The sequence below is a fragment of the Arvicanthis niloticus genome, chromosome 1 (genome assembly GCF_011762505.2).
Source record: "Arvicanthis niloticus isolate mArvNil1 chromosome 1, mArvNil1.pat.X, whole genome shotgun sequence".
In the NCBI taxonomy this organism is placed as follows: domain Eukaryota; kingdom Metazoa; phylum Chordata; class Mammalia; order Rodentia; family Muridae; genus Arvicanthis; species Arvicanthis niloticus.
The window spans coordinates 165849568-165921656 of NC_047658.1; the positions used below are offsets into that span (position 1 = coordinate 165849568).

General features: G+C 40.4%; 1 protein-coding gene across 3 annotated transcripts; it reads right to left on the reverse strand.

Annotated features, from left to right (window-relative positions):
* Window positions 1-4770: 4770 nt before the first annotated feature.
* On the reverse strand, window positions 4771-44037 carry Rab11fip2 (RAB11 family interacting protein 2). Of its 3 annotated transcripts, XM_034508211.2 has the most exons (6): window positions 43646-44037; window positions 38009-38451; window positions 36608-37076; window positions 14765-14810; window positions 8857-9079; window positions 7960-8167 (listed from the first exon to the last, which is right to left on the reverse strand). In XM_034508211.2, exons 1-6 carry the CDS (start codon window positions 43996-43998, stop codon window positions 8109-8111), a joined length of 1593 nt encoding a protein of 530 aa, XP_034364102.1. In that variant the 5' UTR covers window positions 43999-44037; the 3' UTR covers window positions 7960-8108. The 3 variants fall into 3 exon arrangements, with proteins under 3 accessions (XP_034364097.1, XP_034364102.1, XP_076782159.1); XM_034508206.2 differs by having other exon boundaries at window positions 4771-9079; window positions 43646-44032; XM_076926044.1 differs by lacking the exons at window positions 7960-8167; window positions 14765-14810 and having other exon boundaries at window positions 8892-9079.
* Window positions 44038-72089: the final 28052 nt, after the last annotated feature.

Genomic DNA, 72089 nt, shown 5'->3' on the forward strand with positions numbered 1-72089 from the left:
CATCTTCACAATGTGCACCATAGTCTTCAAATGTTCCCAACAGATGGTTTCAAGTGCTACATAGTATATAGAATTAAGTAGTTGGCTTTGTAAACAAATGCATCACAGATTAAAATATTTTACAGTTTTTAAACCATGAAAGATGTTCAATAGCAGCACATTAATAAAACTCTAAATGTAAACATAAAAACACTAAATGATACTAAAGGATTAGCTAACTGCTCATGAAGTGAATTATCCCTTTAAAAGAGGTGCCTTTCAGTAGGGTTCCCTGTAATATAACCTCTATTAATCTAAAGCTGACAATCAATTTTACCTTGAGTTGGGCCCAGTTTTTCTCTGTTCAACTCCCAGGACTTTATCTGTTTCCTCCATAAGGCCTCCTTCATAAGCAGGAAGGTAATAAACTAGATGCAAGTCCACTGTGTTCTCTTAATGTTATCTTAAGCAAAGGCTTTCTGAAATAGGCTGTAGCTACAGGTCCAAATGCAACTTTCTAAAATACCTGCAGTCTCTAGTTTAGACCTCTAATACTAGGTTTCCATGAGGGATGAGTCTGGTGGGGACACCACAACTGTCATCCCAGGGTTAGCTTACCTGAAGTGAGCACAAAGTCTGAGTATATTTCAGTTAATGTCATCGACATTACTGTGACGAATAATGGCACTCTGTCAGATGTGGCTTCACATTACCCTTATTTAAGACACTGCATAGCCACCTTTCCTTCTGACAAGATTTATAAACTCCATTCTGTATTTCTACTAAAGGAGATTTAAACTTGGTTTTAACCTTTGATTTTATCTACTAACTTGTATGGGTGTGTGCACGCACGCCACAGCACATACATGAAAATCAGAGCCAGGTCTCTCCTTCCACTTGTGCACCCTGGAGACTGAGTTCAGATCATCAGGCCTGGTGACAAGTGCTTTTACCTGCTAAGCCAGCTCTCTGGCTCTCAACTCAGTTTTGAGTATAAAATGAACAGATTTTTTATTAAGTGAACAAACAGGCTTTTGACAAACTATAGCAACCATCACAAAGTTGGGAAGTGGCTGTTAAGCAAACATCTTAGTGCATTTTGGACTCGCGTGCGTGCGTGCATGCGTACGTGTGTGTGTGTGTGTGTGTGTGTGTGTGTTTGTAACACATGTTCCTACCACACTGCATGTGGGCTGCACCCTGTGCTCTTTCCTATGGTAGTATCTTTGATTTCACTTAGGACCCTTTTTAAGACTTGGGAAGGGTACGGGAATCCATACTATTAACTTACCAGATGCTGCTCCAGGGACAATTTGTGAACACCAATGATGTAATCCCGCCATCTTTGCTCATCTGAGTAGATCGAAAAGTAGGGTGTTGGGGGCTGACTTTTAGCAGAAAGCGGCTATCAGCTTTGCAGCCATCTTGAGCCATATACCCTGACATGAGACTTGAATTACAATAACCTACAACAGCTGAGAACACTCCGATAATCTTGGTTTAGATACCTTGAGATTAAAGGTGTGTGAGATTAAAGGTGTGTGACTTAGAAGTATAGAGATCAGAGTTAGAGACAAGACCTAAGGGCATGATTAAAGGTGTAACTTAGAGGCGTGGCTTAAAATCAGAATATAGAAGACAGAACCAGACATCAGATGAGAGAGAGATTCATACACATCAGACATTAGGTAGCGTCTGCCCTCACCCTTGCTCTTGCTGAAGCCCGACCCGCAGACCGGAGCAGCAGCTTGGGCCGGGATACAGTGGCCGCCCAAACGTGGGTCGGCCCGGGCCTCAACATTTTGCCTGGGCTGCAACATTTATTTTGGCCGCCCCAACTTGGGGCTAGTGCGGTCCCCAACAGTAGGGTAGAATTTTAAATAGCTAACATGTTTCAAAAATATTAAATGGACAGATGGCTTGGCTCTTAAGTGGAGGTCCTGAGTTTTTATCACCTATGCCAGGAGGCTCACAACCACCTGTAACTCCAGCCAGGGGATCTGGCCTCTGCATGCACCCGTGCTCTGGAGCTGGGTTCTGAAAAGGGGTCTCAGTGATTTTTGTACTCTTATGGTTGTCATATATCATAGTTGCATGGCCCTACTGTGTGTGGGGAGAGACACTGCACTCCTGCTCAGGGCACCCGTGAGAACGTTGGGGGTGCTTGCAGTCTCCTGGTCTTCTACTGTAACAAAAATAAGGAAGAATTTGAGTAAAATGACAGCAGCCAAATCTTTGTTATGCTTTTTAAAAGACAATCACCAATTTTGGTACTGATAGCACTAACCAGATATTATCTTGAACTTGACCACCATGTATCAGTTGAAAACCCCTAAGAAATCGGTGATCTTGTTTTCTGCCATGAATCCTGGCATGTGGTGGGACTACTAAGTGATAAAACCAATGGACACTTAGAAATGAAATTTTAGTGTGTAAGAAGTATGAGAAAATTAAGCACCTTGGGTTCAAATAATTAATTGTAAGCAACTGCATACTGTTGTGGATGGGGCTGGTGCTATTTGTGTTTTGAGGTTAATTCCGCTCTCCTGGGAGGGGCTGAGGACAAGGAGTGAGTCAGATGACTTCTTGTAAACCAATCCCCTAATGAATAAAGGAGCCAATCACTGAGCAAGTAAGAGGGTCTTCTGGGTTGGAGAGGGGAAGAGAGGAGGAGGAGGAGGAAGAGGAGAGGAGGAGAAGGAAGAAGAAGAAGAGGAGGAAGAGGAAGAGGAGGAGGAGGAGGAGAGAGGGTGTTTTTTTTGGGGGGGGGGACTGAGATAGCATGAGGGCAAGATGTAGCTGCTAGTGTCTCCTGGTTTCACTGGTGGATCCACCAGGATTTGCTACTGGAAGCTTTAGATTTAATATAGATACAAGATTAGGATTCTAGTTGTTGCACCCAGAGATTGAGTTACCATTGTTTATGAACTAAGTTTGTGTGATATTTTCCTTCCCACAGCAGTTCTACTGGGTTCCAGAGAAAGGTACTGCACAAAGGTTTGCCAGATGTGCACCATAAAGGCTGTGGGGGTTTTGAAGCATGGGGCTGGCTTGGTAGTGATCCACCAGAGGGAATTTAGCGAGCTGGGAAGAGAGGTTTTGGAGCTCTGAGTCAGAGTCTCCATGAGATAAAAACAGGCTGGCCACTGCCTGTCAGTGAATAGCCGGGCCAGCCCACCGGGCCAGAGAGAAGCAGGGTCAAGTGTGGGAACTTGCTGCTTCTTTTTTAGTATTTCCCGAAACAGCATATCCACAGAAAGATAAAAGTGTGAATATTTGTTATGCAAGATTATTTGAGAAAAGTATAAAATGTGAGACATTTGGATCATAAGCCCATGTGAACAAATACATTTCTGGAATAGGAACTATCCTGACAAATGACCACCTTTATGGCCCTTGGCTTTTGGCTCCCAAACTGCCCTCAAATGCCTTTGTCTCTGCAGACAGAGAGTAAGACTAGGCTAGTGTTAGCTAGCTAGCAGGAAAACAGACTAGAGGGGACACACTCCAGAAAAGAAGGAACAGGTTAAAGAGCTGCAAAACCAAGAACCATTAGAGGGTAGAAGAACATGCGGCTCTGCAGAGAAAGCTCTTACTCCAGAGGGGCCGACCGACACCTAGAAATATACATAAACTGTATCTCAGAGTCTAGATTCTATAGCAACAGAAGTACTGGATGTACTGCCATCTGCATGTTCAGACACACACGTGCGGTCATAGGTATGAGAGCCAGTCTCTCTCAGGTGGAACCTCAGATCAACAGGTATGCATTTGGATGGCCATGATTGACGGCTGAGGACGTGTGGCCTCTGCCATAAATGGAGGGTAAGTAGATACTCCATGTGTTTTCCAAGCCCATCTTACTGTTTCTTGACTACAATTTCCTCCAGAATCTTCTGTCCTCTTTGCCTGAGTTGTAAAGAGTGACGTGACACAAAAGAAAGCTCTTGCCATGGCCTCAGCCTGAGTGCCAGCACTCATAAGGCAGTTTCTACCTCATTTTAGATCCTGGTCCTCTGGGAGCAAGTCTCATGGCAGAGCATATGTATCTCCACATGTGTGGAAGAAAGCTTGCCCTTAAGTTCTTAGAATTATGTCTGGGGCTGGGTAGATGGTTCAGGGATATAAAAAAAAAAAAAAAAAAAAAAAAAAAAAAAAAAAAAAAAAAAAAAAAAAAAGCCGGGCGGTGGTGGCGCACGCCTTTAATCCCAGCACTTGGGAGGCAGAGGCAGGCGGATTTCTGAGTTCGAGGCCAGCCTGGTCTACAGAGTGAGTTCCAGGACAGCCAGGGCTACACAGAGAAAGCCTGTCTCGAAAAACCAAACCAAACCAAACCAAAAACAAAACAAACAAACAAACAAAAAATGTCTGTTATACAAGTCTGACAGCCTGAGTCTGATCCCCAGTGTAAGGGTCTGTAATTTAACATGCCCCTCAGGAGAGAAGGGAAGGACCTATGCACATACACACCTATGCACATGTGCATGTGCTCTCACTCTCTCTCCCTCACATACACACACCACCCACATACACATGCACACACATACACATTCAGACACACATGCATGCACATATGCACACATGCATGCACACATACAAATTAACAGAAACGATACTTCACTTCTGCATGATTCTTCAGAAGCCTACTCTCTACACGCAGGGCTAGAGGCATTATTGAACACACACTCCAACACAGTCTGTCTCATTATCAGGAGACAATAAAGATGTCTACAGAAATGCACGACGGGAGCAGCGCAGCTTTATCCACAACAAGAGATTATGATGACTGGATTAAGTTTAAACACTTTAATCAACTATAACAAATCAATTATCATATATAAAAATTCTGACTCATGCATCAGATTACATAAATTATACAACTGTCACATTATACAATGTTTATATACTTTTGTACCTGCAAAATGTGTATGAGTTACTAAGCATTTACTTAAGAACGTAGGGGTAGTACTTTTCAATTATAAATAATGCTTACATCATTCAAACACTTGCTAAGAACATACATTTCCAAATCTGCAGCATTGTTTTTGTACCTCACAATACAAACAATCTAGAAGCTTCAGAAATTAAAAGGCCCAAATATCATTAGGTAACAGACTTCAATTCCATTGTAAGTGGTTGATACTTTTTGACAGAGAAAAGTAAATGATATAAAATGTCAACTTTAGTTTAATGCTTGAAGAGCTTCTACACATCTTATTAAATACATCAGGAAGCTCTTCATATGCAGATTAATTAGTAAAGGTGCTACCTATTGCATATTAAATACCTCCAAGGACAGCATCTGGATTATTAAAGTTATAAATCTGTGAAAATGGGGGCTTTCGGTATGTGCTGACAGACCCTCTCCAATAGCACCACGAGCTTGCAGTGCAGTCCTTCCCTCTGAGAAGAGATCACATGACTGGGCATGCTCACACTTCACCCACGCACACGAGTGACACCTACTGCACCTAGAGACAGAGGATGGCATAGACAGCAAGGAGTCCCAGCTTGCTTTTCTAATCCAGGGTGAGCTGCTTTCACTTTTTAGGGGAAAACAAAAGCTTAGTGTAACAGTTACTATAGATACTTAGAGATAGCAGGTCTTTTTTTTTTTATTTCTCATTTTAAAAGATTTTCCTTGTTAAGAATAAGCACTCACATGGGGGTGGGAAGCAGGATGCAGGAGGAGTGAGGAGATGGGAAGGGGACATGAAGAAGCAAGTCTGCCACTAATGAGCTTATTTACTTAGGTTTCCACTCATGAAACCCTTTTAAATACAAGGCAACATTTTCACAGCTGGAGAACTACAAGTAGAACTTGATTTACTGCCAAAAGCAATACGTGTAGTTATGTATAACCTATGAATGATACTACGTTCATGGGAGAAGGGCAAAACTGGGGTCAATGCAGAACAGAGCAGCAAAAGGCAATGCTTCCAACACTTACCATGAGTGGGTTACATGGTATCTTATATACAACTCTAAACAATGACCTTGGTGTTTAAGGAATGATACTTAAGTCCCAGTGGCAGGGAGGTGTGGCAATACTGTCAAGCCAGAGTTTAGAACTGAGAAGAGATTGCTTGTAAAATACTGTTGTTGTTGTTTTAAGAAGTAGTTTAATTATGTAACAGAAGTGTGTCAAATTAAATCAGGCTTGATTCTGTGATTTTTAAAAAGTCTTGTTGGTAGAAGTGTTTTTCCATATGTATTTTTAGGCTAAAATCATGAATAAAATGTTCTTAAAAATCTATTGTGCATGCACTGTTTACCGAAATATACATTTTTATTTCCACCTCTAAGTTAATACAAAAATAAATCACCAGAATACTTCGTGTTCCATTTGGAAGATAAAGCAAGTGTCTTTCCCGCCTTCTTTCTACAGTGCCCAGCTCACACTTATGCTTAGACACTGCCACATGCTATGTTCACTTTGGAACTTGTTTTACTTGCAAGTTTGTTATGTTGACTAATGATAACATTAAGTTCACGAGTAAAATTCTTACCACTAGAACACAACATTTTCTAAAATGAGTGTAAATAAATGCAGACTGTTCACCTGTCTCAGACATTTGTTTTTATTTAGCAACAACAATTGTGCCTCAGATAAATCTCACTTCCTACCAGACTGTCTCTGGACAAAGCTTCACTTCAGATTCTGAGAACCAAATACCCATTTAGTCTGGCCAATCAGTAAGGACTGTTGAATCCATGTACACAGATTCTAATGGAGGCAAAACTATGCCTTATGACTTACTTCTCATAAAAAGGAACAACAGCATTCGAACCATGCTTTTAGATGAGATTTTTGGGAAACTTATTCTGAGGACAAAAGTGACAGACAGCTCAGGTCTCTACTAGATCGAGACTCTAGAAAAGATACATTTGGCTAACACATGTTATTGTACCTGCAGACAGCTGTCATAATACTGAATACATGGATTTGGGTGTTTTAAAAAGTTGCAGAGTCCCAGCAATGCCATGATCAAAATATGCGAAGAATTTGATGGCATCTAATAAATGTTTATTTTAAATGGCACCATTTAAAAAATATTTACCAAGATCTTGCATGGGGAAATCACCTTAGACTTTGAAATTTATTATAGAATCACTTCAGTTATTAATTAAATGGAGGAAAAACTGATTATAAAAATCCATTTTTCCTCCTCTATTTTAATTTTAGAAAAGTACTGAAGTTTGTATTTGGGGAAAAATTCACTTCAAAACCCATGTTTTCTAGAAAACCACAAAAATTCAGAAACTATAGACAACAAGGGATTTTGTGACTAAATATGAAAACCAGCAAAACTATAATGTCTGCTTTCATCTGACTTTCAGTGAGATCTTACTAGAGATAATGATCAGGAAAATGCACCCCACTACAGGGCTAGGAATGCACCCGGCCCCAGCCTCTGTGCAGCCAGTCCTCAATCCTCAATTCAGAAAGGCCATCTATTTCATAGTGCTTAGATCCGAAAGGTTAAATACCAGCAAAAGATCTACAATATTCTTATCTCATCACTTTTCACTTTAAATTTTAGAATAATTTTATACAAATACAGAAAGCTAATCCACAGAAAACTACCATTCTAGGGAGGAAGGCTTAAACAAAGAGCCTACAGTGTGTGACATCTATCCTCAAGGGTGGACGTGGGTTGCCTCATGCTGTATGTTGGTAGAGACCTGCTCTCAACACCCACTGTTGCGATGAGTCTTTGGTTCAGGGCTCAAAGGCAACCATCTGTTCTATTAATGATGAAATTGAAACCAGGCCCAACCTTCATTCCTAGAACTTGCTGTTGCCTTGGATTATCAGGCAACAGACAATCACCCCCATCCCCCAGCTCATGTTCAGATATAACTTTGCACAGTTGTCTTTGCTCAGGATACACAGTAGAACAAATTGTACTATCCTATCTCCTGATTACACTTCCCAAAAACTCAAACACCAGGAGAACACTGGCTGAAGAAACCCATTTGCTTCTGTGAAAAGAATAAAGAGCTCTGAATTTTGTCATTCCTTGAAAAGAGACTTAAGATCATCACTTTTTAGGATAGTGGTCGGGGATAAAGTTAGAAGCTGGAGCTGGGTGTAGTGAATCCCTTTAAAATCAGGGTTCAGAGAATCAGGAGTGGGTTGAAGTAGCTTCTCCACAGAGGTGGGGTGGCCCTGGTGACAAGTGTCCTGCGTATATACTGCAAACGCGCATTTTAAACTATGAGATTGATATCCTAACTTTAGAGGCAACCATTTGTTTTTAAACATCTTAAAAACACACATGTATATGAGGTATATGCATGTACTTTATATACAGAAACACACGAACATACATAGTTATGTATGAGAAACTTTTTTCAGTAGTGTTTATAGTGAGCAGTGTTCCTGACACTGAGTGTGTCTTTTATAATGAGCAGTGTTCCTGACACTGTGTCTACAGACCGACTTCTGAGAATCCAACACCAGTATCAATTCTGCTTTATGTAATCTATTCCTGAGGAATAACTCATGGGCTGCTGAAGATAGTCCCAGGCCTATGGCAGACAGGGGTCCAGCACCAGCACCAAAGTGATGCCAGAGAACTGCTCAGTTATCAAGGCATGGCTCATTTTCGGTTTAAGAGTTTAGAGTATTTTACCCACTCCAAAGGTTACTCTTGATAATAAGAAGCTATGAGTATGAACAGGGCTGACAACTGTTCCCATGACAGAGGGGAGGAGGTGAAGCCTGACTGGACAGTCTTTTCTAGTAACACATCCCTCTTCCCTTCCTGCTCCTTCCTCTCTCTCTCTCTCTCTCTCTCTCTCTCTCTCTCTCTCTCTCTCTCACTCTCTCACTCTTCTCAGTTATAAACAGTCCTCTTGACCCCCACTAACTATTGGTGAACTTGCCAGCTTTCCTGGATGGCTCGTAGGGCACTCGCAGGATGCTGGGTGTCTCTTCCATCACCCTGACAAGGAGGTTGTCAATGTAGTCCTCTAGCTCCCGGATGTGAGTGTCTTTCCTCCGAAGGAGTTCTTTGTGCTTCACCAGCTCCTGCAGCACCTCTTCGTATGTCAAACTCCGGTACCCAGCCGTGGCATCAAAAGGATTGCTGTCCTGGAATGGGATGCGGACTTGTTTTAGCTGACAGGACACAGACATATACATTAAGAGCTACTCAGAATTTCACCGTCTGGCTTTGCTGAAGCTGATAAAGTTTCTCTCCAACTGTAGCTAGAATCAGGGTGACAGTTCCTAGATGCTGACAGGAAGGAGGGCAGGCAGACCAAAAGCCTGATTCAAACTCCTTCTTATACTGGAAAAACTTCCTAGAGCCAGAGACTGTCTGCATCAGTGAGAACTAAACCACAGCATGGGTACTGGGGGTGTGGCTCAGTGGCAGAGCACTTGCTTAGCATGCAGAAGGCCCTGGGTTCCATCCCCAGCATACTAGAGGGGGCTGGACAGAATATGCTCTACAGTTTCAAACCACAAGTTAGTGAATATAATGAAACTAGATTAAAACTGAACACCTGTAGGAATCTAGTCAAAGGACTGCCAAGAAGCTATAGAAAACTGCACATATGGACACTGTCCTCACAGAACTGCTTCCTCTAAACGTGGACTTACTTCCATCTGGGCATTTATTGATGATGGCTATGAGAAACAGAAATGCCAGGCTGATTCTCTAACTTTTTTGGAACTAAACCAACAAGCACCATTCACAGGTACGGCTTCTGCATTAGCTGACCAGCATGGTGAGCTGAGTCTTCCTGAGTAATGGATGTTTTTACTTCCCATAAATACCACCCATTTGTTTGATGTTGTTTCCCTTTTTGCCCTGTTATCAGGAGGCTCAGAGCTCAGCTACAGCCACATTAATACTTATGGTCAAGACAGCTACACGTCCACTCATCTGACTTATTTACCTACCTAATGACATTCAGGTAGTTAAAAAAAAAAAATCAAACAAAAGCACAAATGCAACCAAAGGAGGGTCTTGCTTCAACCTTTTTTTATTCTAACAGTGTTGTGACAGCAAAATCTAAAAAAAGTACCTTGTGACAATGAAGATGGGCCCTTTCATATTTCCCTAGATTTCAATGCCCAGGGATTTAGATTTCCAGTGTGTAAATGTCTAGATACAAAATAGCACATTTTATGTCTGTAAAACATAGTTCCGTCCCTAATCCAGCAATTTAGGATGATTTGCATAACTTCCTGTCAAACACTTCCATTTTGCTTTAAGAAAAATTAACTAAAATATTAAGGAACCTGGTTCATCTGTCCAGCAGAGGATTAGTGAAGCCAGAGGAATGCAAAAAGATTCTTGTTCTCACAGAAACTGTATGTCTCTCCCATCATCAGCAGCTACTTTTACTGTGTTGTATGTCCAGCTCCTCACTATATGTTCCTACTGTCAGATCCCAGGGCAGAAACTAGAGTGACACCCCAGTCCCTCCAATGTCCCTTCTTCCTGGATGTACAAACTTTAGGCTAAAAACTGTCTCCCATACCCCAGGCTTCAGAGTTTGGGTAGTAACAGCTTGCAACAGGTTTTACAGTCTCCAGGAAGAAATTGGCAGTGGGGTGAGCGTGGACAATTAGCAAACCAGGGCTCATGGTCCAGTGGCCTGTCAGAGGCCAGGGAAGCATGACCAAAAAACAGGTCTGAGAGAGGAGGCTCCGTGACTCCTACTGCACCATCAAGCATAGGCAGGGTCATCTTTGAGGATTTGTAGCCTTGTCCTAAGGAAAATAAACCATTGAAGGTTTCTAAGCAGAAGCTAATCACTTCTTAGCTTTTCTGCTACAGTCAACTGTAAGCAGAAGTATCTTTGAGGCACTGTTCTAGGAAACTAACCTGGCAACTAGGGATAATATCACTTGGGAGAGCAGAGGTTAATGAAATACTGAAAATATCAGTTTGGATGCTTTATAAACCTCAATAGCCTCAATGACAATATGCAAATTTTTTAACATTTAATAAATATTAATTTAAAATGGCACCATTAAAAAAATGCTTCCCAAGACCCCAAACAAGAAAATCAAATCCTTTACCAGATTTTGAAGTTTATTATAAGCTTATTTTAACTGAATAAACACAATATTTAAGAAAGCAAATTATATTCTGTGAGATATACTTTAAACAACTCACTTTTTCACTTAGCAAATAAGAAAAGTTGAAAATTTCTGAATTAAATTATTTATGCCCCAACATTTCAAATGTTGCTCTTAACCCCATACAGACAATTTTAGAGCTAAGTGCTAGCTAGCTTCTACTTTCCCTCTTGAGTGAGTTAAGCCTATAAAATAATGTATTGGTCACTGGTTGTTTAGAGTTATATTATAAATTAAATATATTTTCATAAAATATGCATTGTGTTATGCACTTTTCTATAGTAAAGACAAGATAAACTATAGAGCTTTTAATCTGTCGGAAATAAGCTAACCTTTGTACTTCTGCACAAGCAACACTGTATGAAATGAGGCAGGAATCAGGCTACGTGCCGCCTCCCTCATCTGATGAAACAAGTCCTCCCACCCTGTCAATCCTGTTATCTACTGAGTGATATTTTTTCTGAACTGAAGTTTTAAAAATAATAAAGTCCAACTAATGTGATTTCACTTTTCTGACAAAATATTTACTGGAAAATCTAAGAATCATGGGGGTCATGAAATTTAACTAAATGGACTATGTTACTTACAGGTTGTCTGCTTTTGTTTTTTAATGAACTTAACAATAGCATCTGTTCAGACTCTCTAACTTTAATCAAATTACTTGTAAATGCAATGATTTTTCAAATTTCAAATTATAAGATAGCATACATTTAAAATCACTTACATGGTTAATACTGTATCAATTACACTGGTTAATGTAGCTAATATTTTAACATTTATCTTAAAACAATGAAGATAAAAGACATGTCCAAAAAATTCCATTATGACATAAGCAGTCTAAATGCCCCAATAGGAATCATCTTAGTCTTGTAAGATTACCTAGTATTTTCAAATACTGTTCAATACTTTATAGCCAAAATGAACAATATACGACATATTCTTTACCTTTCTCACACCAGCCTCCTTTCTAGAAATACATTTCTATTCTTAGTAAAGTTCTGTCTTCTTTATAGGTGGAAATTTTACCCAAAATTCACCATCAGATTTCTGAATAGGAAAACATCTTAAAGACACATAAACCATAAACTATACACTGTGAAAAAATAAAAATAATGAATACAGCTCAGATTTGGCTCCAGATTTTACTTAATTTTTGAGAACCAAACAAATTTTCTAATTTTAGGTATATAATTCTTAAACCAACATATTACTATATTCACACACACATTTATAACATTAAAGGAAATAATAAAATTAATACTAACTAATATAACTGATGTTAAAATGTTTTCTGGTTATAAAAAATTAGTTTGTTTAAAGAGGGAAAGTCTCAAGAAAATACAAAAATTGTTTTTTTACTAATATTCAGGGAAAACTGAAAACTTCAACCTCAGAACAGAGAGCAAATACAGCCCACAATGGGCTGTATCTGCCCATAAATTCAATATTTTGTCCCCATGCTTCATAGACAGCACACATTTTAAAGATGTTTTCCTGTTTTGAAATTTAATATAACATTTTCCTGTTTCTTTTCTTTCACAACTAATCCTTTTTTGCTATTTCACATCTGCTAAAAGTAAAATCCCTAATACAGACACAAAGGTGGAGGACTGGGTAAGAGAGGAACAGTCCTCTATGAAGTTTTAAACAAGAATTTTAAATAATAAGACTCATGTGGAAGATTCTCAGATGTATTAGCTATTTTTACCTTATGCACAATCTAGCCTTTTAAACTAGGATATATATATATATATATATATACATACATATACATATGTATTTATTACAATATTTAAATTCAGACAAAAGCAAATTATCAAGACTCAAAATAACTGAAGATTTAAAGAAAGGTTGCCCTGGTAACCAAATATTGGTGGGGTCCTAACTGACATCCAAGGCAACTGGAGGAGAGAGGGAGGAGATGAAGGCTGGCGTTCTCAGATCATCTCATTATGGTGTAATGAGGACTCTGCTCTGGGAACATCATCTCAGCTACTTTCACATCCTTTGTCTTCCTCTCTTCATCTCCCTTTCAGTTCTTAATTAGGCCTTAAAGAGCTCACACTGCCCTTTCAACTGGCTACTGCTCCTGCCTAAACACCGCGCCTCCAAAGACAGGTGTTGGCACCAGCATAGCCGACATACAAACCTAATTACACAATACTCCCTCCAGAAGGAGAGAAAATAACTTGCTGGATGTCTATTACTGGAGAACTTCATGTAAATTACTTCAAACATCTTGTAATCTTCAACATAAAAATTGTTCAAATAACTTCTTCTGAAAACTTGTCTGTAAGGACTCTTTCTCCTCTTAATTGTATCTTGTAGTACATTAGCAACACCTAGTAATCTTTTAACTGTCATTTAGAATAGTTAGATTCCAGAGAAAAACAATCACACATCAAGGATTCTGTTATCACCTTTAAATCCTTGAACTAAAACAATTTTCACATTTATTTCTTTAAAGATTTCTAAGGATGTTTTAACACTGATAAATTATAAGATTTGAAAAAGTACATCTACAAGCACACGGAAATTGTAATTAAGGTTACCTAATAAACAATAGCTACATATTAAATCAATTTTTGATGTTGCATTTTGTTTGAGATTAAGTAACAGCTGGTAGAATTCATTTCACTATCTGATCAAACACTGACTTCATATAGTCTGACATTGCTTTGAGACTTCTACATTATAAAGACAAATACTTATAAAACATCAAAACTTAGAAATCATTTACATAGAACAGCAAAAGCATTATCTAAAGTCCTGTGCATCCACAGTGTTTTCTACAAGTCTTTAGACAGACAACTGCCCTTATAATGGTTTATAAGATAGACTATAACTCCACCTTGACTGTCTTTTAGACAGACATATACTAGCAATTGTGATACACAATTGCTAGAAAAAAATTTAAATACATCTAGATCACACATATTAAGGGAAGACAGTTGAAACAGCAGCCCCTGGCCTCTTTCTGTTACTCAGTGAGAATGTAGTTTTCCCTCAAAAAATACATCTGCCTGTATTTTTATGAAATGATTTATTCTCCAGGTCAACAAATTTAAGAGGACTCAGATTAACTGAATACTCCAATACAATCCTGAAATTTCAGGTAACAATGAAACAAAGTTAAGCTATCTCAACAATTGTTGCAAACTACACACATCCATTTAGCTAGCTAATTGCTGCCAATCCTGGGAAAGATCTGGTTTTGGTCTCATTTGGATGATAGGTATCCTGAAGCTTTTGTCTTTCCAAAGCCTTTCCTGATAAACTCGGGTCTCTTACCACACTGCTTTCCTACTGAATATTAGCAAGCAGCCTTGCTCCTTATCCAATCCCTGTCCCAACAACCAATGTTAGCTACTTTCACAACTATAATGTTCACTCCAACATATAGCTTTCACATTAAGGACACAAGTTATAAACAAACATGTACATCCTAGATAGACATTCAGTCATAACTACATTGGCTTGGGCTGTCTCAGAGCACATACAGAAGCCACATTCATTGTGTAGTAGAGGTAAAGTCTCAATTCTTCTTTCTCCCCAAACTACCACACTGACCAATGTTGTTTCTGCCACTAAGGTGTTTAGGGAGATGGAGGCATAAGGGTAATATGCTAGTGAAAAGCCAGGCTTGCTCTCTGGTGATCTTGTAACCCCTTGATAACTTACCGGGATTTTCCTGAGGTCTTCACTGCTTGTTGGATTCATATGAAAACTAAGTAATAAAGCATAAAATAAAGGTTAAACATGGCACAGTCTATATGGTAAGAAACAGAAAAATAGAAACATGTTAAGCCACACGGCAACATGTCTGTCTAAAGTCCTAACTTAGGTAAGTAAAATTCAATTCAAGAAATAGAAGCAAAACCATATTTACTCAACATCCTAAAAGCATTTGCAGGTTTAAGCCCTGAAAGAAAATCCTCCAGTACTCAGAATCCAGGAACCATAAATCTTAAATACACAGTTTCTAAATATCTTTAAGCATAGTGACTTTCCAGTAAGATACCTTATTAAAGTAGTTCTTATAATATAATCATATATTTACATACCCCAACCCTTTTGGTATGTTACTGTTGGAAAGCTAAGAAAATTTTTATGTTTGGAAAGGTTATAGAGTAAGAGAAATCAGGCACCCTTTGTTTAAGTGTATTGGAAAAATTAACTTTCAAACCTTACCCTGTCAATGAGAATGAGTCCAGAGTAGCAGAAATAATTTCTGTCATTAATGTGATTTCTAAGTAGCTAGCTTTCAAAATTTAGTCAGAATAGACCAAAACAAAACAGATTCCATTCATTTGGAGACATCCCAGCAGAGTGCCACAGCCACTTTCTCCTCTGAAACATGCCCATTAGGAAGGAGACTACAGCCACACGGAGAAGCTCAACTTCAAAGCCATCTGATGAGTAAATGTTTCATCACTGTTCCACTGAAAATCGCACCCAGCATTTAAGGCACTTATTCTCAGAACAGATATGAAGCAGATTAATGTCCTGGGAGTCTTTTTATTCCACATATAGACATTAGAAATAAGATTTAACTATCCGACATATTTCTCCATTGTCTACATACTACATAAAAAAATAGACTCCTAAGACTTAAGGGACTCACTTTTAAAATCTTGTCCACGTGATAGAAATTGTGGACACTGGAAATCTTTTCTGAAACACAGCCCTGATTACAGGTACACATCATATCCCACATTGCAAATACTAAAAGGCATGATACATGTAGGACCACACATCAAGAGAATGTGCTATGTAACCAGGGCACACTCAGGTTTTCACAGCCAGATTACAAGCACTGGCCATGAAACTTTCCCAGGAGGAGAGCCTGTAGAAGCACTTTAACATTGTGGTGGGGCTGGGTTACTAGGCAGACAAACATGAGACATGTACTGAGACCTGCAGTACAGCACTGACAGGCTTATGTAGCTGCCACATTTCCCTATCCCTGTATGTCATCTGCATGGTTTTCTGCAAGGTCCTATGCTAGTGTCAGAGAAACAGCCATGATTCAAAACTCTGACAAGAGACAAATGGTAAGAACAAAGTCCCAAAGGCCATCATTAGAGTTGCCTTTTACCTGAAGCCCTGCACCCGCAGCCTTGTACCTGCAGACCTGTACCTGCCCTGTACCTGCAGCCCTGCACCTGCAGCCCTGTACCTGCAGCCCTGCACCCGCAGCCCTGTACCTGCAGCCCTGCACCCGCAGCCCTGTACCTGCCCTGTACCTGCAGCCCTATACCTGCAGCCCTGCACCTGCAGCCCTATACCTGCAGCCCTGCACCTGCAGCCCTATACCTGCAGCCCTGCACCTGCAGCCCTGTACCTGCAGCCCTGCACCTGCAGCCCTGTACCTGCAGCCCTGTACCTGCCCTGTACCTTCCCTGTACCTGCAGTCCTATACCTGCAGCCCTGCACCTGCAGCCCTATACCTGCAGCCCTGCACCTGCAGCCCTATACCTGCAGCCCTGCACCTGCAGCCCTGCACCCACAGCCCTGTACCTGCCCTGTACCTGCAGCCCTATACCTGCAGCCCTCCACCCACAAGCCCTCCACCTGCAGCCCTGCACCCGCAGCCCTGTACCTGCCCTGTACCTGCAGCCCTGCATCTGCAGCCCTGCACCTGCAGCCCTGTACCTGCAGCCCTGCACCTGCAGCCCTGTACCTGCAGCCCTGCATCTGCAGCCCTGCACCTGCAGCCCTGTACCTGCAGCCCTGCACCTGCAGCCCTGTACCTGCAGCCCTGTACCGGCAGTCCTGTACCTGCAGCCCTACACCCACAGCCCTGCACCTACAGCCCTACACCTGCAGCCCTGTATCTGCAGCCTTGTACCTGCCCTGCACCTGCAGCCTGCACGCAGTTGCCCTGCATCTGCCCTGCACCTGCCCTGTACCTGCAACCATGTACCTGCAGTCAGTGTTCTACTGTGGCAGCAGTTGCTGATGGTTTCTATTTCTCCAGATCTCAATCCAAGCCAGTGTAGTGAAGGGGCCAGTGAGAGACAGTAGTGTACCCTTGCTTCATGACCTCATGGCATGTTTTCTGATAAGCAACACACTCCACTACACCCATTCCCACTGGTAGACAGTCTCATGTGTAGCATTTTCATGTGTAGATTTACATGCAGCGGTGTCAGAACACCAAAGTGCTCAAGAGCAGAGGAGTCAGGGGCCCTGCAGCTGGGGGGAGATGAATTTACACTGTGCTCTACCCCTGTACCTGCTGCTTTGTGACGTTTAACAAGTCACTTTGACTATATCTTGGTTCCTTCATCTGCAAAACCATAATGTCAAAAGCATTTCCCAACCAGGACTGCTGTGGAGAGAGAAAATGAATGGAGTAACATAGAAAACGAAGAGCAGGAAGAGCCTGCCCCAAGCACAATCTCAGTTCATTTAAGTATGTATGTAATCTGCATTCTTTTAAACTCTTTTTCAAAGATAACTTATTTTCATGATAATTAAAAGGGTCATGTAGTACCAAATTCTATCTTCTATTACTTCATTTAAATATACGGGATGTTAGGTAACATTATAACATTAGTTATAAATTCTTCCATTGCTGACTGGTGGAATTTGGCTCTGAGATCTGTCCTAACTGAGACTCCAGCCCTGTGCCTGTTTCCTCTTGACAAATCTTTGTGAGTGCTGACTATAACGCTGGAACCCCAGCATAAGCACTGTGGATTAACTGCCCAACCTCACTTCATTATGGGATAAAGCTCCATTCTTTATGGTGGGGTACCCCAAAATTCTCAGAGCAAGTGTGTGAAAGTTATGCTCTCTCACAGAATTCACTGAAGAAGGCCTTTTTCCTGGCAAAAGTAGGATTTGAGATTCCATGAAAGACAGAGGCTTAGCTGTCTAGAGGACAGCTCTGTGGACACTGGAGAGAGTAATAAGTGCCAGTCGGTGGTGTCAGCACAGGACTTTGGAGCACAGCATGCAGGCTAAGATGCCCTGAAGGCTTCTATGAACAAAACTCAAGGACCTCAGACCTTATCCACAGGGCAACAAGCATGTTAACCAAACCATGTTGGTCTCCTTTCAATAAGCTATCAACATTCCACATTTGGGGTTCTGATCCATTCTATTCATCCCCAGGAATAAAATATTGTGACTGTATCCACTCAGCAGCCTGAGAAATTGCTGAACTGAGAAATAACAGAAGAATTGGTGTTACATTATCAGAAAGATTTTTAGGGAGCACATTTAGATCAAAGATTTTTATCAAAATCACAAAGTACTATGCAATGTGGAGTAATTTTTGTTCGGGAAGATAAAATAAAACTCAAGGACCTGAGAAGGGGTTAACAATCCTTCAGATTCTCTACACTGTCTGCTGGGTAGGGTAGGGCACACAGGCAGCAGCCCAGCCCCTTCCCTCTCTGTACCTGAGTATGAGCGCCTGAACGCTCAGGTCCCTACTCAGCACCATGTGCTAAGTGAGGCCCCCACACTGGTATTGTCTGAGAGCCAAAGACTGAACCCTCCTTTATGGTCTGCTTTGTGTACACACACTGACATGTCAAACACATGACCAACTCAGTCATTCATGCTGCCTTTTTTCATCTACCCTTACATGGGGGAAGAAAGAGTTAACTGAACTGGACTCAATTAGTGTGGTGCAAAATAAAATGTCTCTATTTACTGAAGTGTGCCACCAATTTGTGATATCTCTTTCTTTAGACTGGTGTCCTCATGTCAGACAAGATATTGAATAATACAATTTGACTGCTCAACTGAGCTGCTGACAAGTTAGAAGCCGGTGTTTTCAACCAGGTGGAAAATAAACCTGGATGTGCTCAAGGTGAAGACAGAGCCTATACAACTAAATTCAAGAATTTATGTTTAATTAAAAAAAAAGACCTGAGGAAGTTTGATAGAGCCACAGGATCCTAAAGTAATTTTTAAACAGATAAGTATCTTAATTTATATGCTTAAACATATTTTAAACAGATAAAATGTCTTAATCTTATCATAGTCAAGTTTTCAGATAAAAGCATTAGCATTTTTTATTTGCAAATTCATTTAAAAATTCAAAAAAAGTTTGTAAGTAAGCTTGAAATGTAAACTATTGTGGATTTTAAGTATTATTTTTCTAGAAATCATAAACTTCCCTGTATCCTTTATTAATTTATCTTAAAGTTCGAGCATCCAGTAAAGAACCAGTTAAGTAGAAACTGAAACCTGTGTTCCACTAGTCTGCCTGTAGGTACTGAACTAAGCCTGTCTCTATGAGTGATGAGCCCAGGTGCTCTAGTGATAACTTGGCCTTCCGGCTCTGCTCAAAACGGTTTCCTTTTTTAAGCAAGCACATTCTTTGGAGCACCTTCCAAGCAGGAGGCTACCACCACAAGGGCTGACATTTCCAAGCCATTCAAAGTCAAGTATTTACCTCCTACTTCTCTTTCCAAAAACCATCACTGCTCAAATGACAAAGTCACTTTGGCCCACAGCTTGATGTATTTTCCTTTAATATATGAATCCAAATAATTGACAAAGTCCAGAGATGTGCCACCTGGCAGGGAGAGGGGGCAGTTTCCTCAAACACTGGCCAATACCCCACTATGTGAAGGAAGCAAGCGTAACTCTAAACCTTCATAGGACTTCTGACAGTAATTACTTTCCAAGGTCAGCATCCTATTGATCTTGTCCTTTAAGTGAATGGGGGAAGGCTTGAGGGACCTGAGCTTCCCTCAGGGGCAAGGGCAGGTGGGGGGAGGCTCTATAAGAGGCTGTTATGCATCATTAAATCTGTAACACATGAGAGTAAGAGAGAAACTCTCCCTTTGCAGCACTAGACTGGTATATCCTAGAGAGTGGAATAACGACGCCAGCCCTCATGCAGAAGGAACTTACCCATCTCCACTCTAATCCCACACCCCATCACTATTTCTTTGATGACAAACTCCTTTTACCAGGGAAACTGCCTCACTTTTCCAACCTTTCCTTCCATTTCACCAAGGGTTAATCTTACTTTTTGAGGCTGTTTTCTCTACAGCATGCCAGCCTAATTCCTGTATCCCCAATGCCCCTTTCATTGCTGCCTTCTTCTTTTTGTCCTTGTATGGGAGTGCAGCTATTTCCTAAGACTGTGGCCAGACCTTTCTCTACTTCACTTTGATGGCTTCACTTCTCTTGATACATTAGCTGTTGCCACATCATGGCTAAATGACTGAAATCATTTCTCTCCAACCACAACTTCTTTACCTTCCAGAATACTGGGCTTACGAGTTGTCTGGCTACGCATTCAGATCAAAAATCCTACTTGGACCTCAAGGTGAATGCACCCAAACTCATCACCTTTATTTTTCCCACCAACCATTTTCTGGGAACCGCATCCCCCCCCAACCCCCGTCCCAGTGAAGCAGCAGTCTTTAGCAGGCATGTCCTGTAAATCCATCCTCCTTAGGACTAAGCCCAGACCTCTCATCTCCTTGCTGCTCCCACGCCTGCTCCTTTCTGATCACAGGACCACAATCGCACCTCTATTCACTCCATTACTCAATCTACCCAAGGTTCTGTTGGCCATGGCATCATCTCAGGTGCAAGTCTAACATCATGATTTATCTGGAAATTCTGCTTGAATAATGACAGATTCTTTAGACAACTTTTCAATCCCACCACATTTTGCTCAGCTATTTTCCCATCCAGATGGCCCACCATTCAGTGTCAAAGTACAAGTCACTTAACTGTTCATTTCACATTTTTAACTTTCAAAGAATAAACATTAGAAGAACATTAAAAGAAATGATGTGATAATGTTTTTTTTACAGCAAACTGTGGCTCAACAGCTATTTTCTCTGAATCTAGCCTCGACCCAGGGCTCCCCATACTTCTTTGCTGGAAGCCATTTGAAGCTATTTTCTCTGAATCTAGCCTCGACCCAGGGCTCCCCATACTTCTTTGCTGGAAGCCATTTGAAGAAATCTTATCTCATTCACCTTTCCTCATTAGCCTTACCTCTGTCTCAGTGTCCACAGCATGGCGGGACCACTAAACATGGATGCTGAATGACTTGCTACTTAGTGCTCGATAATAATTTGTAAGAGTCAGGATGGTTGACTGAATGTCTACCAACAAGACAACAAGTCTCCAGGGAACAGAGAAAAGCCTTTCTGAAATTGCAAACGTTACTTATATTCATATCTAAGAGGACACTAGGAGAATGTTTTCAGTTCCTTTTAAGACAGAAAGAGATATTCCAGCATATACAGTCATGTCCTGGTTGGTTTTTTGTCAATTTGATACAAGCTAGAGTCTTCTGAGAAGAGGGAACTTCAAATAAGAAAATGCTTCTATCAGAGTGGTCAACAGGCAAGCCGATGGTGCATCTTCTTGATAAATGACTGTCTTGGGAGGGTGGGAGGACCCCGCCCACTGCAGCTGGTTCTGCCTATGAGCAGATGGTCTTGGAGTATACAAAAAAGCAGGCTGAGCAAGCCACAGGGAGTAAGTCAGTAAACAGTATCCTTCATGGGGTCTGCATCAGTTCCTGCTTTGGGTTCCTGCCTAGCCTCCCCTTCATGAGGGACTATAAGCTGTAAGCCAAAATAAACACACACTTTCCTCCTCAAATTGTTTTTGGTTATGGTCTCTACCACGGCAATAGAGAAGCAAACTAAGACCAACTGCCCATAAGAATTGGAGTAAGTTTCAAACTAATGGACTTCCAAATAAATTAACTCCAGGTTGGCTTATGAGCGAGCACACAACCTGCCATCACTGTAGCTATCTGACTATAATACAAATTAATTAAAGAACCCTCTGGTAAATCCTAAAAACAGTTACTCCTGTGCTTCTTATTTCATGTTCCAGAGAGGTTACACACTAAAAGAGTTCTAAAATCTGTTAATAATCCTCTTCTCAAAGCACAACAAAAAAATTTTAATTGATGTAGCCAAAGAGATTTCTTCAGTAAATACAATTCAATTATAATTATGCTTGTTACACAGGCAAATAAAGCTGAGAAAGCAAGATGAAATAGCTTGCTTGTTTGCTTGCATGCTTGCTTTCATTATTTCTTTATTTCATTTTTAGGAAAAAAGCAAGTAACAAAGGACTAAGTCAGATTAATGACAGAGCAGCCAGAGGTACTACATGCTCTCCCCTGGGACTGGGTACACTAAACACCCCGGTGACAAAACAGAACTAATGCAGAAGTGTCTGTGGGGATTAACAGCAATTTGCTTATTAATATTCTCATGGGGTATCTTTTAGGAGATCTCAGAGGCAAGACAATTAAAAAACGTGGTCAGTGACAGCAAAGGTCATGGACAGTAAATTTAGACATACAGTTTTTCTATAATGAATACTAGCTGTTGCCAGAGAAAGGGCTAGAACACAAGGACTTATGGATGGAGATCTACCAAGAAAGGCATGCTCTGAGACTTAATATTCAATCAAGTTTATTAACTAACTACTTTCTCCTGCTGAAGAAAAGTAACACAAATTATTTTAAAGACAGTCCAACAGCTCACTGATTTCCATATATAAGCCCTGTGGATGCCAAATCCCACTCCTTCAAAGCTAAGCCTCTCAAACAGTTTTCTCTTAAGTATCCTTAATACATGAGAAGAATAAACCCAGCAACATGCACACAACTTCCCTCACATGTCAGGATGAACTTGAAAATTCAGGCAGTTTACTCCATAATTCTATCATGCCTCTATTGATATAAGATGACTTCTGTCACTGGGGAGACTGTACTGCTTATCTCTGTACTCTGAAGAGGCCTTGGCCTATGACTGCTAGTGCCACACATCCACAGTGGCTGAGGGAGGGAAGGTAGTCCCTTTTGATTCAGAAGTAAAACAGGGAATTTGGAAGAAGTCATGAAAGCAAGGTACCACCAATCCCCTCACTGAACTGGCACTACTAGCACTATCTCCATCTGCCTCTGAGATCAAGCCTCTCTAACCTGCCTGCCCCTCTGGATAGGTCTGAAGAGAGCCTGAACTCCTGAGGGGAAGAAAGAAGCATCATACCACCCTCTAAACCATGTTTAAAAGGCCAGTGGGTTCCACACCACTCTTTGCTAAGACCCAATTTGTGGCCATGACTGAGATGAGGCCCATCTGAGAGAAACTGGTAGCTCCTGGTTTCTAGGAAGGCTTCAAGTGTTCAAGAACAGCCTGCAAGGAGGGTGCTGGCCCACAAGCACTCAGGGCTCCAGCCAACCCTGCAAAGCCTTCAAGAAAGGGTTGTTTACAGTAGTGAATTCTCAGAGCCCCTTTCTTGGTGACAAAAACCAGAGGCTCCTTTGCTAACTCTGCAGAAGCACAGCTGTGGAAGCAACAGGCAAGTTCTACATGCTAAGCTCTCAGGCTGAAAAAAAAAAAAAAAAAACCCTAAGGCATGCACCATGACCAAGTTTGCCTTAGCAGGGTTATAGAACTTCATGTCTGCTAAAACGAATATAGTTTCATATGAAAATACACTCTTTGCGCCTACATACATGAACACTCCCGCTACAGACCTTACAGTAGTATATCCTGCTCAGCTTTTTCCTCTGCTTTTTATGTGTACTGGTATTTTGCCTACATGTATGTCTGTGTGAGGGTGTTAAATCACATGGAATTGGATTATAGACAGTTGTGAGCTGCCATATGTTTGCTGGGAATTGAACCTGAGTCCCCTGGAAGAGCTGCTAGTGCTCTTAATCACTGAGCCAGTCTCTAGCCCCTGCTTGGCTTTTCCTAAATGTTTCTTCATTTAGAAAACAGTTAAAACACTGGTTCCTATGAGTCTAAAGACAGCCACTATAACCAATGCTAACATCTAAGTTTCTCATGCGACAATAACTTTGACACTTTTGGGTTTCTGGAAGTTTTTTATTGAAAATTACTCTACACCACACAATGGTTTTTTGTTGTTGTTGTTCTGTTTTTTGTTTTCCCAGAATCTAATATTTCACTTGAAATGTGGCCTCACTGGTGTCTTTGAGCTCCTGTGTCTCTTCCTACTCAGGCCCAAGTGGCAACTTCCTGAGTTTCCTAAATGGGCTTTGAGGACTTCACTCCTGTCCTGAGGAAAACTCACTCTCTAGAGAATCAGGTGGTAAAATCAAACTAAGACATAGCAAACCACACCCATCCCACCTCTAACCTCTGATAGCTTTAAACACATTAGAGAACCTTTAATGAGTTTTCCCCCTCATCAAAGCCCTTTCCCTACCCCTTTTCATACACTTACCCTTTGAGGCTGTTAAATCCCCCTTTCTACTATCCCTAAACTGACTAACTCTGCTCATTTAAACGTCTGCACGTTCTGTTGTTGATTTGACACAAGGTCTTGCTATGTAGCCCCAGCTGGCCTCAAACTCATGATCCTCCTGCTTCTGTCTCTCAAATGCTGGGATTTCACATGCACAGCACAACACTTCACCTAACCTAAGTTTTTATTTCCAACAGCACTTCCCAACTGTACCATGCATTATTAGGACAACTCCACATTTTGAATCTATCTGCCTTACAGACTCTCCCTTTTATGTAGCCTTTGTCTCTTAGTAGCAATGAAAAGAGAACCATCATAACCAAGTGATGAACCAAGCAAGAATCACCATCAAGTGGAAAAAAAAAAAAAAAAAAAAAAAAGCACCTTCCTTTTGGAACTCTGCCCTATGGTACTGTCTTGTAAGCAAAAGAAGCAGGCCCATTGGGATGACATTTTAGACTTGACTGATTCCTATAAAATGCCCATTAAAAAAAGCGTATTTCACATTCAATTTCTCACTTGATTATTTTTTTCTGTTGAATGAGAAATGTTTATTTATTCTAAAAACACAACGATGGCAGAACATAAAACGTGTAATTTCTGTCACACTAGGAGATGGAGGGTCCTGAAACAGTAAGCAGTACCTCACACTTCAGATCTGAGTGACAGCGCACACTGGTGCTTGCCATGGATTTTCTAAGGCAAAGGCTCTTTCCAAAGGGACTCAGGAATGTTGCAAATTCTCAACAAACATCCTTTATCCTTATTATTATGACAGCTGGAGCTGCCTTCTTTAATAAACTCTAATATCTCTTTCAAGGAGAGAGTATAGTCTACTAGGAGTACCTCTATCTGATCTGGTCAGCACTACAGTTAAGTGTTCTGAGATCTGTGAGGTGAGATCATAGACAGAGTGACCATTTCTGGGTTATGAGTCCAGCACTGCCCTCAGCACTTTGTGTACCGGGTTAATCTTGTGCAATCAGGTCACCCTATTTGACGGTGAAAGGCCAATGTGTAAGGCCCAACAGCTTTTTACTAAAGATGTAAACCCAAACCTGAATCTTAATTCGGAACTTGTACCTCTCCCATATTCCCTTTAATCTGAAGATTAAAAAAGAAGGAACAATATAGAAAACCACATTTGTATGTCTCTGATAAACACAATACATGACAGATTAGACACCCTCTTCTTAGACCAAGCTCCCTAACAAAGTGCTCATTATGCCTAATGCTGAGCTGCTGCATGGCACCTACTAAGTGGGTCACTGGATGTATGGCACCTACTAAGTGGGTCACTGGAAGCATGGCACCTACTAAGTGGGTCACTGGAAGCCTACAGCAGCAGACATACTTTCTCAGAAACCTACCAGGCAGAGAATGACAGACATGGAGTACAGCTGCCTAATTCTAGACAGAAAAGAAATGGTGTGATCCCTCATTTTTTGATAAATAACTAATAATTCAATAGTATAAAATCACTATTTGGAAATCATTCCTTTGAAACCGATCAATTAACTCTTCCTCTATTTGCTTTACTTATTTTGTTATTTTTGAGACAAGGTCTCATTTGATACCAGGCTGACTTTGAACTCATCAGATCTCTGTGCCTCAGCTTCTTGAGTGCTAGAATATCAGGTGTGTACCAGCACTCATGGCTCTCTAGCCACTTCCTATATGATCTTTATTACTGTTTACTAAAACGGAGGCTTTATAGAACTGGTTTCCAAACTTGCCAAGTCTATGTTCGGCAGTCAATTTCATGGATAGAGACATTTGCCTTGAGGAAACCTTTCCCCAGTTTTCAATATACTAAATTTCTCCTTTCTCTACCTTTGCATGGCAAATTTCCTGTACTTCTATAGAGCATACACTATCCTGTCTTGGTAACAGGTCATTTATTTCAAGTCCCATCCCACTGCTAGAGAACTAGGACCTTGGCACTGTGTGAAACATACCCTCAGGCCTCCACTCCTAGCCTTAATGAAGCTTTACAGATGTTTGAGAAACTATACAGAAAATCTGATGTAAACTTTTAAGAAAACCAAGCATGTTCAAACAATGGCTATTTAAATGGTATTAGTTCCTTCATCAGAAAGATTTCCAAATGTAAAACAAGTATATAAAACACATTAAGATATTATTCAACATACAATAAACACTTAGCTATTCAATAATAATTATATAATAACATCGATATAATTCATCACTAAACAGTAGGTTCAAGAACACCTACGTCAAATGTTCAGACCATAACTTTTCTAGAAATGGGTTAAATGAATATAGTAACAGGTTTTTTTGTTTATTTTATATGCCACCATTGGGTATTTAGACAATCTGGCTACAGTAGTTACTACTGTAAATACATAATACATAAATACACTGCTGCAATTCAAAAGGTAAAGCTTTACCATTAATAAAGTGAGACCAGTGTCAAGTGATGAGGTCAAACGGCCCAGTTGGTAATGTCCTAGGCACAAAACCCAGAGGCCTGGAAAGGAGGTATGCACAAAACAAATGAGGGCTTTAGGAATAAGAAGCAAGGCTATTCCCACAGTGACAGACTTACAGGAGCTTAATAAGGGCAAAATCTGGAAAAGCCAGAACAACATTTCTATGTGTACAGTCATTATAATGATAAGATGAAAATACTTAAATGCAACAATCTTTAAAGTTACTGGAATTTGCCTTCTATATTCAAAGAAGCCAGAGTATTCACATGTTGGAAAATAAGAACTTGTAAGAACTGTTACTGTGTTCATACTAGCATGCTAGATTGGATTAAAAACACATAGTCCTTATTCTTGAAAACAAAACCTTAAACAGATAAGAAAACACGATCTTATGATTAAAAAAAAAAAAAAAAAAACAAGACTAAAACTAAAACCTCAAACCTCTTCATCAAAACTAACACACTAAATCTGATTCAGAAACCACAGATCTAACATTGTTCTATAAAAGTTTCATAAAATGGTGTATCTTGTCAAATTTAAGATACATCATGGGTCCAGGGAGAAGTTTAGGTGGTCGAGTACTTGGCCTGAGTTCTGATCCACTGCACACCCACAGAAGATGAAAGAGCCCCAGCATGTGCACCTGTGAGCCCCACACTGGGGAGCAGAGACAGATCCCCAGGACTTGGTGGCAAGCCAGTCTAGCCAAACTGGTGAGTTCTAGGCTCAGTGAGAGATCTCGTCTCAAAAATAAAAGTGAAAAGAGATTGAGGAAAACACCCAGTAGTAACCTTCAACACACAAACGTACACACACATGCATGCACATACACACAAACATCATGACTTTGGCTTCCACAAGTATGCATACACACTTGGGAGACATCATTAGATTTGTTCCTTTCCTCCTTTTCCTAGTCCTTGGCCACTGTCTCACTCAAAGGCTGGAGAATACACAGAAGTGTTTCTCAAAGGCACTCCTTTCTCCGCGACCCTCACCATCAAACAGCTCATGTTCAAGACTAACTGGTTATCCTAGATATAACTAACTACTCATCCCCAGCCTCAGTCACCTCTTCCCCATTTTCCCCCACAGACAATGCATATTAGCTCCAGACTACAGTGTGGGTTAGCCTCCTATGTCAGTACTGGGGGTTATAGGGATAGGACAAAATACTCAGCCTTCTGATACTTTGGCATCATGCTAGGGAATGAATCCCAGCACTTCCTACAGACTAGTCAGATATTCTACCATGGAGCTATACCCCGGCTGATGGACTGTACTTGTTCATACAGCAATTTTCCTTAGAGAATTCTTCCTCTTTAAGAGGAACCAGTGCTCCTAACTAGTGACCATCTTTCCTATCCCTTACCACATCCATTTCAAAATTAAAGAAAAGCCCTGGACATCCTACTGTAATACAAGCTTTCAGAAACACATCATATCACAACAAGCCTTAAAATGCTCTGGAAGCCCAAGCACATTCATGTTTGCAGTGAGTCACACAGCAGTTATGCCGCCACCACAGAAGCAGCAGCAGTAGGAAGCTATGTACTCACATCTCAGCCTCTAGTGCACAGCAGAGAAAGCAAGATAAAGTAGGGTGAGGCTTTAAGCCTCAAATCCCACCCCCAGTTACACACTACTCCAATAAGGCCTCACCACCTGAACCTTCCCCAAATAATGTCATCAACCAAAAACTAAGTAAGTACTCAAGTATCTTAGCTAATGGGATATATTCTCATTGAAAACACCACACTCCCTCATATAGAAAACACTGAAAAGAGATAATAAAAACAATGATTCCAGAGTTGAAATTCAGAAACATATTCTACTTGATGGCCTACAGGAGCCATACTGAGACAGGTCATACAGTGTTAGAAATTCATTAGATTTTAACCTTTGCAGGTACATTCAAGCTTTTCACACTGGGACACAAAGTCATCTACTAAGGCCATGCTAAAGAACCACACAGTCTGTTAGAAACAGCTCAAAAGCTTTTACCTTTACGGTTTTGTGTCGGGCCACACTCACCACTGCCCTCAGCCTATGTGTCCTGTGGCCACTAGTTGGACAAACCTACCAGAATACAACGAGGACAAAATACAAATAGGACAAAATACTTTTTTTTTAATTTAAAAAAAAAAAAATAAGTGATCCTGAAGAAAAAAAAAATCTTATTCCTAGTTGTTCTTAGTTGTTACATCTTCCTTTACAATGTCTTCTGTGGATGTGTGCGTGTGTGCATGTGTGTGTGCATGTGTGTGTGTGAGTGTGTGTGTGTGTGAGTGAGAGAGAGAGACAGAGACAGAGACAGAGACAGAGACTTAAAGCAGTCCTTAGCGCTGTAACCCTACTGTGCACAAGGTCTTTTTTGGTAGCAAAGTTTGTAAGAAAATGCTTGACTGGGAGTTTTCTGAATCAAAACTACAGACAGTAACATCAAAGTTCCATAGGAAATAACCAGATCAAGTGTTTGCAACTGGGAATGGCAACTCTCAAGCGTGAAGGTGGCAGAGAGCTGAATAAAGAACCCTGGCTAGGATGTCCCCAATGCAGTCTCCTCTGTGGCCAAAAGCCTGGCATTTTAAAGTCAACAGAGAAGCAAGATGATCTAGAATAGGAGGTTTTAGACAAGAGGCCACAAATGAAAAGCAGGCTTTCCCAGTGGTGTTTAAAGTAACTGAGGCATTCACAGTCTGTCCTTCCTTCTGACTACACAGCTCAGAACCCACAGCAGCAAACACCCTCCGCCTACATCCACAAGCTCGTCTACTTCCTGTCTACAAACAAATCCTCCCAAATATTACCTTAAACCCAAAAGCTTATGTATTGATTTATAAAAGTTAGCATACTTAGATCACTGAAATATAATCGTAACACTTTCCTGTTGGAAAGCTCTAGAGGACTTCCAGGCTCTATCTTGCATTTAGTCATATCGTAACGACCTACTTGTTTTAACTATCAGACTCACCACGTGTTATCCTGTGTCCAGTGCCTAAGAGCTCGTTAATTACCTAAACTATATCTCTATAGGTCTTGTTAATTACCCGTCTCCTGTCTCGGAGGACCTTGTTAATAACTTGTACAGTCTCTCTAAAGAGGTCCTAACAACACATTAAAATTAAAGATGCTTTTCTTTTAGCACCTGTCAAGTGCTGTAAATTGAGAAATTTTCACATCAGTTTATTAGCCTACAGTAGTTTTTGTGGGTTTGTAGTATGTTTTCTTCCTTCTCTCTCATAATAATCCTTTTGTATCTTAATCTCTCATCTTACAAAAATAAAAACAAAAAAGGAAAAACTTAGCAAAGTTTGTCTTTTCGTTACAGAGCTTTTTTTGTTTTCAATTTTAAAGACCATAAATATCAATTTGCATTAGAGAGTTAGCAAAGAATGGCATGGTTGGTATCTGCAAATTAACCCAATGGGAGATGCACCAATTAATGAGACCATAATAACAAGTCTAGGATGACGAAGGACAGAGAAGTTTCAAGTCATCTCTGGGGAGTAACACACAAGTTCTAGTCAGTGCTGTGGGAACTAACCACACCCACACCTCTCCCTCCCAATCACTATCACATGGGAACTCCTACAAATCCCCAGCCACTAATGGATTAGGGACTCCAAAAGTTTATATTCTCATCTCATCAATGAGGCTGCAGGGTTTTAGCTACATAAATGATAGAAAAGGGCTCAATGGCTAACAGCAAGCCATCTTCAGACATGCATGACAAATGCTAAACATTGCTACCAAAACAGACCTTGTGCACAGTAGGGTTACAATGCTAAGGGCTGCTTGAAAACACACACACACTCTCTCTCTCTCTCTCTCTCTCTCTCTCTCTCTCTCTCTCTCTCTCACACACACACACACACACACACACACACGTATGCATGCACGCACACATCCACAGAAGACATTGTAAAGGAAGATGTAACAAGTAAGAACAACTAGGAATAAGAGTTTTTTCTTTAGGATCACTGGTTTATTTTTTTTTTTTTCAAATAAAAAATATGACCTTACATTAACAGTCTTTTTTATGGGAATATTATAGCATTCTGATAATGGTTACATGCAACAGTTTATGGTGATTCTTGGACGGTGTGAATTAGACACATATTCTGGGTAACTAAATTTTGGTAGTTCCTAAGAATGATTTGACCCGATCACAAACAGGAAGTAAGTAGTTCAGGGATGAAGAAAAGAATGGAGGGAGGAATGGAGAGCTACCTGATCTCAAAAGGAAAAAGTAACTAAAAAATATTAATGATAACTATGTCTTCATCTTAGATAATATTTCTATAGTATCCTAAAAAATATCTGGTCTGGGCTTATTGGCTAGGAAGATCACAGGAAGGCTAGGAGACACAGGACTAGAAAGGCTAGGAAGGATCTTTGATAACCAAATACATATGGAATGTCTGCTAATAAAATAAAAGATCCCAGGAATAAAACATAAAGCTCACTACCAAGTTTTTGCACAGCAACTGAGCAAGGGCTGCCTAGTGCTCAAAGCTGCAGTAAAGGAAGGAAAACAGGTCTTCTGTGCCAGTCACTATTTACAAGGCAAACACAAAATGCCTTGAGTTATTTCTTGCACTCTGATTTCATTAGCTCTTCATATAAAAGAGGTTTTTGTTATGAATGTTTTTAAAAGCTCAAGGTGCCATCCTGGTGGTATAGGTCCATAAACTCAAGGTCCGACTGACCTGAAGTGAGCTCAACGTCAAACTGAGCAACCTAGTGAGGCTCTTCTGCCTCACAATGAAAAGAAAAAAGAGGGCTGAGGACAGAGCTCTGTGGTAGAACACTTGCCTAGGATGTGAGAAGAGATAGGTCTTTTGTTGGTTTCTTTTGATTTTTTTTTTTTTTTTTTAACAAGACAGGCATTAACTTTCTTCATGTGGTTAAAGAATTCCCATAACTGGATGTAGATATGACACTTTCCAGACCTCCTTAGGAAAATGCACATCATGGGGTATATTCACCATTGCTTCAATGGACTACACATGCTTTTTTGAGTCACTCATCACAACTGTTGCCAGGTTTTATTTGCATCTTGACCAACAATTCACCCATACAGCATAAACACCAGTCACAGCTCAGCCTTGTCCACAGCATCCACTACAGCTCAGATGCTTCCTACATACTCCAACAGAGGGAATCTCCTATTTGTCTGTGAATCTGTTTTAGGCAAGCTGTTTTCCCTGATGTGTTGTCTGTCTTAGGTGGGGTCTGTTCAAATCTGAGTTTATCAGCTTAACTCCTGACTCCCAGCTGTTAAAAACTGACTATGTTTGACTACAGGGATACAATTTAGATTAGTAAGTTTTAAATCTAATTAGTCATCAATGGGGAGTTTTGAAAACACTGATTTTCTTCGAGGCATGCTGATGAAAAGATTCATACTTCATCTGTAGGGAGGTCTAACAAACCACAGCTTAAAAACACAACAAAGCAGGAACCAATGCTGACCAACCAGACACAAGCCTCTGATGGTAATTCCAACTTCTCAGAACAGATCCAAAGGAGGAAGCCACAATGGTTCCATGCTCTGCTACAGAAAGCACAACAAAATGGTGGCTATAAAAGTGGTCAGGTATAATCTCAATGCTTGGAACATTTCAATCTCTTCAGAGAGAGGAGCTCAAATCCAGCCCATCCTGTAATACCAAGTGAGACACTTGGTATTCACTCTGTGACAACACTGACTGGGTGAGTACACTTGCCCATTTCCATTCTTCAGATCATTTATAATATAGTTTTTAAAAGAAATTATTCCAAATAATCTTTTTAAAAAAATCGTAACCCCAAAGGCATGTCTGTTTTTAGAAAATGATATTCTGGCAATACAGAAAAGCATTGCTTTACAATTAAGACATAACACAAATTAGTATTTGAGCCTATTGATAAATAATAAAATGTATCAATACTTCCCTGTGACTCTTGTCAACAAAAGCCAAGGGGAACAATTCTGAAGCATGAGCAATACCATATAATATTTTCCTATAAATGACACGAGTTCCAGCTATAGTTTCATGTTCACGAGCAGTGGGACACTGACAGATAGCAAGAGCTACATGGCATCCAGAATCCCAGGAGACCCTCGACTGGTGTCTTTCACTTACACAATGCTATACACTAAAACAACTAAGTTTCCTTCTGGGAACACATCTAAACCCAATTTCTTAACAGTTTGCAGTTAAGGATGAAACCTGATTGAACTCTGGCCAATGAGACATATGTAGACTCATGATTCCAGCCCTGGCATGTGACAGCACACTATGCCGGATGGTCCTCACCTCTGCCTGTGTGAAATAACAATGGTGCCAGTACAAGAAGGAAAAGGCTTGGCTCCAGAAAAACTGTGAGGCTGAGCGCCTACTTACTCCATTCCCCTCTCAATGAGTTCCTGTGAGAAGGCATCGAGACCTGGAGTTACTGCAGCTGATTACCTACATAGATACTAGAAATGTCTGCCCATACAGACACTAGAAATAGCTGCTTATGTCAAAACCTTAACTTTCAGTGTATAACTCAGCTTTTAAAATCAGTACTGGAAACCTGCACACACTAGACAAGTACTCTTACCGATGAAGTATATCTTTGCTCATTTATTTAACATTTTCAATTATGAAACAGGATCTCAAAAGTTGCCCAGGCTGCCACAACCTCCTGAGTGCTGGCTAACAGATGTAACAGATGTATACTGACTCACCTGCTCACTCTCCTATATTTAAAATAAAAATGTATGTATCAACCTTCTTGGATCTATTTTCAGTGTATTAAGGAGATCTCCACTGTTAACACTGAGTTGAAAGCAGGAGACAGGCATAATGAGAAGAACATTGTTATCATGTTTATGTTCGAAATCTCTAATGTGGACTGTCTCTCAAGAAGCATGCAGGAGATTAAGCTCAAAAAGATAAATGGAATTACTTATGACAGAGGGAGGAAAAGGTGACTAAGCTGCTGGGGCACAATGCAAGCTCCTTCAGAAGATTAGACTGTATCAGAGAGCACACTGAGCTTGGGAAAGGCTTCAAGGAAGCAGAGCAGGTCACCAGGAAGAACACTGTTAGAGTGAATATCAGAGAGGAGCCTTGCATGCAGCTGAAGCTGGCAACCTGACTAATTTCCACATCAGCTTCCCACAAGGCTATAGGGATGACACCAAGATGCAAAATAAAAGTATATTTTGTGGCTTTCAATGTGGCTTTTCCTTGGGCAGATGTTACATATACAAACACTAAAAACTAACTTCTTAAAATTATGTTCTTAATGACTGAAGATGCAGGAACATAAGAAAACTCTCCAGCTATAGTGACATTCTTGCTTAGAGGGCAGGCATGGTCCCTGTGCTCCTGCAGTCACAGGCATGCCAGTTCACACACCACCTTCTGGGCAATGGACGGAGCTTTAAGTTGACTCAGTAGTCTCAAAACCATGGGTAACAAGAGCCCAGGAGTTCTCTAAGTAGGTTTTACTTAACATACTGGAAAAATAATTCACAGTACACGATTTGTGGCTTCAAAACCCCTGGTCTGGATGCTACTTGATCCAGCTGAAGATAACACTAGGAGAGGAATTCTAGACACTGTCCTGGCCACATCCTCTCAAATTCCACCCACGCTAACACCACTGGCTGGAGACTAGGAGCTGCAGTCTTTGTATTCAGCCCATTTACATCCCACTGTCTGCATTTTAACTGGAGCCACCCATTAACTACAAATGTTCTAATTTACCAGAAAGATGACTTGTGACACAGAAACTTCCAGGAACACATGTTCTGTCCCTGTACCTGGAGCCTCATAAACACAAAGAAAAAGTCTTAAATCTAAAAAATAAAAAAAATAAAAAATCTTATATACTTGTAATCAGAGAATTCATACTACAACCCTTATTTTGATAGTAGTGTTAATATGAAAACAGAACAAAGTAAAGCTGAAATCTAGTGAAGGCCGCCTCCCTGTTAAAGCCCACAGCAGCCCATGGCTTGAGAACAGTTAGTTTTTCGTATTATTAGTATTGTATTATTTTACAACTGGTTTCCATTTTTTCTTGCTTTTCACTGACTCTAAAATTACCTAGTTTAGCCAATCTCTAAGTTACCTTGAACAGTTGTTTTTAGTAATCTCCTGCAAAAAATAAAAATGTTTAGAAGGGAGGGGCACACTGGTATTTCCGCCTGTATTTAAGAGTCGAGGAGACAGAGACCACGTGAAGAAGTATCTGTGATAGTACAGCGCACCAGCACATGAACCCCTCAACTGCACTGAGGCCACAAAATAAAAACTTATTTCTCTGAGGTATAGTCTATAAACAAAACTGAATGAATTTTTTTCTAAAACCACAGCAAATCTCCATCTAATGATAAGGAAAACAGACAGAAAATGAGAAAACAGACTTCCCTCTGGAAATTTTAAGTGTACATAGGACAGAAGATATATATTCAAGGGTGGGCCTTGCATACATGAGAGAGAGGCCCAAGAGAAAGGCATACCCAAGTGGCTGTTAATGTTCCATCTTCTGTTTGTACTTGGACGGAACATAAAGCCCCAATTTTAAAGAAAATAATACACAATACATCAATCGAGACAGAGGTCACCTGTCCCTTACCCAGTACTTCTGGGACCCAAAAGTGCTTCAGTTTGGTTTTAGACTTTTAGAATATCTGCACTGACTTTCCATGTAAAACGTCTAAATCTTAAATGTTCAGAATCTGAAACTCAGGGTTCTACCCCATGCTGATGCTGAAAGCATTAACCCTGACACTATATTTCTACATTAAAGTGGATCAGGTCCAAATCAAGGATGCGCAGCCTGAAGCAGTGGCCATCTATTGGTTCCCTATTTGGTGTCGGGCTTTGTATTATGTGCGTCATGTGTTACTTATCCTCACTACATCCTACAAACTATGCGTTATTTTCTTTGCCTCAAAGATGTAGATGCTGAGGTCTAGAGAGGCCCCAGTACTCCACAGCCAGGATTCCCACTCAGGTCTATATATTATACATTACAACTGGAAGAAAGGCTTCCATTCTGTAGCTAACACTCAGCCTCTACTGTGTTCCTCCACAATTAGTTAGAAATGTCAAGGTCATCTTCATCTTTGCTTGAGGTTCCCTAAGCAGGTCCTCCATCACTCAGATCTGCAGATCCTCTGACTGTAATTCGGTGAAATAAGCAGCAATATGCACACAAGGACCCAAGGCTTCGAAAGTCAATTTTCAACCACTGATTGTGTCTGTGGCTAATTGTCACCCAGGGCTCTCGTTAGGGTACAGTACTCCTAAGGGTCACTGGACTCCAGAAAATAGTCACAAATAAAAGCTATTTCTGATCAGCCATTTAATAAAGACAGTTAACATCTATTACGACAACATTAGTACGTCAGCATTTGCTAAAGAGCACCACGCTCACTGCTACTGGCTCACTGACACTCTCCCGACAGCCCGTGATTTAATCCCTGGGAAGCACCTAGAAACATATTTCTGGCTTGAATTCATACCCACGGTCTATTCACTCTCACTGGGTCTCATCAAACACCATACTGTTTTCCCTAAGAGCTATGGTGGGTTTCTGACTCCCATAGGTAGAAGCAGACTATGGTAGAGAGGAAGAAGCCTTCGCCCTTCCAAGGTAAAACATTCAATTCCAAGGACATGTTGACAACAACAATGTTTAGATCTATGATAAATTATTTTTTAAAGGTAAAAATAAATAAGCAAATAAAAAGAATATAAAAATATTTCATGCATCTAAAAGGAATACTTATTACTTTCAAGTATAAGGTTCCCCAAATGGCACATGCTCCTCCTGGTGAGCTTACCTTGAAGATGGCATTATAGTTGAAGCCCTGAATTTTGCTGTAAACGGGTTGGTTGACTCATATTCAAAATAGTCCTGCCGGTTTTCACTAAAAGCACTAGGTGATTTCAAGTCACACGGGCTATCAGATCCCCCATTGTTCAGCTTGTCAGATCTCCTGCTCTCTCTCTTCCCCGTCACTCTTTCAAAGAGGCTCACCTTCTCCCTTTTGTCTCTCTTACTCTCTTTCCTGACTTCAACTGGCTTTGAAAACGAACTCATGCTGCTGTCCCATGGCTCACTGCTTTCTTCAAATGGATTCTTCTTCCTTGGCAGTGTTGCAAATTTTTGGGGTAATGAAGCAGTCACATTTGTAAATGGGTCACTCTGTCTTCCAAAAGAGTGTTCACCTTCATCCACAATGCTGCCAGGTTGGTTCAATTTAGAAGTATCAAAGCTTAGTGTTCGTCTGTGTGGAGACTTGAGACTTCCTACAAACATTTTTTTTTTCTCATTAGTAGGTGATGGGTGACATATGCTATTACACTATCTGACACATTCTGCTGCTTCAGAATGAGAGCAATTAACTAAAGATATTAACCCTCAAAATAATCAAAACAATACTAAAATTAGGTAAGGGATATTATGAAGTAGATGTGCTAATAATAGTATATTTTTAGACAATTATATTACTATCTTCCTTGGCTCAGAAACCATCACATGAAAAAAAGTATAAAATCAATCCAAAGGACCTGCTCTCACAATCATGCTGAAAAGTCTTAGACTATTCCATCATTAAAATCCAACTTAGTTTCCTCTGAATATAGAAGTTTTTAAGGAACACTTGGATAGGATGGAATATATGCTGCAGGCTTTTTTTTTTTTTTTTTCCTTTTTAATGTGTATGTGGATATTTGTGGCCAGAGGTCAACCAACACTGGCATTCCTCAGGAACTATCCCACCCATCTTGTTTTTTGAGACAGAATCTCTTACTGGTGTGGAATTTGCCAAGTGGTCTTGGCTGACTGGCCAGGAAGCCTAGGGATCCACCTGTCTGTACCCCCTCCACTCCTGTCTTGTTCTCTGAATGTGCAGTTGAGGCATCTATGGAACTCAGATCCTCATGCTTTCAAGGCAAGCACTTTGCCAACCAATCCTTGCTTCAAGCTTTTGAAATGGAGAAATGACAGCAGAAAAAAAGAGGCCAGGCCGTGAAAGAAGACTAGGATTCATTTCACTACCATAAACAACAAAAATACAGATACAAGCAAGCTTGCCTTCAGTGAATGTATCAATTAGGGGTTGGGAGGTACTCAAACAATCAGTGACTGGCTTTAGAAACACTACTTTTTATTTCTTTCTTTAGAAGTTACACTACATAAAATTAGGAGGGAGGAAGAAAGGAAATGAGGCACCACTTACCACTTTCTGGAACAACTCCAAAGGAATCTATCTGGCGACTGAGAAGATGCGTTGGACCCACAGTGCTGGACTTGAGCTTCTCAGAAGATAAGTGGGACCCAGTTAAATCAGACATTGAATGTGCAGAAGAGAGTCGCTGAGGACCCAAAAGAAAAGGCTTTTTTGGTTTGGATTTCATCTGCATTTCACCACTTGAAAACTCAGGATTGGCATCAGGCATGTGAGTGCTCGGAATGATGGCAGAAGACGTATCAGAAAACGCCCCGTCACTTTTCCTCCCTTTCATCTTATCTTTCAATTTTGCAAAAGGTGATCTCGTCTTGTCCTTCATTGACAAGTCAAACATGCTTGCTGTCATGTTGTTCCTCATAAATTGAATATTGACCTTTATCTCACCCCTGTTTTTTATTCTTTTTCCTTGTTTGGATTCTAATCTAAACCACCTTAAAGAGAAGAAAAAAAGTTGGTTGTAACAAATAATATTGGCAGCAAGCATTGTTATATCCAGGCAGCATTTAAATAAAGTGACCACACATCTGTCTAGAAACTGAATGAAAACCAGTCAGCTACAGGTTTCTAGTTTTACTGTTTAAAAAGAAAACAAATCAAGCAAACAAATCTGCAGAGTGACATACACCACCGAAGTGAGTCTTTGGAGAGTATGAGAAGAGTTTTAGATAAACTTTCCCCTCATAATTCAAAATTCATCATCAAAAATTCTTACCAACAATAGCTAATTATATTTCCATATGAGGCAAGTGTTACTAATGGCCTAAGGACATGCTTAACATTCAGACACTGAGCCAGAAACTTTGAAAATCATTCATCACTTCCAATTATTTCTGAGTGCCATAAAATGACAAATAATGACAACATTTCAATAAAATACTTAGTCCCTATCCCAAATATAATATATATTCGCAGTAAAAGAATTTTATTATTTTGTTAATGTTATTAATGAGGATAGTACATAGTTTGTTAAATAAGTACCATTACTTATGTTTATATATAATGGATCTAACCCCTTTCCTGAATAAAATATGTAAAACATAAGAAGTAATAAACAACAGTTTTCAAAGAATACAAAGCTCAAACGATTCCTGCCAGAAAGCCATTGACTGCGAAATAAAAAGGACTCTACAAACAAAACCAGACCCCAGCTTTCAGGCACGTCTTGCATCACGCTGCCAATTTTTAAGTGAACTATATAAGAAGCAGGGCTTGTTTTGGTTTTGCTTACAGTATTTTTATCCACATGAAATTCTCCAGTTGATGGAGTCACAGGTGGCCACTCTCCAGGGCACACAACTTGAACCAGCAGCATGCAGCCACAATGCTTTCACATCCTTTAGCGATGGGGTCTGAGCCCCGTTATGGAGACATGCTGTTATTTAAATACAAATCTAGTAGGGGGCAAATAGTTATCTCAACTACAGAGCAAGTATGACCAAATTTTATATCACTTCTTGTCTGTCAACAGGATAGCTAAAAGATGGCTGGATTTGCTATACATCAAGGCAAAGATGGGCAAACAAAGACAGAGAGCTGATGCACAATCTATATCAGCTCCATCATGGTGCCATGTTTCGTTGATAAACTGAAATGATTCAATCAATTAAGACATATCACAGTGATGTCAAAACAAGCATTTTCTTACAATAGAATATTTTATGAGAGAATGCATATTTTATGACCCTAAACTACAAAAAAGTTATACAATGATAACATCTAATCAGGATTACGAGTAATGACAGCAATAAACTGTGGGACGGAGAACACCAAACAACATAAACATGAGTTCTCAGAACACCTCCAGATGATGCAAGGCTACACACCCCAGAGTAAATTGACGGGATTTGGAAAACAGAGCCATTTTCAATGGCCTGAGAGACACTTCTGATAAGTGATACCTGAGATATACTCAAAAATCTCAAGGTATATGAAAAATGAGCAAATGTTCTTTGTATGAATGCACACAACCCCCACAAGCAACAAAAAAAGGAGCATGTAGAGTTTATAACAACTTGATAAAAGCCAATTTGACAAAAATATATCAATGGTCCCCAAAAGGAAGTGCATGAAGATGGCCAAAGTTCAGTATGTGAAATAAGAACCCATCAATTATGTACGTCAGCACTCTGACTTTTGTGATGAAGAAACTGAGGCAAGGAGAAGGACAAGCCATTTCCCAGTCAGATGGAAGCCAATGAGGAAAACATCTAAAGCTGATGAAAAACATCTGCAGGAAAATACAAACTCGTCCTTACTATGAAGCACATGTGTTAATAAGGCTAGCCACATGGCTGCCACACAGTACAGGACTCTGTATTTAACCGGGAAGCACAGGGGTGGGGAATGAGAGGGGAGGGGGGTGCAGAGGCAGAGGGCTCGTGCATGAGAGCAAGCACAAGCTCCTTGAGGACAGATTGCTTTACACTAAAAATTCACTTTTTTTATTTGTAAACCATCTTCATAAAATCAACAAGATTCAGCTCCAAACACGAGTAGTTTGTAACATTTTAGTTTTAGTAGGAAACTCTAAACATCTATGCAAGCTTTAAAGAATAAAGCAACAATACATTTGAAACCAAGTGTAAAAAAATATGAATTTTCCTCCCTTCCCCCATAAAAACAAAACAACAACAACCAAAACAAAATCCTGCAAAGGCGTCTGATAAACACACTGATTTACAGGCAGCCTGACAAGTAACCTTAGCTGTTCTGTGCTGAAACCAATCTTAATGAGAACTTGAAGAATCCTGAAATAGTGTTTGTTTTCCCAGGCTTCAAAGGGACAAATGAAGACACAGCACTTGGGAGCTGCTGGATTAACGACGACTCTTTCCACCTCTGGAGTGCTGGGATGAAATGGTATATGGCTTCTGTTCAATTTTCAGTGGGCACAGGTCCATGTCCAAACTGCCACACATGTGGGAATGATTCCCAAGCAATTGGTGCTGTGTGGTCAGAAATGGGACAAGCCTGGCAATAAGGAGGCCAGAGGCCAGGAGGCAGGTGCAATACACGCATGTGTGTGTGCACACACACGTGCACACACACACACACACACACACACACACAAACACATACACTCACAGACATCTACATATGTGCAAGTCTCATCTAATGCTAGATTCTCTATTATTAACTTCTGAGAGCACTGAAAGAAAAAGAACATCACCTGCTTGGGTTGTTAAAAAATCAATGGATATTACATAATAGCATCAATGATTTTCCCATTCTATTATTAAACACTGTGTTATTTCCTTAAATCTCATGCCAGAACCAACCCAGACATCTATTTAAAAAGGCAAATGCAAAAGTTCTCTTTCTGCTCAAAGGATTTCTCTCCACCCCCTCCCCTTTAAAAAGAAATAATAAAATAATATATATGGAGATATGTATATATACATATATATTCAAAGTAGAAAAATAGGTTAATAGTTTTAAGCACCATTCTTTTTGCCTCTTATGACACAACTGGAAGACAAGATGTAAACACTTGTCGTTTTCACTGTCAGAAAGTACAAATCGTCACACCCAGCAGTTTCGTGGGACGTCTCAATCAGCTGGTAGCCTTCATCACTCATTCCACTTTTCCGAAGCGCACTTGGGGATATGCTGACAGGGGCTAGCAATGTGCAGCATACTAAATACCTTTCTGTTAATAGACTGGAGGCTCAAGTCTGTCTCTCACTGTGCCACATGTGCAGCTGGGCTGGAAAAAGGAAGCTATTAAATATATTAAAAATCTAGAAATATTACCAATAAAGATACCTCATCAAATACACAGTTCCCAGTTAGTCACCCGCACAACAGTGAGGGTTTAATAACATGTGAAATCTCTTTGTGTGCAGTAGCTTCGCAAACCCTGTTGATAGCATTTCAAAGCGTCTCCCCTCCAAAAGCTGTCCTTGGTTTTATAGACAGACTACACTGTTAGAGTATTGTTCATGGTCTAGTTTATTGTAACTGCAAAGCTGCCAAAGGCGGAAATAAAACAAGAAATTTTTAAAAGGCTACTTCGTTCTCGGGATCTCTGGATCTACACTTGGGCCTACTTAAATTTGGGAATTTACGTTTGCGTGGTCTGCAGTATATTACCATTAATATTAAAAGTACTTTTTAAAGCACGGTAAGAAATCTGAAGCTGTAGATGCTTAAAAGCTCACAGTCAAAATACTTTAAAGAGTATACACTAAATCACTTCAAAGTGACAATTTGAGGCAAATTGTTTGGTTATTATTCATTTTTTCATTTTAAATCTGATGAAGAACCCCTCAGAATAAATAACATGCTATTTGCTAAGTATCAGAAAATTTTAAAAAAATGATTAAATATACAACTTTTTCTCCTTCCCCACCTCCTCACTGAATATTTACCTACTTTTTTCTTCTTGCATTTCTAGTATTTTATCTTACATACACTGAATCTTAGATAAAGACTTTATTCAAAACAAAACCAATTCTATTAAATGAAGTTTGCTGGCATGTTTTACAAGGAAAAAACAGAGAAAAGATCATTTATACTTAGTATAAGAAATTAATGTGAACTTAAAATTACCATTGCAAAAATAGTGCTCTAAAGAGTAGGTAGATAAACATGCATCAGGCCTGGGTTTGGTTCTTTTTTTTTTTAAGCTACTTGGGAAAAGTGTAGTCCTCTGATGAGTTCCCCCAACCCTCTTTCCATAAACTCCGGCCATCTCCATCTCAGTGAGCCTTCAGGCCCACTATAAGCATGTATGGTAAAGCCCGTACACGCATGTAAGCTAAAGCACAGGACAGGAGACCTACCTTTCCAAACACGCTACTTGTTTCAAGTTAGGACATGGCATCCTAGTGTTGATTTGCATTTGATTTCTTAAATTAAGTATATCTAACTTAGGCTTGAAAGTTCTATTTCAAAAGCCATGTTTTCAACGAAGAAGTCAATTAAATCACTGCATCACAAGACTGTAATCATTGTCTCCAATCTTACACCAGCTAATTCGGTCTAAACACAACAGCTTTACTCAACTGATTCTTCAGTAAACAATAGCTCCACTATACTGCAAATTCAAAGGAAAAAATGTCAGTGGGTTCAAGACTGGAGATGTCTGTGCAGACTTCCAAAACTTTTTTTTTTCTTTTAACCATTTTCTACCCTATCAAGAAGTGCTGACCCTGAAAACTGGTGGAGCAAAAAATAAAAGCCAACTGTTTCCAATGCTGAAATACAGAGTTCTAAAACTAGTAACTTCTCTCTTTACAGCCTTTATTAGTAATTAATCTTTTAACAGTGCTCAACAAACATAGACCTAATGGGATGCATATATTTAATTTTCTGCTTTTCCAGTTCATGCTCTAGGCCTCTTATAAAAAGTGTTAAAATCCAGTGCAAAATATTCCACTGTTTAAGAGCTCACACAGAAATGAGAAAAAAAATGGTTTACTAATCTCACCATTAAAAAAACAAACAAACAAACAACAATTTAGAGCAAAGGCTATTTTCACTTCTAAGTCATGCAAAGAGAAGTGCTTAAAACTGGATCCTATTTCAGTTCCAAAGACCAATGCCTCAAATACACTATGTTCAAGAACAGTAAATCCATATATCTTTAAGTACCCAAAATTCAAAATAAATTATATAACTTACTCTGTTTTCCTTCTTTGTTTGTCCTCAAAGATGTCATTGAGATTGATTGCCACCTGCCCTAAAAACTTATCCAGTCCCACCAGGGACCTGTGCATCACTATAAGAAAAAGAATGTATTTCTCCGGATTACCCTGCATGAGCAACCCAGGCAACTCAAAGGAGGCCTCCTCCTTCCAGACCGGCTCCAGGGTTTTCTCCGCTACAGATGTAGAATACTTCTCTTTGCCCAACTGAATTATGGTGTATGTGTCATTGGTGCCACTTTTGCCTTTTGGCTTCAGATCTTTAGCTTGGAGCACTGTGACCTGCACGTGGGTTGGAAACCACTTTTGGGCTTGCTCAGACAGCATCATTATGGGGTTTTTTTTTGTTTTGTTTTGTTTTGTTTTTCGGTTTTGTTTTTGTTTTTTGTTTTCTCTGCGCAGAGTTCAGAAGCGCAGGCAGCGCCCCTCCCGCGGGGAGAGCCCGTTACCCTGATCACTGCATCCTTAAGGGCACTTCAGCGAGCTGGGGAGTCAGGGCTGCCCCGAGGTCCCTAAGGGCTGATGTCAGAAGGACCGGCGGGGAGGCCGCCGCCGCCGCTGCGGGGGTCCCTTTCTTCCGTAGAAGCACAGGGGCCCACATCACCTCCGCGCCGTCCAGGCCTCCGCGCGCAGCCCCGCGCCTCGCGTCGCCGCAGTCCCGGGGCCTGCGCCCCTACGGCCCGGCCTCCGCCCCGCGCGGCCCGGCTCCTCCTCCGACCCGGCTGATACGAACCGTCGGCGGCCGCCGGGCCTGGCTCCCTCCGCCCGCGCGGCTTCGCCTCGCCTCGGCTCCTCCCCCGAGAGTGGAGCAGGCCTGAGCGGGCGGGGAGGAAGCGGCCGTCTTGGACCGGCGCCAGAAGGATGCGGGACGCGGGCGGCAAACTGAGGCCGGGCGGCGGTACCGGGCGAGGCCTGGCCAGCGTCCCGCGGCTCCTAGCGCCGGGCGCGCCGCGGCCGCGCCACTTCCGGGTTGGCCGTCTCCATGTTGAGCGGGGCTGCGCGAGGGGCGGGGCCGGGCGGGGTTGGGGGTCAGCGCCTCCCTGGTTGCCGTGACTACGGGGCGCGCGGAGCAGGACGCGGAGGATGGGGTACGCGCGCTGGATCGCGGGTGCTGAGGTTCTAGCCTGGCGGTTGCTCCGCTCTGGGTGCCAGAGGCCGACAGGGGGTTCTGGGAGGCAGCATTGGGCCGTGTACACCGCCGGCACTTGGTAGAGAACCGGTTTCCATCTTGGAAGGCAGAAATCTGTCCCAACTGTGTGTTCAGTGCTGGCTGGGCCCTGGTGATCTTAAATGGTGGTGGAGCACATAGCTCTTCTTGAGTGACAATTCAGACTTCATCCAACCGTTCTCCATCTTCTTGAAGAGGAAACCTGCAACTGACTAAAGGGATCTCCTCCTGAGCACAGACCTTTAAAAGCGAAGGATGCGGATAGATTCCAAAGCTACCCTTACTTAATAAAGATTATAGACGCTTTGGCATGGCGTCAGGAGACCTGGTTCTGGCCCCCATGTCTGCTGCCATAATTATACTGAACTATTCAGTCATTTTTTTCCCTTCCTAAGTTGTGTGTGTGGCGCCAAAGTCAAAAGCATTCCCTGAGCACTCAGGAAACCAAACCCCAACTTTATGGCTAGAGAGGACACGAGCACTGTCTCCCTTTCCTGCTCTACTTTTCAGTCCTAGAAGTTGCATGCTACCTCTGTTGACTTTATTTCTGTCCATGTCTTCCTAGGAAAATTTTAAAGTTCTTTGGACTACCTGGCAGGACGTCCAACCTGCGGCCAACAATAGCTATGAATGAGGCCAAACATAACCTTAAATGTTATGAGAGTATTTAACTGCATTGCACTTTTCTTCAGGGAAAACTTTGTAGACAGTTGACAGCTCTTGAAGCAATGTCAAAAGATTAGACATCCCTGAAGGACTTCAGAGAACTAAGCATTAAGCAGACATGCTAACCAATCTGTTGACTGACTAAATACTGTTTTCCCTTTATGGGACTAATTTTGAGAATAAATATGATAGATAGGAATGTGCTTTATCCAACTGAAAATGACCATAAACTATAAGGTATTGTGTTTCTTATTTTCAGGCAAATTTTAAAACTTCTGTTATACAAACTGAGTTTCCATCCCTGGGAGACAGTGTTTGAAAAGGCCATGTGTGTAAAACAGAACAAAATCGTCACACTGAGTGCATAGCATCTGGATCCCAGAGTGGGCAGTTGTCAACTTTAAAGAAAAACATTTTTAGGGATCTGTAAAGAGTACATTGGAGCAGTCAGTGGTGGAATTTCACCAGCATCTCTAGAGAGAAATAATTTGACACCTGAACTTGTAGAAAAACAAAATAAGTGTTTTGAAATCCAATTTAAGCCTAGTTTTATAAACTGCACTTCAAAGGTTTCACATTTCTATTAGAGGTTGTAATTAACAGGCAATTATAATAATGGATTGTGTTTTTAGAGAGCGCACGGTGTTTGCTAAGCTTTATTAATGGTTATAAACTTGTTTACAAGTATCATTTCCCTCATTGTTGAAATGCAGCCATTTCTAGAATGGCAGTTGGCTACCACAGTCCACAGCAATGCAATAACAGGCTCCAACACAATCCAGAAAGTGCTCTAAATTCAAGAGCTGACAATTGAGATTACTATCCTCTCTTTTATCACACCTAAATTTGAGTTTTCTCAAAACCTAGCTAGAGCCAAAATTGTTTAATATTACTGTGTAACAAGATAGGAAATCATGCTAATAGTTTTAAGTCAGAATAAGAAAATAGCATCTCTTTGCTCATGGGAAGCAAATGAACACACAAACCGTAAGAGCCAAAGAAGGTCTAGAATTGCATTATAAAAAAGAAGTAATTTCCTAGAGTGATTCTTTTTTATTGCATCACTACATTTAGAATATAAAAGCATGTCAGCTAAGCCAAGAATATGGTTGGCTCATATGAAAAATAATATTTATACAAGACCTAAGATCAAAGTGCTCTACTAAAGTGTTCAGTTTTCTGTAAGTTTTTTAAATTATTTTTACTACTTTTAAAGTGTATTTATAGTTATTTTTAAAATTAGAAAGATCATATGAGTGAATACAGACAACCTCAAAATTGAAGACAGCTACTTATTTTTAAAATCCCTTTGTTATTAGTAATGATATGTCCAGAAATCTTTAGTGCAATTCTTAAAACAAGGCATTGGGTAAAGGACATATTTTATAGGAGGGAAAGTTTGAGAATTCTAATTTTATACTGTAAGCACTTGCTGCAGTGAGAAAACTTTGACTAGAAAGTTAAAATGGTCACTGTCATCCACCACGCAAACAGCTCTCCAGATTCTACAGATGAAAACAGCCGGTACTGCGCCTTTCAGGACAGTCCCACAAGGGAGTTCATTCCTAGCACATTGGAAGGCTTTTCCATTGAACATCTGCATCTCTGAACCCACATCTTGTGGATCTCCTGTAGGACAATTATGAACTCTCAGTTGGCCACTGGGCTCAGCACGTTAATGCTTCAGCATGCATTATGTAATGGGTGCTGTGCTAATTGTTTTCCAGATGGAGATGGAGAAGCCAAAGAGAAGCACAAACCTTTCCCAGGGTATTATTAAAACCTCCAAACTTCAGATACAGACATTTATTGCATGCCTGCGCATGCACACACACTAACACACGAGCACACATACACTAACGCACATGCACACACGCAGGCACAAACACACACTACACATACACATACTATACACTTCAAGTAAGAAATTATTTGGCACATTGAAGTCTAATAGTAAGGACTAAAGCAGAGGATTTGGGAGGTTGTTTTGTTTTATTTTAATCACTAGGCTGATTAAACGCTCTTGTGGAGTTCTGAGGTCTCAGTTTGTGACACACAAGAAGCAATATGCTATGTAGTGTGCAAAGCCTGAGCCGGAAGCCTGGGTCTGAGTCCCATGTTTGCATATTGCTGGCCATGTATCTTTAGGAAGGAAATTTCCTTCTTTGAGCCATCTGTAAAACCAGAGTCTGTCCTAACAAACACCAGGGCATCTCCTCCCAGTCCTGATTCCAACTAGTCCAACTGTAGCACGAAGAGGCAAGTTGCATTTTAATTACCTAATTGGGTACAGAAAATATACTAAAGCAGATTTCCTTTTTATGTAATTTATTAATGATGGATCTCCTAATTTGGAAGGAATAGATATGTGTGTATGTATGTCTGTATATATTTCAAGATGTCCTCTGTATTCTCTTCCCCAAATGAAAGCAATTAATGATCAGAGAAAGGAAGCAAATGTAACTCTAATTAATTGGCCCTGCTTGAGGAAATCGACACCAACAGCTCAAGATTTGGCAGAAATTACACATAGGGCAAGTGGCTTGAAAAACCTTGAATTGTTCCCTCATAGCCGTCAATGTAACTTCTGTTATCTGCAGCTTCTTTGAACTATGAAGAGATGCTGGGGGGGGGGGGGGGTAAGAATTTGTGGAGCAGAGCACACATTTGGACATAAGGACGTTTCATGTAAAAAAGTTTCCATTCCTTGTTTATGGTCTCATAATATTATGTCAGACAACCTTTGTTCCCTCCACCAAATAGATGCATATGAATTCATATAACAGGAATGTATTTATGACAACTGCTATATGGTATTGGATAAGATGAATGAACCCCATTTGATCTTTTGTCCTTCCAAGGAACATTGAAATTGTTTCCAATTTTCAGCTATCATAAACAATGGTTTGTAGATGTACAAATTGTCTCCTTATGAGCATGCACAGAGAATGGTGGGGTGTTTTTATTTTTTGTAATAATACCTCTCTTTTGAAAATATATTCATTTAGTTATTTAGTTAGTTATCAGATGGGGAAAATATCACAGCACACAAGTGGAGGTTGAAAGACAACTCACAGGAGCTGATTCTTTTCTTCCACCATGTGGGTCCCAGGGAACGAATTAGATCATCTGTCTCGTGAACAGACACACCTTTGCTACCTTCCCACCACACTCGCCCCAATACCTCTTCTCTAACAAAAATGAATTTTGTGAGTGACAATCAGAAAAACCCATAGGCCAACATATCAGAAGAGCTGAGTCATACGCCTGGTTCTACAAACCTACAAGCTGTAGACCTGGTAAACCATCATCCACCTAAGCCTCCAGAGCACCTTCTAATCTCAAGATTCTCAAATTCTACTTGCTGAAAAACAGTGAATTCTTCGTCCTCTCTCTCCTGACCTCAGCTGTCTCATCATGATCCACCTTATACTGTTCAGTCTTTCCAGTGTTACCTCTCATGTGGTTTAGATAGAGGTCAGCGATGATTGGAATTGTGGTTATTACTGAACAAGTATTGTCATAGTAACTTTAAGCCATTATCCTTGCTGGCAAGATAGCTCAGTGAGTAATACATTACTGTGCAAGCTGGATGACCTGAGTTCAACCCCTGGAACCTACTAAAAGTGACAAGAGAGAGCTGGCTCCATGAAGTTGTCCTCTGGCCTCCACATGTACAGCACATGAGTGTATACACACACCCACACACAATAAAATTTGAAAAGATTGGTTCATTTGCCCTTGTGCTTTATAAAAAATGAATTTTTAAAGAGTTTTAATGATCTGCATGGAATGTATAGTATTTCTAGACTCTGGGTTAATCTTTAGAACATTTACCTCTCAGGCTACTCTCAAAAATATACAATGTCTTTGTTTCTCACCCTCCAGGTTGTGTCTGCATTTCTAGTTGCTGAATCTTTAAATGTATTTGGTGTATTTAATCTTATTTCTTATATTTTATGATTTTTATTCAAAGCCAGGGGTGGGGAGATATTATTTTGAGTGATGGGTCAAACTTTTCTTGTCCCAAGGCCAGATTTTAAACCATCTCTTCTGAAGCAATTGTCAACTAAGCTGAACAATGACCTAGTTGATCTGAATTTTTGAAAATAAACATATTTTAGCTTAGGGGCATAAGCTTATCTTTTTACACATTCTGAGTCAGGTCACCTTTGAAGCACCTACTAGCTATAATACAAAAAAAGACCATCAAAAACTTTAACTACAGTCATTCATTTTGTAGCTATCTGAAGAATCACAGCCCTCTAGATAACCAAGATTAAGCACAAGACTGTCTTCAGTGTTGTTCACTTCAAGATGTAACAGGACATTTGGAAAGTGGGCTCTCCATACCTTTTCAACAACTCTTGTACCTCAATTGGCTGTAAACATTACCTGAGCATCCTTGATGTGATGCCAGGGCCTAACTCTGCTTTAGTGTGAGCTCAGAAACAAAGATAAGCGACTGATTTGCAACCCAAGGCATTCTTCAGAAAGCAGCAATCCATGGTGTTTGGTATCTATAAATGGCAGAGAGACTGACGGGTATTAGTGGACATTATCCATTGAAAAAGAACCATCCAGGCCTTCACTAACCATTTCTGCTTCCATGACAAAAAGATGAAATGCTAACCGACCATCTTTTGTATTAAAAAAAAAAAAAAAAACTGTTGGGTTTTTCATTCAGGAGATCAAAGCAGATCCACCATCTCAATCAGCATTAAACATTTGTTACAGAGCTGAGAACAGTGCCAGATGGAAAAAGTCTTTTATAAACAAAAAGAATTTATTAACTATGAAATTTTATCATGGTTCAGGTTTGTATCTATCAAGTGTGTATGCATTAGTACTCACACATTTTCTTCAAGAGTCAATGTTTGCTTAAAATGATACGAGTTGAACAGATTTAAAAGCAAGAAAATTCCAGTTTGCCGTCACTCAAACTATATCAAAGGCCACTGGATTTTATAAGGAAAGGCACTTACAGAAGAAAAAAAAATAATTCAGTGGATCTGGAGATAAATCCCTGTGATGAGATGAAACTGTCTGTTGCAAAACCAAAGAAAACACTATAAAATGAGGCTAAATTTAAATTTATTCTGGGAGGGCAAACCCAGTGGCTTCTTGGAAACACATGCCTTAACAAGCTCATGCGGTTATAAGGTTGATAATGACTTGATAACAGCTTGTGCCATTTATGCCTTTCTCATTCCTAGTAATTGGCAGTCTCTTGTGACCTTCTGGTTTCAGGCAAGTGCAAGGTGAGCTATGCTTAGAGCCTCAGAAAAGGAAAGAATATGGAAAGCCAGTGTGGACAAAAGAGTCAGTCCCCACTCTCCCATTTCAAAGTAGACAATAAGAAAGAGGTAATGGCCAGAGTCTGCGCAGTCAGTAATGTGAAGGCCAAGGCAAAAGGACTGAGAGCGCGCTGAGTTCAGCTTGTGCTGAAACAGAGTGTGAGTTCAAGGCCAGCCTGCACTTCAACATAAGATTCAATCTTTTAAAAAAGGGTGGCGCAGAGAATGCAAAGCAGGAAACAGGCAGGTTAGACAGATTCCTCCTGTAAGGTAAAGAATAGACTGATAAGTAAGATCAAGGTAACCAGAGAAAATGACCGTGCAGAATCAGCAAACTGATAGAGACTCCAGATAAATGGAGTCATCAAAATGCACTTTCATCACATCTTGCTTTTCAGAAGGGACCCTGAACGTGAATCAAGTCTGAGAACTCCACTGTCCCATGTTCTCTTAAAGCAGCTCAGTAGTGACAGACTATCAGGTTAAAGGCAAGGGGGCCTCTGACAGAGGTCTGAGGCATCTTGCTGAGCCTCCTACCTGAAGGTTGGCAATTGAAGGTAGTTAAAGCTCGGTAATCTGCAACATCTGTAATGGCCATATCAAACTACCATAACCAGGGTTAGAGGTAGCTAGTAGTAGTCTAAATGACCCTTAGGTTATCTATGTATCGAGGGACTCCCCACAAGCTACCACAACCAGGGCCAGGTTTGGCTAATAGCACAAAAGTCCTCTATGTTATCTGTATGATACAGACCATGTCTGATCCTTCCCTAGGCTTTCTAGTTAATACGGGTAGCCTATTTTTAGAACCCATCTTCTTGGAAGAAATAACACATACTTTGAGCAGAGTTTCAATGTCGTTATGCCTCTTTGTGCGCTGGGGACTGCACTTCACCAGGAAACTGTTTTTCAAATTGTACTGTGTTTAAATATGCTGGCAGTAAACCCCTAGCATCAGACTCCCAAAGTTTGGTCTAGCACTAAGTCGGGCTGAACTGAGTTTTCCTTCTTGCCTCTTTGTAAATAATCTCCCTGCTAGAGGTAAACACTTGCAAGGACCACCATAGATTGGCATCCCTTGAGGCTAGGATCTGAAAGATTTATGGGGTACAAATCAAGGAGCAAAGACTGACTATGATAGAATTCCTTTTACCTGCAACTTTGTTTATCAGGATAACAACGAGGATGACATTGCTTGGGCTTTTCCCTGGGCTCTTCAGCGTGAGCCCTGACCTGAACCTTAGTTTTTGTTCCACAGAGGATAAGGAAGAGGAAACTGAAACTCCATTGTATTGCTAGTTATAATTTAAATCCTAAATGATTAGATGTATCCTAATATGGCATTTTATGAGTCTTAATAGCAAGAAAAAACGGGATCAAGATGGAAATTATGTTGGCACATAGTAGGGCAACAGCTACATATTTCTTATCTAGCACCTGAGTATGTGACGTGAGCTCATATCTCTGGACAAGAGATATCACAAAGTGGAGTGATGGCCACAGCCCAGGGGGTTCTGGGGCTTTCTGTGTTGTCGTAGAGTGGTCTCTCATCCTCTCTGTTACAAAATTAACTCAACTTCTGTGTTCCAGTGATAGCCATCCATGTCCCGAGGGAACAGCAGCATTCTCCTTGCCTCTCCTCTCTTGTTCTGATGGGCAACTGTCTGTGTTTCGAAGGACAGTTTATGCACACATGGGCCATGGGTCTTGTCCCTCCCTCCCTCCCTCCCTTCAGCTGTTGGCAACTACGGTAATTCTCTCTCTTTCTCACATCTTCAAGGGTTTATTTCTCTACTGGATTAAAGTCAGCAATACAAATTGTCTCCAATACTTAGGCTTCTTTCTTTCTTTTCTTTCTTTCTTTCTTTCTTTCTTTCTTTCTTTCTTTCTTTCTTTCTTTCTGAAAGAGGCCAGACACACACACACACACACACACACACACACACACACACACACACACACACACAGAGAGAGAGAGAGAGAGAGAGAGAGAGAGAGAGAGAGAGACAGACAGAGACCAAGTCAGAGACAGGGTCATAGACAGAAACAGAGAGACAGAAAGCTGTCAATAAAATACTTGCAGACATGAAGCTCTGAGTTCAGTCCAAAAGCCCACATTAAGCAAAAGAAGCCAGACATGGTGGCAGTCACCTGTGATTCCAGTACTAGAGAGGTAGAGACAGGTCCATGTGGAACCCCAGGGATTCATGGCCACCTGCCTGTCTTCCTTGGCAAGCTCCAGGGCAGTGTAACACTGTCTCAAAAAGAAAGAACATCACTTGGAAAACCATGCCTGGCCACCATTGTTTCATAACTTTTCCTACACACACACACACACACACACACACACACACACACACACACACACACACCTTGCTCACATGTGCCCTTTCCTCTGTAGCTACTTCTCTTAAGAGCAAATGTTTCTGACAGACTTGTCCATGCTTGCTGTTTCCTCGTTCTCTCCTAATTTTTGTCTTCATCTCACATCTACGTCTACTCACCGCCAACGCCCCTGTTTGGTCCTCATCTGATCTGAGCCAATCATCTTCGCTTGATACTTCCCATCAATGGACAAAATCAGTGTTCATATCTGCAGAGCAAAGGCACCACAGAAGTCCAAGATTCAGAGTGGCAGTCCTCCATGGTGCAATATCTGGTGTGTTGCTGTATAGTGTTACTGCAGCGGTGCAAACTAATGAAGAAGAAACCAAACGCTGCTTCACTGTACTCATTTACATATGTTTTCAATTTCACTTGAAATATGTTCCATGTTCATCCAGCACACTCCATTAAACTCCTTGGATTAAAATCTCAAAATTGTTGCATCTCTAAGAAAGCGTGAGGGGCAAAGAGAACCTGACCTACAAGAGACTCTAATTCTGCCTTTCAGTCATAGAAATTTGTGTCTTGGGACCTTTCTCTCTGGTGACTTATGCGAGAACCTCTTATTTTATAAACATAGTGTATAATATAAAACATAATACTATATGTAATTTCTATACTCACTATATCATACAATTTTATAAATACTCCATAGAATGCTACTGTGTCATAGTTTGCGGATGTATCACATACAGTTACATAATCTATTGTTGTGTTTTGTATAGGCTATGTGTAATTAACACATATGTATATAATTAGAGGTTCTTTAGCTGCAGGAACCAGATAATTATGGCAACTAATTTGTTTAGAATGGTTTTATTATATTGATATAAGTGGAGCAAAATCAGACATGAGAAATTTTATGGTTGCTTAAGCCAAATTGCAAATCCTGAGCTACACATTTTGGAGACCTGAGCTGGAGTGTGGGGGTCTCAGCAGCAAGATCTCATGGCTGCATAGATGCAGCTCAGGCTTGTCTCTACCTGTCACCTGGAACCTCCACTCCACCTCACAGCTCACTGTTTCTGACCTGTGCCTCATCTTGATGGTCATCAGATCTGCCAGGACTCCTTCAACATTGACTCTTGACTTTCAGCTTGCGCCCACAGCTGAGAGGGAGATTCTTGAACTCAGCTCTTTTCCTGGGGTGGGGTATCCTAACAGTACTGATTCTATGACCTGTGGCTATGTCTGGGTAGAACCAGGGCTCTGAGCTAGCAGAGGCACTGGTTTCCCAGCTAAGTTGGGATGGGAAGGGGAGCCTGTTCTTCCGCTGCACTGTTGGCAGGCAGATGCTTTGATTGATAAATATATAAAACACATTAAAACACAGACTTCTAAGGCTTTTGGTGTGGTTCAAATTTCAGGGTCAAGCTTCATTTAGGAACAAAAATGCACTCCCCTTCTCTGCTTAAGTGAAATAGAGTTCAGACTATGGTACGTTCTCAACGCCATTGAAGTTTACAACAGAAACAAGCTTTACTCCAAATATTTAGATCCCTGCTAGTAGGTTTCCTCTCTTCAACTGTTGGACAAATGTTAACATTGCAAATTTTAAACAATAATATTCTCTAGTGAAGTGAGCTTTCTTTCTTTCCTTCTTTCTTTATTTCTTCCTTCCTTCCTTTCTTTCTTTCTTTCTTTCTTTCCTTCCTTCCTTCCTGCCTTCCTTCCTTTCTTTCTTTTTAATCATCTTCCAGCCTTAGTATCCATTTAACTATTTTTTTAAAGCCAACTTGCATTTGGAACTTCTAGAATCTTCCGTTTGCCATGCAAATATTCATTTCTGTTCTTTTTATGATAATACAAAATAGAGTAGTTTCTCATAGTAACCTTGTAAATCATTTACTTTCTATTACATGCAGATGGTTTTGCTATGACAATGACTTTCTCTGAGTATACACTGCTGCACATATAAAGGCCAGCATGATCATCCTCTACCTGGAATTTCTATGCAATTATTGTTTGCCTCAAAATAATAAGATAATTCAGGAATATAGAAACTTATTGTAATACATTTCTTTTTAATATGTAGCTGTATTGAGGGGGAAATCTAAATTTCTAAAAACGACATCCCATCTCCTTTTGTTATAGAGACTAGAGTTTTCATCTTGCTAGAAACTCAGAGTCAAAATTAAAACCAGCTGAGGTAGTTACTCGGGTGCCTTCCTTCAGCTCATTCAAAAGAATATGGGATGAACGGTAAGAATTAAATAAACCACAAATTATTTTGGAGTATCTGGTTTGTATTATAAATAAATTTTTTACTGCTGCTTGTTTTTTTTCAAAAATATTGCCTGTATTTTTGATATTCATTCTTATGATCTAATATAAACTGCGTCCTACTACTTTAGTGTACTGTTGGTTTGTGATTACATTTTTTTCATTACAGTCATATGCTATAAGTATTTTTCACTCTGCTCTTTGTATCCCTCCCAGTATGGCTATGGTCATTAAGATGTGTCACTGAAAGTGTTAAGAGAAATAACCCCCATTTGTACTGGCATATATAAACTTGGCACCTTAAATGGTATCTAACCAGATCAATAGTTAAGCATCTCCTTTTAAGGCACTGGATTAAAAAAACATTAAAAGGAAACAACAGCCCAAAAATGTCAACACGGAGTGATCTCTGGTTTCATTGTTGGTCTTGACTAGAACTTTGAAAGATGTAATAATAAATTATATTAGTTTGTCATTTAGTAAGTTCATAATTGGTTAGTTCTTTGTTTTGGTATATAAATGCAGGCTCGGGTGTAGCTCTGAGATAAAGTGCTTACCTACCATGTATTGATCCACAGAACTGCAAAAATAAAAGCATAAAGTATATATCTTTGTTGAGCTTTCTTATATATTTAAAAATAGTACACTATACATACCATGGTATTAACATTCTTATTAAAAACTACTGTTATCCACACAGTATATTACATGTAAGAGGAAGAATGAAAATGACCAGTTACTTAACATAGGATTCGTAATTTAGTATATTTGTATTTAGTATATTTGTATTTTAAAGTATATACAAAGCATGTACTGAGTGTTAATTCTCTTTAAACTCCCAGAAATTGACTGGTCAAAACAAGAGATTTTTCTTAGAACTGCTGCCACCAGAGAGAACTACCATAACAGAGCTTCAGCAGAGTCTCAAGGTGGGGGGATTCGGAAAGGGAGTGAGGCGGAGGCTAGTGACTTCAGAGTGGGTATTGCAAGGAAGAGGTGGAGTTGAAGGCTATGGAATGACCCAGCATGGGATAAGTACAAATCAAGGCTACGGTCTTCAAGCAGACCCCTTGAGCAAGTTGCCGGTCAATCAGCTAGTTTGGCGGATCAGCTTATCATCTCTAACACATCTTTACTAGTTTTTCCTAAAGCCAACTTTTCTCTGAACTAAGCCGCCCAGTTACTTTGCTTGATCTGGTCTCACTCTATCTGAACACTCAGGGAGAAAAGTGTTCCTAGTCCCTGAGTTGGACTTAAACCAGGAGACAAAACATTATGAAGGCTTTAGCTGTGCTCCCTCCAAACGTTTCTAGAAGTAATAACCAGACAAAAACAAAAGCCATTCTCAGTTGTTATGTTGGTATTCCCAGTTTACTGAGGCTTTGAAGTAAGTGAATTGTATCATATCATTGTCCTCATTTGGAATGGGATACCCACATAGGAAAAGACAAAGAAACAAACAAGACAACAATAACAACAAAAAAACAACTCATCTCAAAGTTACAAAATTAATGAGTGGAGGAGATGGAGTTCAAACAGGAGTCTAAGTAAAGATAAGCTATTTGTAGCTCTCTGGCTGCTGGATTGCTTTTCTGCTATGCTGTTACCCCACTACAGCAAGGAACTTTCTAAATAAGCTAAAGAAAGGTTACTTGTCTCAGCAGAGCTTAAAACGAGAGTGTCTTTTGCCACACCACATGTTTGAATTTAGTTACATACTATCTTGATGAGTCTGTATTTCTACCTCTTCTGTGGGAAGCATTAGGAGGACAGAAGTGTTTCTTACACTTTCAGTATAATTCCAAACTCAATACTGCATTGAAATGTGCTATTTACAGTTTGCCTCTCCAATACTTCCATGCCGGTTTTACTATTTTAGACTTAGTGGCTGTGCCAAATATTTGTTGTGAGGAATAAGCAAATATTTCCCAAAATGTTCACGCAAGCACATTACCACTGCAAACAGACTTTTCACTGGCAAGCTTTTCTGTATAAGGCTTCGCCAAAGGGGGAAGAGAGGATTATGGATTTTCATCTGCCTCAGAGACACAGAGAGGTCTCCAGATCCATCTGTAAAAACAAAGATCAACTAGCATTTTAATTCCCCAAACCTGGGATGCAGTTTGCTTTCTAAGTATTAATCAAAGACCCTTAACAGTTTTCAGATTCGTACCCTATGGTACTAAAATAGTATCATAGAATAGTGGGTATGACTCACCTGTATGTTTAAAAGATAAAATCTTATATCACAGGGAGTAGAGTTGAGTGAAAGACGGCAGGGCATTTAGTTGTCGAAGAACAGTCTCCTTAACTCCAGTTTGTCACCATTTCCTTACCTGACCTCCCTCCCCTCCACAGACCATCTCTATACTAATTTTCTTAAGGCTTTATTTAGGAGGGTCCACAAAGAACCACAGGTAACCCTTGATTTTTCACCTGGGTTAAAATGTTGGTAATGGGGGCTTTGCAGAGTTGTCTGTGAGGGTAACATTTGCATTGACAGCACTGCTATCATTTTGATTAGAACGGCTTGCTCTCTATAAGATGCTGAGTTGTTGGAGAATGGAAAATAACGAACCCAAGATCACTGGGAGTTACTGAGTGTTTTCCATGGTTTATTTTGAAGACAGGTAAGACAAAGACAAATATAGACTCCACTGCCACCATTCCAAGGCTGCTGGTGAGTGATTTGTGTTCTCTAGAGAAAGAAGCTGATGCAATTAGACCCCAACCATTTATATTTTATCAGAACTGAAGCAATCCCTTGCGTTGTTCAGCAGATAGCTTTAATTATTTTATTCTTCTTTTTCTGAATGGATACCATATCCAGACAATTTAGAAAATATCCGACCTTGTATAAGGATAATCTGCAAACTACTGCAATAGAGGGAGACTTCTTCAGTCATCTGCTGAGTGAGGCACATGTCCTCATTTCCCAGAGGAGATCTTCTGAATTGTGCTCCCTCCCCACCCCAGTGTTCTTCTTTGTCATCCCTTCCCCCTTTTGAGACAGGGCCTCTTTCAGTTTTGAAACTCACACGCAGTTAAGGATGGCCTTGAACCTTCCAAATGCTGAGAAATTACAAATGTTCTATTTCATGCTGGGGAGTGAACTCTAGCCTCACCCATGCTAGTAGGCACTCAGCCAACTGGGTACACACCTACCCTCTTTCATTTCTTTTTTTTCTTTATTCATTTATTACTACTGAGGTGTGTGTACATGTGATGTCTGAGTATGGACATATGTGTCATGGCCCACAAGTGACCAACTTTGTAGATTCTGTTCTTTCCTTCCACCTTTACCTGGGTTCTGGGAATTGAACATGTGCAGCAAACAAACACCTTTACCCACTGAATCATCTTGAAGGCCATTTCCTGATCTTTTTTCTTCTCCACTTATCCTGTACTTCCCATGTGAGCTTCTTGTATTGCTGCTCCAGATCAGAATGTTCTGATTGTGCATTCCAAAATCTATCATTATTGATCTAAAATTTTGATTTTTATCCAAGGACACTTTCTAGTTATACATGTAAAATTAAGATGGTCCTTCTTTACATGTTTAACTCCTTGGAAGTTTGTTTCCAACTCTTTAGAAAAAGAACAATAAACCAAAATGATTAGTCCTAGGTGAGTCTGGAGAAGTAAAATCGTGTCAAACTTGTTACTGCAATGTGTCCTGTGGTTGTATAAAATATTAAACCCTTTTCCAGGTAAGATGGGTCCAAAGCAAAAAGTTCTGCAGAGAAGACGACCTCTAGTCGTGTGTTGGTTGGGCAAGGACAAACACCTCCACAAGGAACAATGTCACCCCTCCCCACATTCCTTAGTTTTTATCTCTGTTTGGTTTACAGGCAGAGTTGGCCGCCAGCTTGATAACAGTTCTTGCCCTTGCCTGGTGACCCAGCCTTCTGGCATCAGGTCCTCGTTGCATGCCTTCTCAGTACCCAATCTCTCTCTTGTCTTCTTGCTGTGACCTTGAAGTATTAACCTCATTAGCCCTGGCTACACAGACCTTCAGCAGACCTTCAGCAGAGACCAGTGGTACCCCTCAGGCAGGAGGCTGCCTCCCCTGATTCTAACTACTGCTGGCCTGGTCTAGCTAACCGGGAACAGACACCTTCACTTGCTTGCATCTTCCCTCAGGGAGCCAGTGTGGAGTTCAAGTAGGTTAAAGCATTACATTTGTAAATTTGTGAAGGATCAGGTTGTGAAAAGAAGGGCAACTAGTGTTCTCTGAGACTTTATTAGGCAGTAAATGCAATGTGATACATTTATAGGAGGGAAGACCTGGATCTTCTGAACTTCATTGAGCCTGAAAGATGGCTTTTATTTCATAGAGTTTATGGAATGAATGACTACTGCATGGGTATGCTTTTACAAGACTCTATGCTGATTTGAGGTAATCATAAACTAAAAATGAGCAAGCAGTACCTTCAGGTCAAAGGTATAATTTATACACACATTTACCCAATCAAATGTGGGGCCCAAACAGAGCCACGTGTTTTTAATTTTCAGTTTAATTTTTAAGTTTTTGTGCTGCCTTTTTTAAACATAAAAGAAGTATAATTATGTTTTTTTTTCTAAGAAAATGCTGCTTGTGGCTGTCCACAAAGTTGGTATCAAAAAACATACCAGTTACACTAGTAAATACTCCTGACGCACCAAGTGACATAAGGTAGCATTAAATAAGTCAGAATGGGAGAGAAGACTCCTTACAGCTAGGAAGACAGAGCCACTGGCATCTTTCCTGGAAGGAAATGAACATGGGCAGATAGGCTTTCCGTGTGCTGCTTAGTCCTAAGCATAAACCCTCACCGCTGGTCTCCTGTTTCTTTTTTTTATAGTGGACTTTAAAAAGAAATACTCTGAGAGGGAAAGGTAGAAAGTTAGGTCTAGAATGAGAAGCAGTGTAAATGATTGAGGACAAATAAAAAGTGTAGCAAGCAGAGATGGAGAAATTCTACCAAAAGAAAAAAGACTTTCTTATTTACATTTATCACCAGCCAAGTAGCGGACTCAGAAAGCAATTTGCAAAAAAAAAAAAAAAAAAAAAAAAAAAAAAAAAAAAAAAAAAAAAAAAAAAAAAAAAGACATTACATTACATTTAAGGTGTTTGGTTTTTAAATATTCATTTTTTAAAAGCGTGCCTGCATGTGTGTGTGTGTGCATGCATGTGTGTGTATGGCTTGCCTTTCCCTCATCCCTCTCTCTCTCTCTGTGCATATGTGCATGTGTGTACATGTACATGTGTGTGTATATGTGTGTGCATGCTGCTCTATCTCCCCCCCACATGTGCATATGTGCATGCCTCTCTCTACTCTCTCTGTATGCATATGTGTGCATGCATGTATGTGTGTGTGTGCAGACACTAATGTCAGGCACTACTGTGGATGTCAGAGCAGAACATTAGGTGATGATGGTCCCTCCTCCCACTTTGTTTAAGGCAGGATCTCTCTGTTGCTCACTGATGTTTATGCCAGGCTAGCTGGCCATCCAGCTTTCTGGGATGCCCCTGTGTCTACTGCCCATCTCACCATAGGAATGCTGGTTACCACCTCCAGCTGCATTCAGGTTATGGAGATTTGAACTGAGATTCTTTATGCACTGAGCCATCTCTCCAGCCTCTGGTTTCTATTATTGTTCAAAGGATGAAGAAAAAGTGGTGGTGCTTCATTCATGTGTAGTGTGCATCTTCCATGTATGAGAACCAAAGGTCATTCAATACATAACAAGACCAACTCTCACTTTCTCCCTTCCTCTCCCCCATCCTCCTTCTCCTCTTCTTTCTCCTCCTCTTCTTTTTTTCTTCCAAAGCTGAGTAGTTGATGATATCATGTCTCAGCCATATATATATATATATATATATATATATATATATATATATATCCATAGGTCCTTCTTACATAAAGATCACAATTTATCCATCATTCACCTTCTTCTGCTCATTACACCTCCAAGATTTTTAAGCAAGTATGCAAAAGACAACTTCATATTGGCTCACAGAATTTCAAGGCACTCATATGTCATATTTAAATTCTCCATTCTAGTTCACTGAAGATCTTTTCTGTGTTTCATTGCTATAAAAACGTTACTCTTTGATTGTATGTTATTTTAAGGAGAAAGGGGGAGGGTTTCATTTTCCTAGAAATGGGATTGCTGGGCTAAATAGAAAGTATTTAAAAAGGCACTTGTATCAGTAAAGCTAGGAGCTGGAGAAATGGCTTAGTAGTTAAGAGGGCTTGTTGGTCTTCCAGAGATCCTGAGTTTAGTTTCCAGTGCCCACATGGAGTTATAAGCCCTAGGGGATCTGACCTCCATGGCACCTGCATGTGCATGTATAAACACACACACACACATACACACACACATCTATACACATACTCATAAGTAAATAATAAAATATATCAATACATGTATGATATAAATGGTGCATAAAGTTTTAAAAAGTAATAGAAAGTGAATGCAAAAGAAAAGCCAAGCACACAAGTCACTATAAAGTCTAGGAGAGAAACTTTGTGAAACTCACTTCCATGAAGCTTGTTTATCTTTTCTTTTTTTTCTAACATAAAATTTTGTATTAAAATATAAATCATGAAAGAAAAGAGAAACAGTTGTGCTTTCTCAAGAAGAAGGTATTGTACACACACAAACACACACACACACACACACACACACACACACACGGCCATGTGTTCTTTTATCATAGTCATAGAGATGACTTAGCTCCTGGGCCATTTGTGTGGGTTATCACCACAATTTCAGTATCAAGACTCCACCAACAGAAATCCAATGAGTAGATTACCTCCAACTTGATAGAAATTTCCATCTCTCCAAGCTGTACTTGTTCCCATCTGCTACAGGAGGAAGCTTCTCTGATGATGGCTGAGCCAGGCATTGATCTATAAGTAGACACAATGTCATTAGCACTAATTTTATTGCTGTGGGTGTCTTTATGTGTTTGTTTGTTTGTTTGGAACAGTAGTATTTAGTGGTTTTACCCTAGATCCCTGGACTATCTAGTCTCAGTTTCTTGGTCACCCAAGGAGTGTTGGATATGTGTTCCATCTCACAGACTGGGTCTTAAATCAAATCATCAGATATTGGTTGGTTACTCCTATGAGTTCTGTGCCACCATTGCCCTAGCATATCCTGAAGTCAGGACACCATTGTAGATCAAAGGATTTGTCGGCTGGGTTGGTGTTTACCTTTTTTTTTTTTTTTTTTTTTTTTTTGTGGTAGCATGTAAAGTACCTTCCTAAACCAAAGATATTAGAATATAGAAGTAAAGGAGGGAGGGAAGGAAAGAGGGAGGGAAGAATAGAGAGTGGGAGGGAGGAGGGGGAAGGGAAGGCAGAAGAAATGTGAAAGGAAGAAAGAAGAAAGATGCTGTGAAGTGTATCACTCTGCACAGAAGTGCTAAGAGTTTCTCACCCCCACAAAGCAGCCCTGAGATTTCCTTATTATGTTATTAATATAACAAAGGAAGCTAGTAGAAACCAGGAGGGCACTAATGGATCAAGGTTTAAAGCTCCTGGAAATGTATGAAAATACACCTGATTCAATGCTAAACATAACAACAATGGCTCTTATTGTTGACATTCTGCCAGTGTGAGAAACCTCCAGACACATAATCACATATTTCATGAGCAAAGACTTGTCAATAAGAAGCGAAGAATCACAGCTACCCCTACCCTCGCCTGTCTCTGCTCTTCTCTCCTAGACTTTATAGTGACTTGTGTGCTTGGCTTTTCTTTTACATCCACTTTCTATTACTTTTTAAAACTTTATGCACCATTTATATCATCCATGTATTGATATATTTTATTATTTACTTATGAGTATGTGTATAGATGTGTGTGTGTGTGTTTATACATGCACATGCAGGTGCCATGGAGGTCAGATCCCCTAGGGCTTATAACTCCATGTGGGCATTGGAAACTAAACTCAGGATCTCTGGAAGACCAACAAGCCCTCTTAACTACTAAGCCATTTCTCCAGCTCCTAGCTTTACTGATACAACTTTCTAAAAATTCGTTATCATCTGATTCTGTATTCATCTCAGTCTGTTTTGTTTTCAGATTCAATGTGGAAGACTCTCACTGTTGACCTGCTCAAAATTAAACGAACGCTCATTTTCTGTGTGCTCTCAAGAGTTCCCGTAGATGAATGTTCTCCTCCGTGGCATGTCCCTTTACATTTGGTCAAGCATGGGGCAGCTTTATTTCAGGCTTAGCAGGCTTTGACTTTCTTTTGTCAGCCCCCACACAGCTCCTTCTTGATGAAAAGGCCTGACCATGACTTTCCGGCCCCTTGACATCCCTATTCTCACCTTTCCCAGCCTTGCCCATGTTTATAGCTGTCAAAATAAATTCCCAGTTCATCTTCCGAACTCCACAGAGAACTTTTCACCTTCCATGTTGCATCATTATTTCTGTACCTTGTCTTCCACCTCTGGAGGAGGGCTCCCAGAATACCTATGAGGGTACCTTACAAACAGGAGGTTTTGAGTAAATGACTGAGCCAGCAGACAGTTGTTAGAATGTAAATGGCTTAAAGACTTGTGATCTGATACTATTCGAGCTGATGGACTCAGAAGGAAAAGTGAGAAGAGTAGTTTCAAATTGCCAGAAAACCTTAGACAGTTATCTATCACTACTGTGAAAGGGTACAAATATACATATGAGCACATACATATAATACGGTACACAATAAAAATAATGGTAAGACAGGGTTCATAAAGTTTTGCATGTATAGACAAAATTCAAAACATATCAGAAGGAACAATTAGTCCTTTACCCAATGGTATAGACAGATATTAAAATGGTTCACAGCCTTTACTATCTCTGTTTGCCTCCACAGCAGCAATTATTACACTGGGCTAGTGCAATCTGTGCATATCAGAATCACAGAGCTACTCTGTGGCCTTTTAAAAATGCCTTGGACAAGGTCTGCTCACTGCACACCCAGCCGTGGGACACACCCTGACTCACGTCTGGGATTAGTAATTAGATGAGGGGAAAAACAGGATTGTACCAAGATATCACACTTAAAAAGTCTGTCTTCTACCTTTCTTGTGCTTAGAAAAACAAATGTGTAAAAATTTAAGGATATTTTTATTCTTGTGGGTACTTAATGCACCAGAATGGTGTGTGGTAATATATTTTATACATTATGTATAAAAATGAATTATCATTAGAAGTTGGGACTATCCCACACTTTCTTGTCTCAGCTTCTGTTTTTGGAAGAGGATAATCATTTTAATGGAGTGAGTCAATATGTGTGTATGTGTATGTGTGTGTGCATGTGTGTGTTATATGCACATGTGTGTGCAGTATGCATACCTATGCCCACAGGTGCAAAAGTCAGAGGAGAATGTCAGGTAGGAACCTGACTCCATTCTGCACACCACACACACACACACACACACACACACACTGCACATCACACATGCTGTAGACTTAACACATACTGTACACCACATACACATACACACTCACACTGCATACCACATACACACATTCTGCACACCACATGCACACACTCCCCATACCACACACATGCACACTCTCCACGCCCCCCCACACACATACTCTGCTGGGGTTAAGGCATGCATGCACATACACATACACACTCCATACCCCCATACATCCATACACACTTGGCACACCACACATACACTCACATGCACACACACACTGCATACCACACACACACACACAACACACTCTTCACACACACACACACCACAGTCTGCACACCACAGATACACTCTCTGTGCCACACACACAGACACATTGCACACCACACACATACATACACTGTGGATACTACATGCACACTCCACACCACACACACATATGTGTGTGCATACATTGCACACCATACACATGCACACACACATTGCTGTTGTTACAGGCATGCATAGTCCTGGGGATCTGAACTCAGATCCTTGTTGCTTGTGCATCCAGTTCTCCCACCCACCACTTATCTGTCTCTCCAGTGGTTGATACTAGTTCTGCCAACTAAGTTCTGACTTGGAAAAGCTGATTCAGATGAAGGTATAGATAATTACACACACACACACACACACACACACACACACACACACACAACACACACTTACTTTTTGGAAACAAAGAGTCCTAAGAATTTGCAAATATTCTGAACAGTTTTAGTGTATCACTTGCCCTTCTCAATCTCCCTTCATTGGTTATAACCTGTAAATGATGTCACTTTATGAAAGTGACTGACGGGAGCCTGATATACCTGTCTCCTGAGAGGCTCTGCCAGAGGCGGATGCTTGCAGCTAACCATTGAACTAATCATGGGTTCCCTAATGGAGGAGGAAAAGAGAAGACTGAAGGAGCTGAAGGGGTTTGTGGCCCCATTGGAAGAGCGATAATACCAACCAACTAGAGCTCCCAGGGTCTAAACCACCAACCTAGGAACATGTTTGGAGGGTCCCATGGCTCCAACTGTATATATAGTGGAGGATGGCCTTGTCAGGCATTGGTGGGAGAGGAGGTGCTTTATTCTGTGAAGGCTGGATGCCCCAATGTGGGGGAATTCCAGGGCCTGGAGGGGAGAGGGGTAGATGGGTTAGGCACAACCTTCATAGAAGTAACAAGAGGGGGGACTAGATAAGAGACTTCTTGGGGGGAATGGGGAAAAGGAATAACATCTGAAATGTAAATAAATAAAATATCCTATTAAAAAGTATAAAAAAAAGAAAGAAAGTGACATTGGTACAGTAGTATTTACTATATTCCATTTAACCTACATTCTGTTGTAGTCATATGACTACAGGATCATCACTGTCCTGTACAGAGAGTTTTGTTTTTACCTTTTATCTCTTGAGCTACCCACTTCATATCATACATTTAAAATAATCCCCTATTAAACTGGCTGATTATGCCACAGACCATCTAACAAAATTCCCAGTAATTGATGTGAGACACTGTCTTCTGCGTTGTTGGTTAGGGAAGTCCAAGAGACCCCAAAACAATCTAAACCACTGCTGTTGCACTAGGTTGCCTCACAGAGGTTGAAAGTAAATCCATGTTGCAGAAGACACAGTGCACATTTGAAAGATTTAAGCTGGGTATGAATTGAAAGTCTTCTCTCTGAAGGCTAGCTTTTATAGTAACAGAAGGTGCTACGCAAGCTGACAAAGGAGGGAAGCAATTCATAGTCCTAAGCAGAAGTGATACCTACTAACCAAAACAAAGACCATCATGACAAGATATCCCTAAGGGTGTGTTGAGGGAGATATTTAAAATGGCAGCACCCAAGCTTGGCTTGTTATTAATCAGCTACCATCTTTCCCAACTAGCCTGGGCCTGAGAATACGCCGCTGCTGCTCGGCTCAAGCCACTGGCTTAAGTGGCATCTCACCAATGAGATGCCAGCATGGGAGATGGCTCTGCCAATCTTTCACGCTGTCTCCATAAGACTGGACTGAGCCCAGACCATCCCACCATCCACACAGTACCTGGTAGAAATGAGACTCTAATGTTTAAAGATTATCCAATAGCTTTATATATTTGGTAATGCTCAATAACAAGACACCCACACAATTAGAGGTGTAACACAATACCCAACCTAGATATATCAGCTACCTTGTTGACTGTTAGAGACACTCGCATGTCCACAGCCATGTTCCCCTCTCTCTCATTCTCCCTCCCTGGCTCCTCCTCCTTCTCCTCTTCCTTTCCTTACTCCTCCTCTTCCCCTCCTTACTCCTCCCACCTTGCAGGAAAAATGTGCTGCTACAAGGGTACAGAAGTGACTTTCATATCTTGTCAGTTTACAATAACATTCTAACTGGGCTTAAAGACCACTCAACATGAGGAAAATTATTAAGTGGAAATGTCTGGTTTCATTGGAGATCCAGTTGTGTCATTTGATGTTTTAATGGAAACTGTCTTATGAGAGGATGTTTTGCTGAAGCAGACACTCAGGAGGATGCTTTGCTGAGGACAGACATGTGGTGTTTCTCTGGAAGCTGCCTGGTAAAGGAACATGTGATGTTTTGCTGGAGCAGATGCTTGAGGGGACACGTGATGTTTGGAAAGAGTATATGTATAACCCAATAGACAGTGGATGAAGCTCTGGCATTGGTTCACCTTGCTTCATTGGACTTTGATGGTGCTGGTCTTTGCTGATGATGCTCTGGCACTGGTTTGCCTTGCTTTCTTCTCTGATCTTTGCTTGCTGTAACTTCCTAGAATGAAATACACCAAAGAACTTCTGGTGATTTTCTGGGTGCTTCTTGCCACTTTGGTGGAGTCAGTGGAACCTCATGGTTTCTTCTTGATTGAGCTGCTGCTGCTGAGTCGTGTTTGGTGTTCAGCTCACGAACTGGAGTATGGACAACAAAGAATGGAATTGCCTCAAAGAACTACTTCTAAGTCAACTTCTTCCTTATCCTGTCAGCCATCTTCCTCTCCCACCTTTGGTCAGTGGACTGTAAGGGAAGCTGAAGTGTTTAAGAACCCTTATTAAAGTATGTTTTAAAAAAACTAAGCTAACAAAATTCTGTCTGATACTGGAAAACCTAGCCAGTTCCTCGGGGTTAGTGGGAGGGGCTGATGAGGTCATTGATCTAAGAGAAGAATCTACTGCCATCATTTTACTAAACCAACATAATTCCTAACTTGTTGACTGTTAGAGACACTCACATGTCCACAGCCATGTTCCCCTCTCTCTCTTAATACTTATTCTCTCATTCTAAATACTTATCCTTATATAAACACAGACATGAGTATCCTTTATCCTTCATCAAAGAAAATGCTTATCTTTGCAGCAGAGATCATTATAGAAAACCACAACTGATCAAATATAAGAAAAAACTAATTATGGGGTGTCCAGCCCCAATGGATACATTTAAAACACAACTCATGCACCTAAGACTCAACATGGTAGAAGAGGGAAGAGAAAGACTGTAAAAGCCAGATGACCAGAACGTCCTCTTTGAGATTATATCTTCTAGAAATAACAAGGAAGCTACACCCATGATACTTCAACAATAGAGCTGCCTAAACAAGACCTGAAAAATGGCGATATCAACGGGCATGCTAACATGGAAGGGGACTAAAAATAGCTGAGAAATGGAGAATTTGTTTTGTCTAGAGTAAGCCCCTTAACTGTGCATTCAACAAGTGGTCAAAGAACACTCTCAACAGGTTGTAATCATATTTTATGCATATATCAATAATTATTAAAGCAAAAGAAGTTGAAAAGATGTCAGGAATTTGAGAAGGAACAAAACTGTTGAGGGTGGAAGGAGGAGAGAGAAGAGGGAAATGATGTAGTTACATATTGATTTTTAAAAATAGTAAGAATTTATCAGAAAACCAAAACAAAAGAAAAATCTTGCGGTATATTAACAGATGACTAACTAGCTATGTGTGTCAAAAGTTATCATCAGTGATATCATCAGTTAATATCTAAAATCAATAGCATAATGTTCCCCCACTAAGCTGTAATTCATTTAATTGATGATCCCATCAATATATTTGAAAATATGTCAGCTTGTATGGTGGTTTGAATATGCTTGGCCCAGGGAGTGGCACTATTAGGAGGTGTGACCTTCTTGGAGTAGGTGTGCCCTTGTTGAAGAAAGCATGTCATTGTGGGAATGAGCTTTGAGACCCTCCTCCTAGCTGCCTGGAAGCCAGTCTTCTCCAAGATATAGAACTTTCAGAACTCTTCCAGAGCCATGCCTGCCTGGGCACTGTCATGCTTCTGCCTTGATAATAGAGTGAATCTCTGAACCTGTAAGCCAGCCCCAATTACATGTTGTCCTTTAGAAGACTTGCCTTAGTCATGGTGTCTTTTCATAGCAATGGAAACCCTAACTAGGACAATTTGTGACTTTCTTTTGTTCTGTGGATGTGAAAAAAGCTCCTATAGCCACTTTCATGTCAAAATATACTATTTGAGCCAACATGAATCCATTTCCATACCATGGTTACTCACATATGACTCAGGATAAATAATCTTATTTTCTTTAATTTGTAGCTGTGTTTTCCAATGACATTATTCTCATTAGTGTCATCATGGTTTCCTAACTAGCTTCGACCAGTGGATAGAAACCTCTCAATCTGGGGTAATGTATATTCTTTTCTATTCCATAATTAAGTGACATCTTGTGGAAGAAAGGAAAATATGAATAGACTGACTGCCTTTGAGACAGACTTGATTGACATAGGAAAACAAAGACAAACTGTCTTGTGACTGTAGGTGATACATCTGCAGACCCGTATCATGCAACCCTTCAAACAAATGTCACAAGACCACATTATTAGGCAAGATTCTTTAGAAAACCAAGGTGATAGAAGATATATAACACCTATGCCTATACCTATGCCTATATCATCTATATCTGTATCTGTACCTGTACCTGTATCATCTTTACCTATATCTGTATCTGTTGCATGTTGCTTTGCTGCTCCACCTAAACTCTGGGAATGGGTCACACTAACAGCAACCCCCCCCACACACACACATACAGCTTCCCTTGAATTCATGGATAAAAGACACACACACACACACACACGAGGTTGCTCATTTTCAACTTGCTTTCTGACACAATTGCAGGGTGCTACTATCTACCACCTGGAAAATCATGCCCTTATTTATATTCTTATCTCCACACCTCCCATGTACCCTAAACTTAGTTACTCAGTTACATCCCCAACTGCCTCCCCGTAGGAGTAGTCACAGGCTGCAGCTCTGCCCAAGACCTCATGTCTGTCAACTTTTCTCCATCAGAAGCTTGGCCAACTCTGTCCTCCTCCCTTGCATCTGTCTCTTTCTTCCAGGGTCCTAGAAATCCTACCTATTCCTTCCTCCTAGCAATTGGCCTATGGCTTCTTTACTGATAGACCAACAACCAATTGGGGAATAGTACAGCATCATAACCACCCCTACATGTACCTGTATCTCTATCTCTCTATATCTATCATATTTATCTATGTATCTTCTTTCCTGCCTTAACACATAATAACCCTCCTCTTCTTCAAAGTTTGCTTGCCCATAAGGAGCTACCCAAACTCCGAGACAATGCACAGGTCTCTCAAGAAACCCTCTGTCATCCCTGGAGTGTGTACTTTCCCTCTGGTTTACACTTCCTTCAATTCCTTACTTTGTGCTTTCTCTGAATTCTTCCTTGGGTAGTGATAGGAACCTGGAATCATTGATACATGTGGCATCTGGGCTCTGTCTTTGAGACTTCTCCAGCCCTCATCACTAGTAACACCTTGGTTCCTCAAGATTTCTCTTTGGCCTTAGCTTTAGATATATACAAGAAAGACACACCAACCAGTCTCCCAGTCAGCCCCTTTCTCCTTTAATATCTTTTCTCCAGATTTTTATTCAATAAACCAACAATTGATACTATTTTTCCATTATATACTTAGATGTTGGGAACAAAAAGATGGAAAAAGAGGACCCTGTCTCCCAGTATCCAACTGAGTAGTGAAACTGACCTTTGAACACAGTCAAATGCAAGGGAAGGGGGCCAATGGCAAGGAAGTGTCCAGAAAACGATTGTGACTGGGTAGTTTTTACACTCTGATATTAGAGCTTTTCCTTGAAAGAAGAGAAAGGGGAAAGGAAAAGCATTGATAAAGTGAGTCCAGAGCATGCCTCCAGCATGGCCAGTCAGTCACCAGAGCCTCCAGCATGACCAGTCAGTCACCAGAGCATGCCTCCAGCATGGCCAGTCAGTCACTAGTGCATGCCTCTAGCATGACCAGTCAGTCACCAGAGCCTCCAGCATGGCCAGTCAGTCACCAGAGCCTCCAGCATGGCCAGTCAGTCACCAGAGCATGCATTCAGCATGGCCGGTTACCTCTGTGCAGAAACAATCATATTTGAAAGCCGGGAGGGAGCAGCCTTGCTCAGACCCAGGACTAGGGAGTTACAGTCCATCAAACCACTTTCTCCCTAAAAGTAAAACCATTTTGGTGTTAGTGTGGAGAATGGATTTTAGAGGGGTGAGAGACAGGAAACTGGAAGGTCACCTAACAGGCAGTCTCTTACAATAGTATCTTCCCTCTAGGAAATAAACCCATCTACCTCCTGGTGAGGTTCAAATTAGGAATAAAAGGGGTGAGTTCTTTTTTCTTATGACAAATCAAAGATGAAAGTGGAGATGCCTCCCTACATGAAGGCTTTTGATTGGAATTTCTTGTAGAAAAGAACATTAGAAAACCTTCATGTTTCCTAAATTTGGGTTTTTTTTTTTTTTTTTCCCACTCAGATAACTTTTCTGGGACCTCTCAAACACAGACGTCTTCATGAGCACTTGGGGGAAAGTATTCGACAAACACTATGTAAGAATCAAATAAAATTAATCTTTTTTTGGCAACATAAATATCATTTCACTGACATGTTGAAAGAATGATTATTTTTAAGTAGAAGGAGAAAAAAAGTCGTAGAATTTAACTTTAAATTCTTCAGTTTCTACTGGGAGGCTTGACCATTGCTTTTCTGCTAGTTGGTGAACTGTTTTTTTTTTTTTTTTTTTTTTTTTTTCCCCAATTTATTTGTTTCTGTCTTTCAGGCTGAGTCGTTTAAAAAAAAAATTACCTCAAATACCTAGGACTAATGGCTTAATTTGACAATTTGTAGATGGTATTTTTATATTACCCTTTAGGACCTTAATAATTAGTTTT

Coding starts and splice junctions, on each gene's coding strand:
- Rab11fip2 (XM_034508211.2), bottom strand. CDS start 43,998: ATGATGCTGTCTGAGCAAGCCCAAAAGTGGTTTCCAACCCACGTGCAG. Junction 9,080..14,764: donor AAGACCTCAGGAAAATCCCG/GTAAGTTATCAA, acceptor ATCCCATTCCAG/GACAGCAATCCTTTTGATGC. Junction 8,168..8,856: donor AGCTGGCAAGTTCACCAATA/GTTAGTGGGGGT, acceptor GTATATACGCAG/GACACTTGTCACCAGGGCCA.